The 70593-nt window shown below is 40.6% G+C and overlaps 4 protein-coding genes and 2 long non-coding RNA genes across 11 annotated transcripts in view; 1 reads left to right on the top strand and 5 right to left on the bottom strand.

Moving 5' to 3' along the window:
- Nucleotides 1-1216, bottom strand: part of LOC115680857 (uncharacterized) — a 5180-nt gene extending 3964 nt beyond the window's left edge. The window contains exons 1-3 of the mRNA XM_030604699.2: nucleotides 886-1216; nucleotides 309-429; nucleotides 52-138 (exon numbers count right to left, since the gene is read on the bottom strand). Coding sequence (XP_030460559.1) covers nucleotides 52-138; nucleotides 309-429; nucleotides 886-1056 — 379 coding nt within the window. The 5' untranslated portion in view covers nucleotides 1057-1216. The remainder of the gene's footprint in view (nucleotides 1-51; nucleotides 139-308; nucleotides 430-885) is intronic.
- Nucleotides 1217-10098: 8882 nt separating this feature from the next.
- LOC130138298 (uncharacterized) lies at nucleotides 10099-11298 on the bottom strand. Its single transcript, XR_008816706.1, has 2 exons — nucleotides 11066-11298; nucleotides 10099-10743 (listed from the first exon to the last, which is right to left on the bottom strand). It is a non-coding gene; the product is annotated as an uncharacterized LOC130138298 (long non-coding RNA).
- A 3456-nt stretch (nucleotides 11299-14754) lies between these two features.
- Nucleotides 14755-23502, bottom strand: LOC115680806 (uncharacterized). Of its 3 annotated transcripts, XM_056311808.1 has the most exons (12): nucleotides 23243-23499; nucleotides 23096-23147; nucleotides 22933-22987; nucleotides 22694-22779; nucleotides 21589-21950; nucleotides 20968-21489; nucleotides 19618-19748; nucleotides 18851-19079; nucleotides 17819-17954; nucleotides 17212-17306; nucleotides 16954-17077; nucleotides 14755-15131 (listed from the first exon to the last, which is right to left on the bottom strand). In XM_056311808.1, the coding sequence occupies exons 1-12, from the start codon at nucleotides 23332-23334 to the stop codon at nucleotides 15054-15056; spliced, it is 1962 nt and encodes a 653-aa protein (XP_056167783.1). In that variant the 5' UTR covers nucleotides 23335-23499; the 3' UTR covers nucleotides 14755-15053. The 3 variants fall into 3 exon arrangements, with proteins under 3 accessions (XP_056167783.1, XP_030460502.1, XP_030460504.1); XM_030604642.2 differs by having other exon boundaries at nucleotides 20968-21950; XM_030604644.2 differs by lacking the exons at nucleotides 14755-15131; nucleotides 16954-17077; nucleotides 17212-17306; nucleotides 17819-17954 and adding an exon at nucleotides 18166-18675 and having other exon boundaries at nucleotides 20968-21950; nucleotides 23243-23502.
- Nucleotides 23503-25717: 2215 nt separating this feature from the next.
- LOC115680805 (THO complex subunit 5B) lies at nucleotides 25718-32064 on the top strand. Its single transcript, XM_030604641.2, has 8 exons — nucleotides 25718-26076; nucleotides 27193-27480; nucleotides 28104-28440; nucleotides 29127-29464; nucleotides 29599-29858; nucleotides 30176-30773; nucleotides 31035-31169; nucleotides 31547-32064. The coding sequence occupies exons 1-8, from the start codon at nucleotides 25825-25827 to the stop codon at nucleotides 31790-31792; spliced, it is 2454 nt and encodes an 817-aa protein (XP_030460501.1). The 5' UTR covers nucleotides 25718-25824; the 3' UTR covers nucleotides 31793-32064.
- A 10800-nt stretch (nucleotides 32065-42864) lies between these two features.
- On the bottom strand, nucleotides 42865-48800 carry LOC115680828 (uncharacterized). 3 transcript variants are annotated; one of them, XR_008816705.1, is made up of 4 exons: nucleotides 48458-48800; nucleotides 48261-48368; nucleotides 48105-48202; nucleotides 42865-43032 (listed from the first exon to the last, which is right to left on the bottom strand). It is a non-coding gene; the product is annotated as an uncharacterized LOC115680828 (long non-coding RNA). The 3 variants fall into 3 exon arrangements; XR_008816704.1 differs by having other exon boundaries at nucleotides 48278-48368; nucleotides 48458-48798; XR_008816703.1 differs by having other exon boundaries at nucleotides 48265-48368; nucleotides 48458-48797.
- Nucleotides 48801-51291: 2491 nt separating this feature from the next.
- LOC115680827 (bZIP transcription factor 46-like) lies at nucleotides 51292-54781 on the bottom strand. 2 transcript variants are annotated; one of them, XM_056311689.1, is made up of 6 exons: nucleotides 54599-54781; nucleotides 54346-54458; nucleotides 52810-54008; nucleotides 52412-52483; nucleotides 52290-52319; nucleotides 51292-51631 (listed from the first exon to the last, which is right to left on the bottom strand). In XM_056311689.1, the coding sequence occupies exons 3-6, from the start codon at nucleotides 53947-53949 to the stop codon at nucleotides 51557-51559; spliced, it is 1317 nt and encodes a 438-aa protein (XP_056167664.1). In that variant the 5' UTR covers nucleotides 53950-54008; nucleotides 54346-54458; nucleotides 54599-54781; the 3' UTR covers nucleotides 51292-51556. The 2 variants fall into 2 exon arrangements, with proteins under 2 accessions (XP_056167664.1, XP_030460535.1); XM_030604675.2 differs by lacking the exon at nucleotides 54346-54458.
- Nucleotides 54782-70593: the final 15812 nt, after the last annotated feature.

The raw sequence follows: 70593 nt of genomic DNA, 5'->3' as shown, positions 1-70593 counted from the left end.
ATTCTTGACTATCTTAAGCTGTTAATAAATAAATAAAAATCTTCACCGCACCTTTGAGAGCAAGAGAAAAGGAGCTTCTAGCAGAGTCTATGGTATGATTATTGTCCTCGACATCACCATCCTCGTCCTCTATTCGAACTCATATACAATCGAAGGAAACAGTTAGTGAGATTGGAGACTGCAACAGCGTCACACAATTTGAAATCGCCAGGAGCTGTCGTTTTCCCTCGCTCTCTCTCTCTCTCTCTGTCTCTCTCTCTCTCTCTCTCACTAACTTTAACACGAGCTAATGATAGGCAAACCAATACCTTTAGCTTTATCTGCTTTTCGAGAGAGACGACTGTGCTTATGTACTGCAGGTTTGCTCGGATTCGAATTTGGATCTGGATCTGGACCACTCGAGCTATCACGCTCGTGCCCTGCCAAATGCTGCGAGGAGAACAACCAGATTTTCAACACCTTGCATCAGGCACTCAAAACAACCAGATTCACACGCCGAACTGCACACGAAGAGACGCCGTCTCGGGTTTCGCGCACCGGCACTGACATTCGCACGCATCTCCTCCGCCACCCATTCCCGATCCTCTCTCCATCTCTCTCGATGAAAGCTCAAACTCCTCGTCCTCTTCCTTTTTTTTTCCTTTCTTTTTTCGTTTCAATTCTTCGGCGACAGACAAACATCGACGCAAGAAAGAACTCTAAACACATTCCTAGGGAACACAAAAGAGCACGCTCTCGAGCGAACAACGATCCCGTACAAAACGCAAACTAGAAATCGATTCGAAGAACTCAATCGGCGCCGCTCGCGAATGCAGAAAAGCGGCCAACGCTCAAGCTAGAACCTGAACGCAGGAACCGAAGCGGGGAACCGAACGGGATTTTTACCAGCGAGGTCTCGGAGGCGAGGGAGTCGCGGTCGTGCGCGTCGGACGCGAACGAGCAGCGGTCGACGCTGGCGGAGGCGGAGGAGAAGAGGCTGAAGTTCGACTCGAGCGTGAAGATCACGGAGTCCGGGCTCGCGTCGCGGGCGCCGAACCCGCCGCCCGGCTCCACCATTGCCGTCCCTTCCCGCTCGGCACCACTTCACCTCGCCGCCCTCACGCCGCCATGGACGGGGGACTTCGCGCGCAGCAGGCGACGCGGAGAAGGCAGAGATCAAGATCTCCCCGCCTTCGCTAGCTTCGGCGCACCTGCTCCAATGGCGGATTCTGCAGGTTCAGCGTGTATATATATATATATGTACACGTGTTCTTCGGATGATGCGGCAGCGTTCGTCCCGGTATGAGCGTGCATGTGAGATTTGGAGGAGCTGAAGAGGGAGGGGGGGGGGGGAAAAAGCAGAAGAGACAGAGCGCTGTGCATTTTATTTTATTTGTGGTATTTTTAATTTCCGTCTTATTCGACTATTTAAATTAATTTAAGGATCTCTCGTTTATTCTGATGTTTGTTGGAGTTCTAAACTAACTGGGAGTCGAGTGGATCTCCGGGGGGGCCTAAAATCGAATTAGCGGGTTTTTGTGGGGGCCTCCGGAGAAATAATTTAAAATGATTAGTTGAGGGTTTGCTTCTTTTGATGGTGGCTTTCTTTTTCCTTTCTTTTTTTTTCTATCAAACTTTCCTACTATGAGATTTGACCCCGGGGGGGAGAAGGGGAATAAGGGACAATGACGGTAGGGCCCCCGCGTAATTTCGTTCCATTTCTGGATGTCAGCGCTGGCACGTGGGGGTAGCAGCGACCTTTCGCGTCACCGACTTGGGCTTCGTTTTTTTTTTTTTGGTCAGCAACTTGGGCTTCGTTCGGACGTTGATTGTTCCGCCCTTTCGTTCCTTTTTTTTTCGGTCGTGCGAATTTATTTTACTGTTTTTTTATTTATCTTACTCTAATTTTTATCTCACTATCAATTTTTACTTGCATTATGTCACGAAAAGTAAATTGTTTTTAGGAAAAATGCCACCAAAAGCCTCAAATTATGCCACTTGTGACACATTTACTCTTGAACTTTTTTTTGTGACACAAAAAATCCCAAACTATGCCACTTGTAACACATTTACCCTGAACTTTTTTTTGTGACATGAAAAAGCCCAAACTATGTCACTTGTGACACATTTACCCCACAATACTTTGACCCATTGGCATTTTCGTCATTTTCCTTTTTCTATATTTTTTCCTTTTTTTTTCTTTCTTCTCCGGTGAGGGCGGTCCTCGCCGGCGGTGGGTTGGGTGAGGGCGACCCTCGCCGGCGTCGGGCGAGGGCGACCCTCGCCGGCGTCGGGCGAGGCTACCCTCGCCCGCCCAGGCAAGGGTGAGGGCTGCCCTCGCCCAACCCACTGCCGGCGAGGACCGCCCTCACCGGAGAAGAAAGAAAAAAAAAACAGAAAAAGGAAAAAGACTAAAATACCCATGGGTCAAAGTATTATGGGGTAAATGTGTCACAAGTGACATAGTTTGGGGTTTTTCGTATCACAAAAAAAAGTTCAAGTAAATATATCACAAGTTGTATAGTTTGGGATTTTTCGTGTCGCAAAAAAAAGTTTAAAATAAATGTGTCACAAGTGATATAGTTTGAGGTTTTTGATGATATTTTTCCTTTTTTATGTTGCTAGAATTTTAGTTTTTCGTGAGATTTTTTTTTTCGTTCGAAATGTCTCACGCATTCGATAACAACGAGGGGGAAGGAGCACCCCCAACAATTAAAGAACTGTCTTTTCAAGAAAAAGAAAACTATTAAAGAACTAAGGGAGGAAATGTCCATTCCAAGAGATTTTATTGAACCTACATGCTGTATATATATTTTAAATTGATACATTTATCATAAATTTACTCTAAATTATTTTTTTGATCATAAAAAATCCATACTGATATATTTATGATAAATTTACTTAAAAATAATATTTTAAACACTAAAAACCTCAAATTGATATACTTGTAACAAATTTACCCTAAATTAAATTAGATTAATATCACAAAAAATTATAAATTAGTAAACATGTGAATAACGGAGGAGTAAACCAAAGTTAATATACCCATCAACTGTCACGTGTCATCTAACTCAAAAATTTGACGGTAAAATTTAACGGAAACTAACGGATGGTAAATTTGTCATAGGTGTACCAGTTTGAGGTTTTTCGTGGCATTAACTCAAATGCAAAACATAAAATAGTCTCCAAAACCATCAATTTGAGTGTAATTATAAGTGTGATAGCATCTATTATACTAGAAATATCAATGAACGTGAGTGTCACAATTGTTTATTATACCCGTGTTTTAGCTTCTAGAATTTATTTTTAAGTTCAAGATCCCCCTTACTAATTGGAATCAAAGAATCAGTAGTATTCCGCCAAAGTGGAAATGGGCTATGGTTATTGTGGCATAGACATATTCCAATATATAAGCTCATTCCAAACTAGACCAATTCGGATATATACGGTCATTCCAACTTATCAAAATAAATACTGTATTTGCATATGGATCCCAACGTCATTGCATTCTATTTAGGATTAGGAATATGCATAATTGTTTACCCTTTTAAATATCTCTTTGTATTTGGGACCTTATTCGATTCTTTTGATTTCTATTGAATCGAGAAATAGGTTTGGTTGTCCATCATATGGTGGCTTTCGTCTCATCTCCCCAATCGAGTCTCCTGTCTTGAAGAAGCAGCCTTGCGCATGCCATTTCCTCAAGCTCGCCATCACCCCATGAGTAGTCATAATCGTCGCATGACCGGTCATCGTCGTTTAATGAGTCGCCATCATCGCCTTACGAGCCGCGGCTGTGCATCTCCTCTTTTTCCACTATCATAGATCTTAGAACATAGATCTCAAAGGCGATGATCGGCCCTCCCTCCCCCGGTGACCACCGTGAGAGTTGTCCCATGCTCTTAGGCAATGACGCTGCCCATGTTTGTTGTCCCCCCCCCCCCCCCCCCCCAATCCATTTCTCTCTCCAATGCTTTTTTTTTCGTGATTATTAATGTGACATCATACGAGTAATTCGAACGCAACATAGCGCATTATGTCTAATCTGAAGTCCAACTCAGCCCACCGACTAAATATTTTAGGAGAACGATCAATGGTGGACGATCAAGGGATCGTTTTGAAAAAGAGAAAATGAACAGAGCCGTGATTTTGAATTTCGAATAAAAGTTACGAGGGATAAGCGGCGACATTATTGTTCCTTCATCTCAACGGAATCGGTGGCAGTAACAATGCTTAAAAGTCCACACCCGACATCTCATCAACTCAATTCAAACGATAATCATGGGTAAGTTGCACCTTCTCCGGAGGAATTTGACTTCATTGATGTCTCTCTTTCTTAGCACTATAAGAGCTTCTAAAAGAACTGTTTCCATCTACTAAAAGTGTCGAAGAACTAAGTTAAAGTGACCGTGCTTTTCTTTGCCCCTTCGAGTTTGATCATGTCCGAACCTGGCCCTACGGGAAACAGCGGAGGACGGGGGGGCCTGCGTTGGTCACCGCGTCCATCTGTCTCCAATTCCATGAAAGCTGCCGGGGGATATGGGGCAGCTGCCATGAGCATGAGCCACAATTTCGATCGAAAAGAGGGCCTTCTTGCCGACCTTGTGTAATTGCATCTTCTCATTCAATCTTTTTGCTCGTGACAGCATAGTATATCTCTACTAGATTTTGTCCCAAAAAGACAAAAAAAAAAAAAGAAGAGACAGAAAAGCATTCCCCGAGATTTCCACCCAGCAAAAAGATTTTTAACCACGATGGTTGCCCTTAAAAGGGCGAGGTTTTAGTCGCTGCTCGTTAGGTGTCGTCTCTTTATTGGATGCTTGCGCACCCACTCAAATCATACATAGATCTTTAATCTCGCAGAAGAACGCTCGAACACCGATCCGCACACGAAGAGCAGCTTGACATTTGGAAAAACCGGGAAAAATTGTGAGTCGTGTCCATCTGAAAATCCCCATTTTGAATCAAATAAAGAGACGATTCGCCAAGATAAATAATAGCAGGCCCTACGAATTGTCATATGAATGCCACGTGCTTATTGCAAAATCGGCTAATTCCTTAGTGAAAGAAGGAACTTGATAGAATATTTAAATGTCAAATCACGTATTCATCTAATGGTTTAAATTTTTTGATTGAATTTTCTTACATGATATCAAAGTCTCGAGCTCAAATCTTTTCAAACTTCATTTGCCTCCCAATTAAATATGTCTATACTTAGTACCGGACAAAAAGACCATATTAAGCGTAAGAGGGGGTGATAAAATATTAAAATATTATATCACATTCTTCTAATAGTTTAAATTTTTAGGTTGGATCTTTTAATAGAACCGGTAAAAGGGAATCGGTGAATCGTCTTCCGTTATCTTCGGTTTCGAAAATCACAATCCGAAAACGCCGAGATCATTCACACAATAGAAGCCGAGTTCGAGTGATTCAGTTTCTATCAATGTCGTCCGCACCAAGGAAACACCCAGCAGGGCTCACACCGGTGCACGGAGTTTTGGTCACCACGAAGTGCACATGGTTGCCAATGCCCTTATCCTAACGGCAACATAGAATTTTTCTTAGACGCAATCTTAGTAAGGTCACGTCTTATACTTATTAATTTCCCCTTTTCTTTGTCTTGTATTGTAATAGCACCTCGCGCTTGCAATCATCTGTCGTGCTTCGAACATGCTTTTGCTTCCATCCCGTTGTTTGCCAATTTGTCGCCCTCACGCAACCATGCGCGAGCATGATCATGTTCTTGCCAAGCAAAAAACACAAACGTACCAAAATCGAATCACATGAAGGATTTCTAATGGATTTTGTTCTGTGATAAGATATGGACTGACGTTTTTGGAATAGCTCAGGCATGGAATGGAATGACTCTAAAACGGCCGTGGTACAGCTGGTTTCTCGTGAAATTATCTTGTGTTGTTAGCGAAAACGATATTTTTCAGGATCATGATTTGGCGGAATCACAAGATACAAATTTTTCCCGAAAAGTACGGGCTAATTTCCTAAAAAAATGCATAATTTTAGGTCTATTTTCAATTTTGTCTCGAATATTATTTTGTCTTAAGAAAGCTTTCGCTCCAATTCCAACCCTGCCCATGTGCCCAAAAGTAGTCAAGATTATCAATATCGGGAGCAGATTCGGATAAAAAAAATTATAACTGGCTCTGATGTTCATAATTTAACAAAAATTAGTGGCAATTTTTGTACACGACAAATTTAGGATTAGAATAAAAATTATGAATTTATTTAAGATAAAAAAAAAGGTTTGGAGCAGAATTAGAGTTGGATATAAAGTTGGGATTCTTTTGAAAATTAGGCCCTGGAGTCATTAATGTTCGGTAATAATGGAAGCACTAATGCGACATGAAATCATTGAAATCAAAAGAAAAAACAGAAGAACAAATTGCCTGGCACGAACAAAATAGAAGAGAGGGGTGATATGTCGGAGTAATTGAAGTGCAGCAGATGTCAGATGCACGGCCTGGACTATACCCTAGTTAACCTCTGACACTTGTTTTGCTTTTACTCCACTCAAGTATTTAGCTTACAAAAAGAGTAATATATCATTGTTGTTGTTGCTATTTATTGATGATCTTGTTGATTAAGTAAAGAGTATTTAGTAACTTAATTTAGAGGATAATGATACAAAAAGGAAACCCCCACTAGCTCTTTTATTGTACAAAGTTTATTTTCAAAAGCTAGTTTTCCACACTTCTGTCCTTTCTGAATTTCTTGAAAAATTCTCTCTTGTTCATTATCTATGGATGGGTTTTTTTTTTTGGTTTATATGGATGGGTTCAATTTTCTAGTTTGGTTACAATAAAAAAGATGTGTTGAAACTCACGTAATTAGGTTTTGGATCGAACCAAGTGTAAAGTCGGATTTCCCTCCGTCTCTGTGCCCATGCACGATATGTACGTGCAGCCTGGAAATTATCTTCGAGGCTTGTGAATTTCGCATCGTGGTTCTCGGGACTTTACAACATCTTTTACAAACGATCTTATAAAAAAAATCTCCATTATCAACAATATCAAACATGGCTCGGCCCAAAAAACGTCTAATTTATTTTACGTCGATTGTTAAAACTCGTTATGTTTTAAACCAGATAACCCCATTTAAATTTTAGGGTTAATACCACGAAAAACCCCAAACTTGTACACCTATGACAAATTTACCCCGAACTATTTATTTAACCACAAAAAATCCTAAACCGATACACCTATGACAAATTTACCTTGAACTAATTTTTTGACCACAAAAAATTTCAAATTGATACACTTATGAAAATTTTATCCCAAATCAATTTTTTTACTACCAGAAACCCCAAACGGATACATTTATGACAATTTTACCCCGAATTAATTTTTTGACAACTAAAAACTCCAAATTGATACATTTGTGACAAATTTACCCTCAGTTAGTATCCGTTAAATTGGATTAATATCACGATAAACCACAAATTGGTAAACTTGTGACTAATAGAGGGGTAAAATCACAAACTGGTACACCTGTCAATTACCACATGTCATTAAACTTAGCAATTTGACAGTAAAATTTAACGGAAACTAACGCAGGGTAAATTTGTCACAGGTGTACCAGTTTGGGGTTTTTGATAGTCAAAAAATTGGTTCAGGATAAAATTGTTACATGTGTACCAATGTAGGGTTTTTGTGGTAAAAAAAATAGTTCTTGGTAAAATTGTCACAGGTGTACCAGTTTGGAGGTTTTTTGTAGTTAAAAAATAGTTTGGGGTAAATTTGTCACAGGTGTACCAGTTTGAGGTTTTTCGTGATTTTAACCCCAAATTTTAACCACTTAAACATACTTATTTTTACATTTCTAGGGATTTTTTTTTGTTAATACCATGAAAAACCCGAAACTTGTATATTTATGACAAATTTACCCCAAACTGGTATACATGTGACAATTTCACCCTCCGTTAGTTTTCATTAAATTTTATCGTCAGATTTATAAGTTGGATAACACATGGCAGTTGACGGGAATACCAGTTTGGGGTTTTATCTTCCGTTTGTCACATGTGTACCAATTTGTGGTTATTTGTGACATTAATCCAATTTAATTGAGGATAAATTTGTTACAAGTATACCAGTTTGGGGTTTTTGGTGGTCAAAAAATTATTTTTGGGTGAATTTATCATAGATGTACTAGTTTGGGATTTTTCGTGATATTAACCCTTTTTTTTTCCAATGAAGTTATAATTTTTAGGTTGCCGAACATGTAGTATCTGGACTTACATTATTATTGGCCATGTACCATATGGTCACTGAACAATAATATGCAATGTTGTCCTTTTTTTATATACATCATAGTACTGAATAATAATTGCATATCATAGTACATTTCATGCAATTTTTATATATCATGGTACATGTCAAATGATAAATGGGGCTACAATTAATGCCGGCCAAAAGCGAGAGCTATTGGCAATCTGGCAAAGTTGAGAGGTACCTGAGTGACCCAGGTGATAGAGAAAATATTCAGTGGTTGCATATCACCACGTCATTGTCCTACCTGGCATACATGAACCATTCAAAATTCGACAGGTGTGCGATGACATGGAATTAAAAAATTAGATTCGGAATCTCTCTTTCTTTTCTCTCTCTCCTCTGAAGAAGACTGACACACGCAACATTAATTACTTTCTCTCTCTTCCCTTTTGTAAAAGAACTCTATTTCAGATGAGGTCCTCCTTCTCTCTCTCAAATTTCAAATTTCACTCCCTCTCTCTGCGTCGGAAGACACATTCTCTCGCCTTCGGCTCCGGCACGTCGCCTCCGCCGTCGCCGCCACGAGCCCCATTGCTGCTGGGTTTGAAGCTCGTATCCGCCTTCGGCACTTCGGCTCAAATCCGCATCCGGCACGTTGTGACTCTTTTTCTCGTGGATTTTGGCTTCCAAAACTAGGTGTGACTTCTCCTTCAAAACCATGGTATCTTGCACTCCATGGATGAGGCCTTCAGGCTCTCGGTGTTGCATTTCGGGGTTTCTTGAGGTTTCACAGACTTGTGAGGGAATATCTCTGTTTTTTTTTTCTTTTTTACAAGGGTATAAAAAGCCTGCTTCTGTATGTGGGCATTTGGCCTTCTCGGGGGCTCAAAAATTGTGTCTTTATTGGCAAAATCAAGAAAGAAGAGCATGAACTGTGCAAAAGAAGACCGATGTTGTTCCTGAATGCCAAGATAGAACCAAATTCTGGTTAACTCGGTGAATCAAGACTCGTTTTAGCTATTTTAATATTACAAAGCCCTTGAAATATGCTTGAGAAAATAGAGAAGGCAGAGATGCAACGAAAGGCCATGCGCGCACACTGCTGCAACAACTGGCACTCTTATCACTGTCAATGTCTAGCTTCAGTTGGGGATCGCAACAAGCTGAAGATATGATGGACATGAATGGTGCAACTATGGAAACAACAGTAGTTCTACGCGTGCTCAGGCATCTGTACAAATCGTTAGATTGGTATTTCGATTTTGAAGTCATAAATTTTGAAGTTTATGAAACTTTGGCATTGTATATGTCAAGCATGACTTATATAAGCATAAATCAGAAATTGCTGCTTCAAATTTAGCTGCTACGACAGAATTCTTGCTATAAACTAAACCAGGAGCATGATGGATATTCCATTTCAGCACCAATGCTTGTGACCTGACCAAACCAACAGCATCACCACTTCATTTTGCCAGAAAATTGTCTATCTCTATCATGTTTCACCTACAAGGAAGCATATTTTCATGGCCCCTTTTTTCCATTTTCAACTTTTGGCTTATTGAGCTGGGACATAGCTTACCAGAAAAAAGATTCATAACTATTAGTTATGCTTAAAGTTAGAGCTTACCAGAAAAAGGATTCATAACTACTGATTATGCTCAGCATCTTGAAGAGTTAGAGTTGGCCATCAAAGTACTAAATTGAGATGGTTACTCAAATTGTTACAACATCAAAAGTACCTTGAATGTGACTGAGTGTATATACATTTGCAACTAGAGATATATATCACTCTGGCAAACATCGTACCGTATAGGTAGTCGCATGTCTATGCTAAGTGAAGCAACCGAGCGTGTAATAAGGTTGTAAAGAAAAGGATTTTAAAGAAAACAGCTACACAATTGAATTCATATAGAAAAACTGAGATCACAACTACATTTCTTAAGAATAATCAGTTCGTTGTTTCTACTCTATCTTAGATAATGTAAAAATTATCCTGTGATCGAGGACGGTTCACTCCATTTGTTGAATGAATGTTGCTGTTCCTGTTGAGGATCGAGCAATTTGAGCTTCTGGCAGATGAGAAGCACCATTCTCTCGTTCTCGAGCTTGGCTCTCTCCATTTCCCTGTCCTTCTTGTTGCTGAACTTCACCCACTTCAGCCGCTGCCTTTTCGAGCTCGAACGCTTGCAGCTGGTTGCTCACTTGCTGCTCCTCCAGCTACAACACCTTCGCCTTCATCTACGGCTTCTTCTCCCACAGACTCCTGTTGCCGTCTTGCATCATGCTTGTCACCTCGCCGCTCAGTTGCCGAAGGAGTGCCATCGAGAGCGAGAGTAGGCATTTCCTCGGCCTTTTGCGCGAAGATGTCCTCTCGTTGTGAGCGTTTTCATCTTCTTGTCCTTGCCCACTATGACCCCTCGAACCACCTATTGGTGCAAGTAGTGAGGGTTTTGGGCATTTGGGGGCTTCTGCTGCTGATGCAGAGGCATTTCTAGACCTAGCATTCCTGGACCAATGCCTCCAAAGATCCCGCCACCTAAACCATTGGGTTCCATCAACATAATATAAAACGAAAGACATATTCTATCTTCAGTTCACTACTACGAATCTTCATTCTCTCTCAGAAACGAATCTCCTTCTTGATTTTGCCAATAAAGACATAACTTTTGAGCCCCCAAGAAGGCTAAATGCCCACATACAGAAGCAGACTTTTTATACCCTCGTAAAAAAGAAAAAAAAACAGAGATATTCCCTCACAAGTCAGCGAAACCTCAAGAAACCCCGAAATGCAACACTGAGAGCCTGAAGGCCTCATCCATGGAGTGCAAGATTCCATGGTTTTGAAGGAAAAGTCACACCTAGTTTTGGAAGCCAAAACCCACGAGAAAAAGAGTCACAACGTGCCGGATGCGGATTTGAGCCGAAGTGCCGGAGGCGGATACGAGCTTCAAACCCAGCACCAATGGGGCTCGTGGCGGCGACGGCGGAGGCGACGTGCCGGAGCCGAAGGCGAGAGAGTGTGTCTTCGGACGCAAAGAGAGGGAGTGAAATTTGAAATTTGAGAGAGAAGAACGACCTCCTCATCTGGAACTGGAACAGAATTCTTTTACAAAACGGAAGAGAGAGAAAGCAATTAATGTTGCGTATGTCAGTTTTCTTTAGAGGGGAGAGAGAAAAGAAATAGAGGTTCCGAATCCAATTTTTTAATTCCATGTCATCGCACACGTGTCGAATTTTGAATGGTTCATGCATGCCAGGTAGGACGATGACGTGGTGATATGCAACCACTGAATATTTTCTCCAGGTGATAGCAGAAGGGCTTTAACTATTTCATTGACTTTCTCACCCCGGCACGTGACCTGTCTTATTTTCAACTGTTTTTTCTCTTTCGGCAAAAGAATAGTGCTACAAAAATATTTAAATTGATTTACAAAATTATTGTGGTGTGGTCAGGACTTTAAAAGGCTTAAAGGGAGACAGGAGATGGAACTTCTCAGGTATAGTGAAAAAATCTCCCTATAAGTTCTCTCCGTACTCTTTCTCTTCTGGGAAGAAAAAGAATGGGAGGAATCTTGGAGGGCCTTGGGGGGAGAAGGTAGACTTTACGATAGTTTCGTCTGGCTATCGTCGAGTAGACAGGAATAGTATAAGCCGAAATCATCGACCAATGCAATAAGTCGGCCAAAAAAGTATAAGGTCACGTTCAAAATTTATGTGGATTAGTAATGTTTGCCTACGGTCATAGTGAGAAAACGTACCGGAGCGGATATGAAGATGGCAAACTACGACCAATTTTTGATAAATTACTTTGGTATCCCTTGTAATTTTGATTAGGCTCTTTTAAAAGTGCATCCCTTTTCATAGACTGCTTTGACACCACCTATGGTATATTGTGACCTTGTTGATTGGCTTATGGTAATAAATTGCCAATGTGATATGTTAATATTTTTTTTACAGTATTCATGAAAATTATGTGAGATAAGGTTTAATTTAGAGATATCCAATGCGAAAACACTTTACTTTTAAAGCTCTGTTTGTTTTGTGAAAAATTTGACATTTCTGCAAAATGTTTTCCATGATAATTATAATATTTTTCAGTATTTGGCTAAAACCCGAAAACGAACTAGAAAATATTTTCCGTTGTTTAGTATGGAAAATATGATTTGATTTTCTTAAAGAGACTTATACTATTTGGATACTAGTAACTTGTGCATGGATAGTCAGAGAACCCACGTGAGGATTAGAGCCCTGGCTTCGGCTTTGATGGACCCCAATTCGAGTGCTGAGGATCAGGGCACCGGCACTTGGGTCCCTGGGCCGGCCTTAATGGACCCGAGCTTGCGCATCGGGGTCTAGGCCCGACCTCGATGGATCTGAGTGCGAGTGTAGGGGATCCGGGCACGTGGATTGTGGTCCTTGGCCTAGCCTCGATGGACCCAGGCTTGGGCGCCGGAGACGTAGCCCGAGACGTCGGTGACCCGGGAACCAGCGTCCATGCCCAAACATGGAGTTTCGAGTTTAAGCACCGATACCTAGTCATATTTCGAAAAATGATTTTCGATTTTTTAAAAAGGAAATTATTTTCCTTAATTTAAGAATAGGTTTTCCGTTGACTAGGAAAACTTTATCCGTTGACTCATTTTCCTAAACAAATCAAACACCGAAAAATAAGGAAAATGTTTTCCCTTTTTCGCGAACAAACGGAGCCTAAATTTAAATTAGATGGTATTCACTTATTATATGAGAGCTTCTATAAATATAAAAAGGTTTGTGCCAATCTTAATTATTGAAAAGACAAGATGTGAGGGGGTGATATCCCGGGGCCTGCTCTGAGTGTATGTACAAGTGTTTAAGTTAATTATAGGGTTAATTAAATAAACATAAAATCTAGAGAATCGATGAGGCAAAACTCATAACCGAAGAATAGATATATGCAGCTCAACACGCCGATTTCAGAAGAATACTCGACTCTCGAAACCGCATTAACCAAATTATATAGTAAATAGTTGGTTGAAAAAAAGTAAACTGAGTGGTTTTATTGGTTCTCTAAATATTTCCAGAAGTGGGAAACTCCTACGATATCGCGTTAAGATGTCGCTAACGTTGATCACCCCTTTGCACCCTATTGTTGATATATTAAAAAAGGGAGTCTTCCAATTAATCACATAGACCGGCAATTTGGGTTAGTGTGTTGACATTGTGGTCATAATAAGTCTCTTGAATTTTTATTCAGATCAAAAACCTCATAATCAATTTATGTTCAACAACAAAATCATTTTTAACTCATGTCTGTTCCGATAAGGTTGTTGATTGATGTAGGCATCACACCATATCCGAAACTTCTATCATTATCTTGCATCTCTTATTTGGGTCGATTGATTGACTCCTAAATATTTCAAAATGATTCTCGTTCACCTAAATTCTATCCCCCAAATGCATAATATTCATGCATATTATATGGTCCAGAGGCGAAGAAACTAGAGATTAAGGAGGAGAGACGTCGCTTCCAGGTTGTTGTTCTCTTCTCGTTCATCAGTTAGCTGAAACAGATTGAGGAGGGATCCATTAGGTAGTCCACCGCAATCAAATTATCAGTCACTGCAATTTCTAAACCATGAATTAGGTTGTCAAGTAGCGATCACCCAACTAACAAAGCCTCTCCTCGTCAACTCTCGATCATCTCTTTGCTGTCTCTGTCTGTCCAGGACGAAACGTATCACCCGCAAGCTCGTCTTCGAATAGATGAAGCCATGGTGCATAGGTTGTTCTTTTTAGAAGGGATAAGTGCATTGAAGTTCTAAAACTTATCACGAAAGTGCAATTGAGTCTTAAAACTTATCACAAAAATACAATAAAATCTTAAAACTTTCAAAAGTTGCAATTAAATCATAAAACTAATCACGAAAGTATAATCGAGTTTTAAAACTTTCAAAAAATAGAACCAATGAAAGAACTTGATTAAACCAATTTGACAAGTTTTAAGACTTGATTGCACTTTTTGAAAGTTTAAGATTCAATTGCACTTTTGTGATAAGTTTTAGAACTTAATTGCACTTTTTAAAAATTTTAAAACTTTTAACGCAGTTATCCCTTTTCAGAAATTACTAGGTGCTTTTGAAGCACCAGCTCACTGTCGTGTTGGGTGTGTTGTTGATCATCAGGCGAAATTAGACATATATTCGTCCCTTTGGAATGAACAACAGAATCAGTGACGTGTAAAGCGGTGTCATGACGCTCCTAGTTATGAAGTTAAATTTTTTTCCCAGATTCTATAGCTTCTACCGGGTTCACAGCTCATCAAGCTATAATCATGTTGAGCACTGGGTCGACATGTCATTTGGCAGAAGGATGGGAAGAAAAAGAAAGCACCAAACCTCTCTTGAACACAAACCCTGCATGTTCATCGCGTTGCCGCGACAGTGATAAAACTGAGTCCGGGGAGTGTTCTTCGCACTTGACGTTGCATCCTATCGATCATATTGGTTTTAGTACACGGGTATGCCATGCAACAGAACAGAAACTCTGCAGAGAAGTTAAAAGAGATGGCTGCCATTTGAATTGCTATTTTCACCTATAGCATTTCCAAGTCGAATGTTGCGACTTATAATAGACCACACCGTGATCCTTAATTTTAACAAGTTTCACAAGAACCGTAGATGACAGCAATTATGTACAAAGATTGAGCAGAAGCACGATTTGATCATCTATTTAAATCAACACTGCTGCGATAAGACATCGATGACATCCAAAAAAGGGTCCTGATAACTGAACATGCTAATGATCTAAAGAAAAACACTCATCCTCATCTGGCACACCAACACACCATCTCAAAACTAATTTTCGTGGCTATTTTCTGCAGGTCTCCGTGTTGCTGAAGTAAGCAGTTACTGCCTTTAGCTTACCATTTAAGTAGTTCTTCTCAACCTTAGACCAGGGAACGTATCAGAAGAAAGATAGCATAAAGCATTTCATGAGATTCTAAATGAAATCAACAACAATTCCTTCCCCTTAAAACTAATCCACCAATCAAGCATGAATGTGAAACCCCAAAGTAAAACCAAAAGAAAAGGAGCATAACCAACGTTCATCTCAATGCCCTCAAAAGCCGAGGTGCGTAGCTGGAGGGAGGAATGATAACATCTCCAAGAGGTGCATGGGACAAAGAGAAAAGATTCGCTTGGTGATATCTTTCAAGTCCATAAACCGGGCAAAGACAAAGCACGTGATGCTTCAAGAAACTCCTAATATTTTCTCTGAGAACAGCTTGCCAAAAAAAAAAAAAAAAACTCCAATTCCCCATGCAAACACATATGAAGCATATTGCAGAGTAAAGTCTTCCTCTCCCGTCGCATTAACATGACACAGAGAAATCAAGCGAATAAGATTTTCCTCTTGGGAACAGACATCCTAGGAAAATTTGCCTCTATTGTCTAAACATGTACGAGGCCCATAAGCACCGTCTTAGCTATCCATGTCAGAAAGAACATTTGATGCTGTCAGTTGTTTACTATTGATGAGTAAGAATGCAAGAGTTTTCAGAAAAGGTATGCATGATTAACCAAAAAAAAGGGGGATGGAAATTATTTGTCATGTGAAATTCAATAGTGATCTTATACGGTACTGAGCATCCTGGGTTTTAGGGTGCGTTTGGGAATGGCTTTGGGTAGCCACTTTGGGCATCTAAAGCCCTTTGGGCTAAAATATGGTGTTTGGGAATTTTTTTTAGAAACCCCATTGAGCCAAAGTTGGCCTTTTGAAGGCTAAAAGCCCAAGGCAGCCTCCTAGGTGCCTTGGCATTTCAGCATTTTTGGTAAGCAACAGTACCGATTAAGTAATAAACATTTCTTCCAAAACTATCCTCGTATATTTTTTGATTTTCCAGTTTTGCCCTCATTTGTCACTGCTCATTGTCTTTTCCGCTTAGCTTGGCTGTGTGGCTGTGAGTGGACGGCGACGGGCCAGAGAGGGGCCGGCGTGGTCGCGCAACCCAGTGACCGTCGCCTGGAGTCGCACGACCACTGCGACGGGCCACGCGACCCAGGCGAGGGCCGCCTGAGGTCGCACAACCTAGACGGCCCTCGCCGGGAACTCGCACGACCTCAGAGAGGCGACGTGTGATTCCGGCTGAGGTCGTGCCACCCAAACGACCCTCGAGGGCCGCTGGCGACCCAGATTTGGCGCCGGCAGCCTTCGTCTAAGGCCGAACGACGAGGGCAGCCCCCGGCGACCACCGACATCGCGGCGGTGTCAGATCTGGGTCACCGGCGGCCCTTGCCTGGGTTTCGCGACCCTCGTCGGGGGTCACTCGACCCTAGGCGGCCCTCGTCGGTGGTCACCGGGGGCTGCCCTCGTCGTTCGGCCTCAGACGATGGCCGCTGGCGCCAGATCTGGGTCGCCAGTGACCGCCTGCCCTTCGCCGGCTCCGGCGAAGGGTTTCAGCTTTTCTTTAATAAAAAATAAAAAAAGTGTATTGCAAGTATAATTTTTCCAAACGCTATTTTACCCAAAGTTGCTTTGCAATTGACTTTTAAGTTACAACTTACCAAATACAATTTGCATTTTGGAAAACTCCTTCAACTTAAAGTCCTTTGCATTTTGCCAAAGACTTTCCCCTAAAGTGTTCCCAAACGCAGCCTTAGCCCTATAAGTATGTCACTAATATGGTATATACATAAGGCTTAACAAAGCCCTTCACTGAGAAATGCATCCCAACATAACCAAGAGTGCATAGAAGAAATGGAATTACCTCCAACGACCATGGAGGTTGAACAGAAAGAGAAAGCTCAGCTAATTGGTTCAGATCAACATTTTTTGGGAGGAACATGACCACTTTGGGAGCAATTTCCTTGGCAATGTTAAAAAGGATGAATCTGCAGTGTACATATCAATGCAACAAAGTTAATTATGAGCCTCAAAGGTGCAAAAAGAAGTCAAAGATAACAATGGTACTCATAATAGTCGAAACATAGCGGGTTCATTTTGCTTCAAATTTTTAGCCACTCACCCATCACGTGGCTTGAGCATGGTCTTCATGTCGTATTTCTTTACTTTGGTATAGCCAGGACCACCCCAAGGAGGTGACAAGAAGACAGTATCTGCCTGCAATAGAAGAGTAAATCATTAACTATAAGCATGCAGAAGGATAAATATGTCAAAGTAGCAAATACAGAATCCTCTAGATTTACATTATCTTTTAATGCTCATACAGGGTCCTTGTACTAAACACCAAGAGACTGAACAAAATGTATTACTAATTGGCCAAAAAAAAGTAAGATGCATAACCAAAGTCAAAGTTAATCCCATTTGGTATTGGCAACTAATTAAGGATAATATAGTTTCAAACTACATAAGATACAAGGGGAGGAAAGCTCCTCGTTACTGGTAATAGACAAAAAAAAAAAAATCGCGATTGCAGTCTCAAGAAGAATAAGACAAAGCACGTTACGACTTCAAGAATTAGAAGCAATAACTGTCATACGCCTTGTATCGTTTGAAGCAATAGTGTGCGCTAAAGACACATGAGGCATACATAGATCATAAGATAGAAAACGACATCGATGAGAATATTCGCCACGTCCATACATATGGCAAGACCACAGACTTCTCAATACCTTCAATTTTGGCGCCAAAATGAAGAAATCTCCTTTCACAAAATCTATTCCAGCATCAACTTCATATATGCCAGCATTATGGTGCGCATATTCAATCTTCTTTGGATCGATGTCAACTGCTATTACATGTCGGCCCCTGAATTCATAACAACAAAAGTGAAAGGTAAGTATTCTCACGGTTGCATACAGTAGGTTGCACATATTAGATGAAAGACTAGAAACCCACTTGACCATAACAGCATCAAGGTTCTCATCCGTATAGTAACTAGGATAAACACCAAAACGAGTCAAATGGAAAAACTCACTATCTGTTTGCTTTTGCGGATGCATTTCCCGAAAATCATGTTCAAGCATAGGCATCATGAGGCAAACTTCTGTGTGAACAGTAGCTAAGGGATACATCAACTCCAGGATTTTACCATTATATTTCTTACAGCAGGAATTTATTTTGGATGTATTTGCTAGAGATCTATGCAATTGCTTTTGTAACCAAGCCAGGAATGGCTTGATGTCTGCACATCTACATCTTCATCAGGCTATGGATAACCTCACATTTGTTTCAGTCCAAGGTTAATGTCTAAGGTTCGGATGCATGTTATCTAGCAAAGAGAAAGAAACTCTAACAACTGTGGCTTTAAAATCTTAAAAGAACTCAAAGAACACGAATGACGAGATGATTGCACACAAGCATGGTATGAGTGTGGTGGTGTAAATTACAAATTTCACCCAAAACAATGACGGTGAAGTCTTATCAAGTCCATAGGAAATCTGAAAATAAGCATATCTTACACAAAATAGGTCTATCATAGTCTATGAGGACTCAAAAGCTTTCCCAAAAGGTACCATGGGTATCCTTGCTGTACAGGAAAATTGGAGATTAGTGGTCCAGGTGATAATTCCCTTTTTGCTGAAAAATTTGGTATCTCCTACATCAACCACCCAATCTAGAACCAGACTATATTTCACTCATTCAAACAAATTCGCACAACTTCAACCAGAAACACACAGAAATGAAGAGACAAAGGTTCTTACATTTGTGCAAATTGGATGGCATTCCCACCGACTCCTGTGAAACCGTCCACTATAATCCCACCACCACAACGAACTGCATGATGCCTAGCAATAGACTGAGGAGTAACAGAAAACCATCCTTCCTCATCCATTTTGATACCTTCATCAAATCTTGAAAAGAGGAGATACCTCTGAAACCAATATTTTTCAATGACAGTGCAGTACTCCTCACTCAGAGGAAAGCTCAGGTCTGCAAGATGCAAATGTTCATCATAAGGATATTAATTAAACAACGGCAAGCCCATATTAGCCAAAAAATTCTCTAGGGAAAGTAGTGAAGAAAACTTATCATGATAAAATTAAAAATGTATTAAATACTGAAGTCAAAATGGAACGCAAGTTGAATCATATAGCGGATTACAAAATGAGTGGAAAACTGCTCATTTCCCCAAAAAAACAAACAGAGATCAAATTAGGTGAGAAGATCAAGTCCTTTCATACAGATTATATTATATCCCCCTAATGATATCTCAATTATCCTATAAGTAATGAGGATGTACAAATTGAAATATCAGCACCAAGCTGAAGGCAAGGATTATTCCAGTTTTGCACAGGTTGCATCCCCTAATTTCTAAAGACTATATGCAAATTTTGTCTAATTAACCTCGTGGCCGCTATAACCTATCTGGAACCCATCATTTACATATCCTCTATAACAAATAGCACTAACCAGTATCAAAATAATGATTCAGACAGAATGAACAGAAAGCGAATATAAGTTGAAGAACCTTCTTTGACATGGAATGACTTCCTCCGTATCCTTTTTCTTGCAACCGTTTTCCATTTGCCTAGAAATTCCCCAACTTCCCCCAGTAAATTATTCTCCTCAAGAGATAATTCTGTCAGGTCACTCATCATGCTGCAAGAAGAGAGAGAGAAATGAAATGCTAAAACAGATAAACAATCATCAATATGATGTAATCAAGTAATTTGTCTCGACTATTGAAGTTTTACATTTAAGATAGGCAAAATGGGTCACCAAGGCAAGCCCATCAATCACAAAATAGTTGGAACGCTTAAAATGAACTCTATAACAGACATGGTGCTTTCTTACCGAGTATCATACAAATGTAAAACTTCATAAAGTTTTAAAACTTGGGTAATAACTTGGATTAATAATATCATGAGGCCATTCTGTCGTATTCAAGACAGAGTTGCACTTTATTTTCGACAAAGGATTTGCATTTCAGCACAGAGGACAAAGGTTTGAATATCAATGTTCCCTCTTATTCTTGTTCTGTCTAATTTTTATGTTATCATGTTCCCACCTCAAGCTGATTATTTGATGTGCTTACCTCCCCACCCCGTGTGACACATGTAAACCCAACTTAACAGCAAGGGGAAGCATTAAAAGACATGCTACATGTTGTGGGGCTGTTTCATCACTTTTATTACCATTTGGTCGAAGATTCCAAAAAGATATATGCACTACTTGATTAACTTCCTGGGAAGTAAGTTTCAAAAAAGTCATGTAAAACCCATCACTACAGATTCTATTTTTGTAGCTATGTGGATTCACCATTCTGTTACGGTTGCACAGTGCTACAATAAATTTCTTAGGCTCTAAGAATGCTCCCTGTGACAAAAGAATTAAATGCTAAAATTCTTGAATTTCCTGGCAGTAGGTGGAGCCATATGCATGAAACATAGTAATACGTGACACAGTATGAGGATGTAACCACAATAAACAAACGCTTGAAGCAGGAAAAGAAAGATAGGAAAACAAACTAAATAACAATAAGAGGAAATAATGAGATTCAAACATTTGACTTATTTTTTGGATGCCATGTTAGACAAACCATTTGTGGTAAAACCTAAGTAGAGTGTTAGGAAAAAGTCTGCCAAAGTAATTCTATCACATATCGCAACTTCAAGCCGCTTAATTAATAGCTTAGATAGTACATGATTAAAAGCAAAAATTCTCCACATCATACCACAACTTCAAGTAAGCTACTAAGTATTAACCCTCACGTAAACAATTTCTTCCATTCAGAAAGCACAACCTCCAAAATAGGTCTTATTTTGGTTGAGTACGATTGCAACAATGATCTTTAAGACAATAATAATCCCTATTTTACCTCATATCACCCAGTCTTCGTGAAGTGGCATCTTCTTCGCAATCTTTCGAGTCGATGGAATCACCTTCACCAAATGGTTGACCAAGTAATTTATCATGATCCACGATGTCCTTGAATGAATCTACAGTATGTTGAAAAACACAAGTATCTCCTGGTAGTGAACAAACACTAGAAATTGATAGGCTGAGATCTTGCTTAGTCAGCTCAACAAGCCTAGCATTGGACTCTGGGTTCTCAATAAGTTCTGCCTCTACAGCTTCCATCCCAGGAGGCGGAAACCACGTTGAAACCTGGGTTATACTGTTATAATAGTAATTTCTCTGATAGAAAGAGTCCCAGCACACAATCCAGTCTCTACATGAGTTGTCATTATTGCTTTCTGTACCTTGGCCGATGGCAACCTCTTCCAATGACTGATGGTTCTCATAACTGTTGCAATGTGTCGTAACAGCTTCAACTTGGTCTGCAGGTGAAATATGGTCCAACAAATTGGAGTCCACTAAGCTTCCATCAAGTTCTTCCCTGCCACAGTCAACAAACACTTCAGTTGAAGGATGTTGTGAGCAAAGTCCCCCTCCAGCATCAGAGTCTGTATTGCTATGATTAACTGTTAAGTCATACTTGGGCACATTATCTGTCAGAACAGGGTAACAATCCAGGCAATCAATTGCCACATCCGATATTCCAGTACAGATCATTTTCTTGCTGACACAGCTGATCTCTGTAAAATCTTCTCCTTTATCAGATGTGGAACAAAATTTACTGGCATCCACTGCATTATCATAGCAAGAGATCTCACTTTGGCCCGTCACTGGCATGGAACATAACAAACCACTTGGATTATCATGAATAACAGTTTGAGATACAACAACAGGCTCACTCACTTTCGGGAATCGAGTTCCTTCATTCTCAATTCCTTCTTTTCCATAATCATTCTTCTTATGTGTTCTCCTTTTTCTCACTTTGGAAGTTCCATTCTTCTTCTGAAATTGAAAAAAAAAAAGCATTTCCAGCAAATCAAAGTATTAGAAGCAGCAAATTGTAATACTTATGATACCTTGAGAGAGAGAGAGAGAGAGAGAGAGAGAGAGAGAGAGAGAGAGAGAGAGAGAGAGAGAGAGAGAGAGAGAGAGAGAAAGATATCAAATAGCTTATTTATAGTTTGAACAATTATAAAATGGTTCCACGTCTAGTTACATCACTCACTAGCATTTACTCCAAACCTCTCTGTTACATAACTAATCATAATTCAAAGTACAGGCTTTCCAGCAAATATTCTTATACAACGTAAATCAACTGTTTAGCAGGCTGGTTCATTACATACCTTGATATTGAGTTCGCATAACTTAAAGAAAGGCTGCCCAAAAAAAAAAATCCCGGATCCCTTTAGTTACTTGACAAGAGAGCATTCTCTACGGTCCATACTTTGATGGCGAATCATCGTTCTTTCCAGATTTTTAAAAGTGTGTTATTTACCACATTCTAAAATGCTGTCATAGTCCATTATTCTTCTACTCGAATTTTGAATGGTTGCGCAAACCCTATTCCAATGAACAGCGATTACAAATCTTCAAACTTGTAGAAGAACAAAGCCAAACATAATTAATCATCGAAGCAACTGATAACACAGAGATACGACCACAAGGAACAGCAACATGATCGGATTCTGAGTTGTAGCATCTAAAATCCTCCATAATAGCAAACGCAAACTGGAACAAGAAATCACCTCCTTACTGGTCTGAAATGCAAGTGGAAGACCAAGCTCGTTCATCTGTGTGATGAGTTCCAAGTCCTCAGGTGCAGGACTATAGTCTGGAAGGGGAAAACACAAATAGCAGAAAACGCAAGAGAATTTGAGCAACTCGTGATCATCAAAAAACAAGAATATGTACGGCAAAGCAGCTTCTTCCGGCCACATAGCGAGCCAGAACAAAAAGGGCTAAAAGGGTTTGGAAAAACACTTGCCCTGAGTGGTAGAGACAACGTTCGAGCCGACATTGTCGTCGCGGCGAGGCGGATTCTGCATCGAGCCCAACAAAGAAGAAAACATCAAGATTCTCCAACTGGGTACAGTAATCAGAGAAGCGGGAGATGCAGTACAGATCAAGAGCAAGACGAAAAAGCTTACCCTGGTTTCGTTGGAAGGCCGAAGTTCTTGCGCCGCCGAGGAGCCGTCGTCCCTGGAAAAAGCAGAGCAACCCGCCGTAAGACACGCACGCACACGCACGCACACAGAGAGACGCGCACGGAGGGAAAGAGGGAGAGAGGGGCAGACCAGAGAAAGACTCGAGTGAGCTTGAAGAGAGAGCCGAGAGCTCCGATGGCAGGGCCGTCTTCTTCCTCCCCGTCGAGATGGACAGCGTCCATGTCGCGCTCTCCGAGAAATATGTAAGAATTCGCCGAAGAGACTGGAGAAAACGGAAGAGGCTCGGAAGCTGAAGGGGGGAGTAAATTTGTAAGCGCGAGGTCCGGCCTCGTCGTGTTCCGGTCACAACGACGAACAGCGACCAACCCTGCAGCGACAAAAAAACAGGCAAGGAATCACGAATTAAAGGATGAGCTAAAACCACAATATGGCAATTAAATTTTGTCATTACTTTTCTGCCAAATAAAAGAATGAAAAAGAATATCAGGCGGCGATGCTCGGGCATGAGTGAGTCCTTAAAAAACTCAAAAAGAGATAAGAAAAGGAACTCCTCGAATATGATGGAGGGACTTAGCTGTAAGTTCTCTTCGTATTCATTCTCTCTTAGGAAGAAAAACAACAAGAGAGAACTTAGGAGGTCGTGGGTGGTGAAGTAGACACCACGTCAGCTTCGTCTAGCTACCGCCGAAGAAGCTAGGTACAATAGCCTCCCACACCTACGGTGACAAGGTGGTTGTTTGCGATAACCTACTCTGCTGGCCTGTGCTTTGCATAGTGCCGATTACTTCGACACTGTGTGAAGGGAGGTAGTATCGCACATGAAGGAGGTTACATAGGCGACGATCCAAAACATGGAGGAGGTAATATCACGCATGGATAAAAGGGGAGATGGAAAGTCGACTCTTTTTTCGAAATTTAATTGAGTATCCGAATTTTAAAAGTCAAGTACCTAAACTTTCAAAGTCGAGGTTATGTGATACCTCGATTTGAAAATATGAATGGTATTAGCTGACATGGACACCGATTTTGTTAAAATTAAATTTTAGGGATAAGTGCACTGAAAATCCTAAAACTTGTTAAGAAAGTACAATTGAGTTTTAAAACTTTCAAAAAAATACAATTAAGTCCTAAAATTTGTCAAATTTGTCCAATTAAATCCTTTTGTTAACTCCGTCCAATTTGACTAACGAAAAACATTGATGTCAGATTTTTAATTATTTTCTTTGTCCAATATGGCGTTGACGTGGCTAAAACATGAAGGACAATGGCAAAACCACGTTGTTTTGATTCAAATATGATTTTTTAATCTAAATATCATTTAAATTAAATTTAAAAAATAAACATAACTAAAAAATAATGAAAGAGCGCAAAACCGGCGAGGGGTTGACCGGGGCAGCTAATGACCGACGGCCCTCGGCCAAATCTAGCGAGAGTCGACAACCATTGGTCAAGGCTGGCGACCCTGGTAGACTCTCGTCGGCCCTTTCCGGTGATGGTGGGGCAGCGGCGGGGGACCTGTAAGCCCTCGCTGGTTTAGCGCTCTTTCCTCTTTTTTTTTTTTTCTAATCACGTTAGCGTTTTCCATTGCACAAATTGGACCGAGTTAATGAAATGACTTGATTGGATTTTTTGAAAATTTTATGACTTCCAATCCACTTATCTCTAAATTTGATTTGTTTGTGTGCGTGTGTCGATCACTTCATTCTCTGTTGTTTTTCTTTTGATAAAAAAAAAAAAAAAAAACCCGGGCTCCAACACTGGCACCCCAATTGGTCGCTGCCTCCACCATTATAGCCAATGGAAAGAACAAAAGGAGTGAAATTATACAAATTGTTGACGACCATCTCATTCTTATGCATTGAGTAAAACTCCAAATCTTTATAATAAAACATGAAATTTGCATAATTTTATTTCAATAATATTATTTGGTTAAGTGGTTGTGACTTTGGCTGGTGCTCGAATTGAACTGATCCCGATGCTCACTGCTGAGCCTAATGACAGCGACGGCATCGTAGCACGGCAAGGTAAGGCCGATCAACTAAGAAGAAAAAAAGGATAGAAGGAACGAAAAGAAAAGGTAGAAAAAAAGGTTATTCGATTTATTTTAAGTCATGTTGGCATTTCTAATTCCCCGATGATGAATGAAAACCTTGACATGGCATTTCATTACGTAGAAGCCCCACTTTGGCTTGTATTGTATAAGCTCGGACCCTTAATCAAGATTTCACTTTTCAAATTGCGAAAAAAATTCATAGTTAGAACTTATAATTTTCATAATCTGCCCCGAAATGGTATTTGACTTTTGAGTTGAGTAAATCTTGATAAAGTTCACTATATTTATGAGATAATATCACTCACACACACACAAAAAAAAACTATCTAGACATCATGGAACGAGCCAATTTTTGTAATTTCCAACTTTTACTTTTCTAGCTCTTTTGGTTTTTGACTTCTTCTGAATTTTTGAGAAATTAATAAAAAGAACTTAATTTAGTAAAAAATATATATTTTTAAAAGTTTGTAAATATTTTCAATAGTTTTGTAAAACTCAAATAATGTGTTTTTTTTTTATTTTAAAAAGGAGTCATAAGTGGAAGTAAGAAATGGACATCTTCTTCTGCTACTGCTGGACGCTCGTTGCATTCAGCTGCAAGCAGCAGTCGCCACAAGCGCCGCCCTAACGTAGCGGCGTCGAGGAGGTGGCGCTGAAAATGGACGACGAGATCGAAGAAGGCATGGTGGTGGACGAAGACGTCCGCTCGCCGGAGCGGCGGCCGCAGCAGCCGCCGGCGCCGCCGGAGCGCAAGGCGGAGAAGTCGCCGTACGAGATGCTAAGAGAGACCAAGAGCTCGGTGGAGGAGATCGTGGCTCAGATCCTCTCGATCAAGAAGCAGGGCCTGCCGAAGCCTCAGCTCAGAGAGCTCGCCACCCAGATGTTCCTCCACTTCGTCGCCCTCCGCCAGGTCCTCGGCCCTCGCCTCGCGGTTTCCGTTTCCTTGCCTAGGGTTTTTGCTCTCGCTTGGCCTGGAGTGGCATTCTTTTTTTTTTTTTTTTTTGCTTTGTTTTATGCGGGTGCTGTTCTTAGTTTGATTTGGGAGATGAATTGGAATGCGATGGCGGCGAGATTTTGTTCAAGGTTGGAGGTTGATTCTGTCGATTGAGGAAAAAGTAGAGGGCTTTTGTGCTAAATTTTGGAGACAGGTGTGGTTACTGAGGGGTTTAGAGTCAGGGTTTTGTGGAGGAGATTGCCCTTCGTTTTGTGGTCGTGCCATTGCAGACATTATCTGGTTGTCCTTGATTATTTGCTATTTTACGAATGGGTTCGCAGTGATACGATGGAATGTGGAACCGAGGACCAGCTTCTGGTTGTAACTTGGATGCAAGGAGGAGGAGAATGGCTTGTATAGGGAGCTTTGCAAAGTTGGAGCTTTCATAGTCCTGTTTCACCAATCATCCGAACTCCCAAGCTAATTTTGTGAGCGGTATTCTAGAAGTTGATGTTTAGGATGAGTTTAGTTGATTCTATTCTGGTCTTGATGAGATGGAAACTGACTGTTCTTTGTAGCTGACACCAGGAAAGATTTCGTGGGATTTGTTTACAATCAAGAGTTTTTAATTACATAGTGCTATTGGAAGTTGTGTGGAAGACGTGAAAGGATTCTCCAGCAAATTCTTTCAAGCATTGGGAGAGAGGGAGTGGTAACATATGAAGTTCAATATCAGAACTTTTGAGGTAGATAATATAAATATTATAACAAGGAAAGATCGAGCTCATGCTTGTGAATTGAAAAGGAAACAATCATCAGTGCTTCCTTAGTGTAAGGCTAGTAATTGTACCTCTTCTTTATATCCTTTGGCCCTAGCTTAATTGGGTCTCATTTTTATCGCTCCCATCTTTTTTCTTATGCTTTTGTTTTCACCTGATCCCGATACGGATTGAAGATAGAATGGCTATAGTGCATACGTTCAGTTGTGCTGATTTTTTTGTGGTGACTGACTTATTCTTATGTTGCACTACATATTTGATGATCTTGATAAAACTTGATTGTTTCGTATAATTTGATTTGTTTTCTTAACAGGCAAACCGCTCAATATTGTTAGAGGAAGACCGAGTAAAAGCAGAAACAGAGCGAGCAAAGGCACCAGTAGACTTCACAACCTTGCAGCTGCACAATCTGATGTATGAAAAGAGTCATTATGTAAAAGCAATTAAGGCATGCAGGGACTTTAAATCAAAATATCCAGATATTGAACTCGTTCACAAGGAGGAATTTTTTCGTGATGCACCTGAAGAGATTAAAGACTCAGGATCCCATAATGACGCGCACGATCTGATGTTAAAAAGGCTTAATTTTGAGCTCTTCCAGGTGACTCTGATCATTCTGCTGTCTGCAATACTGTAAATAGACTTGTGCATGGTTTTCGTAATATCTGATGGTACTAGTGTAGTAGTTTTTTCTACGCAGACTGTTTACAGTCAGCTTTTGATCACTTATTAAATTTACTGCTTGTTCTTTTGTAATTTATTGGTTGCATAATTTTGGTGAAGAATCATTTTTCCGGTGAATTTTGTTACCGAACATGGTCAAGCACTGGGAAGGCTAGTGCAGTCAATGGAATATTACCATGTTAAGAGTTTCATATTGAATCGGTTAAATGTCTTAGATAGTCGGTTGGAGTATTGGGACGAGTTAATTCTCATTTTCATGTTTTGTATGACCCGTATTACTCAAGTTGATTAGAGCGTTTAACTTTGATGTCAAGTCTGTTTGCTTCTCAACAATATTTAAAAGCCTGGCTAGTGAAAGTTTTCTCTCGTGATGATCAATTTGCTAAAAGCCTGGAAAGGTTTTCTTATTTTATCTTTGTGCTATCTTTCTTCCTCTGGTATAGTTATTGTCATCTTCTTTATTGTTCTTTTTCCCTTATGCATGTTACATCTTGTTGACAATCATAAATAGACTGAGACAGAGTTTATTACTTGGAACAGCGTAAAGAGTTATGCAAACTTCATGAAGAATTGGAAAAACGTAAAAAAGGCCTCTTGGAGACCATTGCTAACCGAAGGAAGTTTCTCTCTAGCCTTCCCTCACATCTAAAGTCTCTTAAGAAAGCATCCTTGCCAGTGCAGAACCAATTAGGGGTTCTGCACTCAAAGAAGCTGAAGCAGCATCACTCAGCAGAGTTGCTCCCACCACCTCTATTTGTGATTTACTCGCAGTTAATGGCACAAAAAGAAGCATTTGAAGAAAAAATTGATGTGGAGATAGTTGGAAGCATGAAAGACGCTCAATCCTTTGCACGCCAGCTAGCCAACAAGGACCCTGGTAATTGAGAAAGATATTGTCCATTGGTTTTATACTTATGTTATTAATGATTTTTCCTGATTTTATTGGGGGAATTCATCATCCCAAAATGCGGAGATAATGATCAATATAATTGATAATGTTAGAAAGTTCAACAAAAATGTTTAAGCTATTACATGAAGGGACACTACTTGCAAAAGACCTAGACAACGCTGAGATAAGCGATGTTGGATATCCTAATGAACTCTCGAGAGCAAATTGGATATATAATGGCGCATGTAATGGGTGGATGGGGAATAAGATGTTAAGAACCGCACTGATGAATTTTTAAATGGGTCATGGATAAATGAGACTTGGCTTTGAAAACTAGAAAGCCCAACTTAAAAGGTTAAGCTATTAGGGGGATGGACGCTATATGGAGGTTACGAGGTCCATAAAAACCTTGTAGATAATCCATGTGGGATTCTTTAACAAGTTGTACATAGAGCAATGTATTGGTAGCTCACTACAACTGTTTGACAAGGTATTCTTTACTGCTGGAGCTTGCAAGTAATTCTACTTGATTATGTGAGACCATATAGTTTGCAAATCCATTAGCCATGAGTATGCTGTCTCTCTGAGGTGCTTTAAGTAGTTAGTTTCAAACTAGCTTTATCTTCAGACCCAAGGCAGAAAGGGATCTAATCTTATGTGCTTTGATGGTCCAGGCATGTCTGCCAACTCAGACAGCTCAAGGTTGGATGATGATGCCCTTGACGAAGATGATGATGGGCAGAGAAGGAGAAAAAGGCCAAAGAAGGTTCCAGTCAAAGAGAATCTTGAGCAGACAGGGTTTTATCAAGTTCATCCCCTGAAGATCATCCTTCATGTATACGAGGATGAAGCTTCTGATCAGAAGTCTTCAAAACTTGTAACATTGAAGTTTGAATATATGTTGAAGTTAAAAGTTGTATGTGTTGGAATAGAAGGTTCCAATGATAGACCAGAAGATAACATCTTGTGCAACTTATTTCCCAATGACACCGGGCTCGAGCTTCCTCATCAGGTATGTATGTCTAATTATAGTTCTTCCAAAAAGCAATTAACTTTGTTTCTAGGACTAATGTCCTTCATGTCTACATGTTTCGGACATTCTCATCTTCCCTCTAATTTGATGTATTTGGTGTGATTACGATGCAGTCTGCCAAGCTAGCCGTTGGTGACACCCTTACTTTTGATGAAAGAAGAACTTTACGTCCATATAAGTGGGCCCAACATCTAGCAGGAATTGATTTCTTACCAGAAGTTTCACCATTGCTTACTGGCCATGAGAATCCAAATGGTGACATTTCCAAAAGTGAAGTTGTTGCATCTGGTCTTTCACTATACCGCCAGCAGAATCGTGTACAGACAGTTCTGCAGAGAATTCGGTCCCGAAAGAAGGCTCAGATGGCTCTTGTGTGAGTCAACATCTGTAGGATCTGAATCTTGGATCACCCCTGAAGATAAGATAATGAGTTTTCATTGGGTTCCAAAAGTTTTGAATTCTAAGTAACTGTTCTAGTATGGATCCCCTTGGCTAGGATTGTTGTTGTCATCATTTGGCGAATATGGAACAATGAAAATGCTGATTTTGCCTTAATTTCCTATCGCATATATACTTTCTTTAGTCTGAGTTACTTCTGCTGAGCTGTTTTGGGTTTGTGGAAGCATTTTCTTATTACAATAATTAGTGATTGTTCCCATTGAATCTTGTGAATATTTTATTTGGTTACAGGGAACAACTTGATGCACTTGCGAAGCTCAAATGGCCTGCACTAAATTATAAAAGTGTTCCATGGGCCACACATTTCCTGTCATGTAATTTGCACGGCTGGTCATCCATAGGCTCTGTCTCTAGCGAGCCTTCAACTTTAGCTGTCGTTGATGTGGATCAGGTTCCAGAGCCTATGGATGCCAATCCTGATGGATCATCTCGTAAAGAAAAGAATGAGCTAGAGGCTGCAAGTGAGGATGGGGAGCTTCCATCTTTTGCTGTTGCTGCATCTGTTGCAATTGATACTAGAACTCCTTTCAGGGGTTCCGGCCTTGAAAACTCGAGGCAGCTGGCTATGATTTCAAAAGGCATGTCCCCAATTAATAGGGCAAAGTCACTGAGTTTCAAGAAACAAGATGAGGATTTAGATCTCCTGTTAGACACTGATAGTGATAAAGATGAACCTCCTAAATTTGAACCAGAGGCAGAAAATGCAGCTCCTTCTGAATGCTATGAGGTGGCAGATAATTCATGGGTGAACTGTGGGGTCAAAGAGTTTCTTCTTCATCTAACAAAGAAACTAAATGCAGATGACCAGAATGTAAAGCTGGAAGCAAAGGTAGAGTTATATTTATTTAGAATTGTTCACATTTACTAGGCACTCAACATCTAGTGCCATGCTCTTTTACCTGAATTTTTTGAAGAGAACTGAAGAAACTTTTGTTAAAATATGAGCGTGAGTGAACATATTTCCTTAAAGGACTGGTGGGAAATTCTAGCAGTTTTTTCAGTTCCCAAACTACGTGAGAAACTTTGCTGCTGTCTGTGTCTGGTCTTCTATTTCTTTTACTTACTTGAATGCCAAATTTGATAATGCCAGATTAAAGTAAGCATGGAATATCCACTGAGGCCTCCACTTTTCTCATTAAGTCTTTACCCTGATTTGTCTGGAGGGAATCATTGCAAGATTGACGATGTTGGGTGGACTAATGAACTTCGTGCCATGGAAGCAGAGGTAATGCACATTTCCGTAATGAAAGATGCTAGTAAAAGTCTACCTGCAGTGACATTGGAGGCATCTGCTGCTGTACTTGCTGTGCTTTTTCTATGGGTAATTGTATGTCTTGCGTATAATGATGTCTTGGCAATACCCATTTATTTACTTTCTAAAGAAATGGATGTACATCTTGCAGAACTTTTCTTTTTTGTGGCGCTGTATTATAAAGGTCATACATATGCATGTTTAGTCATACACTTCAGGGACTTGTGCTCTTGTCATTACCGATATACTGGTCATGACTTCATAATTTTGTGTATGTTCTCTACTTCACAAATATCTTCAATATTTAAATTAGATATCTGCCTTTGACTATATCATGTTGGATGTTACAGGTCAATCTTCACATGGTAAAGATGCTGCCTTTGGTCCATGAAAACTATATTTTAGCTCATCAAGTTCATTGTCTTGCTATGTTGTTTGACTATTACATGGACGAGATATCTCTGTCTGTGGAAAAAAGAGAGAGCACTTCCATCGTTGATGTTGGTTTGTGCAAACCTGTCAGTGGTATGCTTCTTTCTAGATCATTCAGAGGACGGGATCATAGGAAGATTATATCCTGGAAGAGTGCAAAATAGTTCACATGAATCATTGAGAAAAAGCTCACGTTTGGATCAGCGGAGGACACTGACTTTACTACTACTGTCTCTGTCTGTGCTGTATTCAGTTTTATTCAGTGTTATCAAATTCATTGCCATTTAGTACCATGGGGACAAAAACATTTTTTCTATCTCCTAAAAGTAGGCAGATGGCGAGCAAATGTTCCTTTGACAGAATAGAATACCATTTGCTGTAGTAGTGTACGATATTTTTTCAGCCCATTGTTTGAATGAGGAAAATTTTTGTCACATTTTAGAGTACTTCCTGTGTGGATGTTAAGCTGTTTTTTAATCCGGTTCATTGATGTCAAACTCGGTGGTGATAGTCCGCATTTCATTCTGCGGAAATGGTTCAGAATTCTTGTAGCTGTCGAAGGTAATATGGCAGGGTATATGTTGGTTCAAAAGAGACTTAGGATATGCAACTTTTCCTTCTCTCTTGTGGAGCTCTCATGACGGCGTCTTGCCGTGATTCTCTATTGCACCTTAATCTTCTTAGCCCTCGTGTCTTCAGAAATATGATTTGCTTTTCCTGAGGATCAGATGTTTGGAGAAGTTTGAAGAACCTTTTTATTATTTTGGTAACAGTTAACTTTACAATTTGAGATCTTGCTGGAACAGTCTGCTGAACATTCAAACCGAGTTGAATTGGCAATTTATACTTTGAGCTCTAATTCTACTCGATTTCTAGCGAGATTGAGCCATGTGGCATGTGCGCACCCAATTTGATTTTGATAACCAATTTATCAAATCTCTGATCCAAGCAAAACTCTAGTTTTGTGAAGTTTGCTTCTCTACTTTAGATTTTATTTTGAAATATTTAGAGACTGAATCTTTAAGTTGAAGAACAAATTCCTGCATTCAAGTTTGAAAAGGATTCGACCAAAAAACAGTTTTAAAAGTAAAAAGAAAATTTGCATGTTTTGAACCTTTAAGTTGGTGGAATAAATTCACGCCTCTTAGTTATAAAAAAGAAAAAAAATACTAGAAGTGATATACTTTTGTGGATAAATGCATTAGAAGTCCTAAAATTTATCGTGAAAGTGTAATTGAGTCCTAAAACTTTTAAAAAGTGCAATTAAGTTCTAAAACTTGTTACGAAACGGCAATTGAGTCCTAAAAATTTTAAAAGGTGCAATTAAATCCTAAAACTTGTCAGATTGGTCTAATAAACTTCTTCAGTTTTTTGCCCTTTCTGAAAGTTTTGGGACTCAATTATACTTTTGTGACAAGTTTTAAGACTTAATTGCACTTTTTGAAAGTTTTAAGACTCAATTGCACTTTCATGACAAATATTAGGAATTTTATTGCACTTATCCCTAACTTTTATATGATATTCATTTCGGAGCCAAAACTTTTCAAGCGATTACTTCAATATCATTTTGGTAAAAAATCGATCACTTCAACGCTATTGTCGATTTGAGTTATTAGAAAATCAGAAGTGGCTATATTTTAATATTATCCAACTGAAGTGGCTCGTTGGCAAAGTGAAGTTTGCAAATAGTGTGAAATGACGTCATTCAGCCATTTGTTTGCCTCGAATTAACAAATTGAGGCTAAATCCCAAATGTTCTTCAAACCCTGAACCTCAATTTAGGAATGGGGCCAAAATTAAAGTCATTTCCAGCGTTCTTGAATGGCTTGAATGAGTCTTCTTCACCACTCTTGCGTACTCTCGAAAGCTGAAGAAGAGCTGATGATACCCAGGAGACTTGCTGAATTGTCGTGGTGAGCCAATAGAGATTGAATGGAAGTGTCCATTGCTTCTTTCAACACTAATTGATTAAGCGGATATGACAACTATGGAGCTCGTCTCTTTCTCAGGAAGCCGTTCGTTCGTCGGTGGCCAAATCTGTCCGTTGGAGCTTGTGGGTATCCTAGTTTTAACCATGGTTATGACGAAGAATCAAGAGGTTAAAGAGGAACAGAGAAAAGAAATGTGAGAAAATTCTGAGAAGAGAGAGGGAATCGATTAGGAGTAGGAAGCCGTTCGTTCGTTGTGGCCAAATCCGTCTGTTGGAGCTTGTGGGTATCCTAGTTTTAGCCATGACTATGGCGAGAAAATAAGAGGTTGAAGAGAAGAGAGAAGAAAGGCACGAATGTTATAGGAAGAGAGACAGAATCGATTTCTTCAAATGTCGTCTTGGACTTCCAATCGGCACGTCATTTCATCCATTTTCCACTTGGCACTTGATTTTTCTTTTTTAACAAAAAGCCATGTCGGACTTATGACTTCAATAAAAAAGTCTTGTAGAACTTTTTGTTGAAATATGTCAGAAGCACTTAAGTGGTTATTTTTTCACTGATGTGGTACTCAAGTGATCACTTGAAAAGTTTTGATATTGAAGTGAGTGCCTTACGAAAATTATGCCACTTCAGTGTCCTTTTCCCGTTGTCTATGTGTATATAAATTCTATTTTGAAATGTCTCTAAACTGAATTTTGGGAAAATTACCAAAATAGCCATAGATCTATTACAATTGTGCCAATTTAGTTTTAAACATTTTTTTTGAGCCAATTCAGACCTGGACGCCTGCCGTCCGATCAACACTAACGTGGCAATTTTTTTAATAATGTTTTTCCTTTTTTTTTTCTTTTCTTTCTCTTTTTGTTTTTTTTTCTCTCTTCATCTTCAATTGGCGATTGGCTAGAGGCTGGGGCTGGCGAGAACGAGCCTCGCCAGATCTGGCGAGAACGAGCCTCACCAGATCTGGCGAGGTCTCATTGTCGCCATCGCTGGTAAGGCTCGTCCTTGCCCAGCAACGGCGCAACAGTGAGGACGAGCCCTCGCCAACGATGATGAGGACGAGCCTTGCCCGACCTCGTTGTTGTTGGGCGAGGTCTCGTGATCTTGTGCTATCCCAGCAAAGGTCGGTTGCCCGTCCTCATCCAGCAACGACGAGAACGAGCCCTCGCCAGCGACGGTGAGGCCGACGTCGACAACTGGCTAGAGGTTGAAGATGAAGGGAGAAAAAAAAAAGAACGAAAGAAAAGAAAAAAAGGAAAAAAAGTTAATAAAAAAATTGAAAAAAATAAAAAAAATATTTAAAAATTGCCACGTCAGCGTTGGCCAGACGACCGGTACCGGCGTCCATGTCAGCACCGCCCGGCCAAAATTGGTTAAATGAACTTAATTGGCACAAACGCAAAAGGTTTAGGACAGAATTAGAAAAAAAAAGGTTTAAAACTGAATTGGTACAATTGCAATAGGTTTAAGACTGTTTTGGTAATTTTCCCTTGAATTTTGCATCTAAGTTGAAAAAGAAAAATTAAAATTTTAATGTAAGAATATTTGAATAATAATCTAAAAACTTAAGCTTATGGGTTGTTGTTGCTTAGACCAAAGCTTGATGTGTGACGGGGAGATTGTTTGGGTATGCGGCTGGCTTATGAAACACGCGGCTTATGTGGTTGGCGTCGTAGTATTAGGCTGCCAGCTTGCGAAAATAATTACGCATCGATAAAAAAGCCACCTCTATGAAAAATGCTCGACTGGGGGATGCGGTTGGGGCGATTGGCATCAAAATACAACTATCGTGGAATGAACTTGATTAAGTGTATCGTCATATGAGACTTGTGCAAGCAGAAGAAACTGTTGGAGAACTATGGGAAATCGGATCCATCAAATGCTGTGAAAGTAAAAGCCCCCTTCCACGAGATTACCACCAGATCAATCTTCAGGGCGTCTTCACGTTATGAGAAGATGACGACCTCCATTGAAGCACATCCGGACAAAGCAAAGAAGTGTAATTGTAATAGCCCGAATTTCGATGTAATTTCGGGATCAATAAAACTGATATTAATTCGCATTTCATTTTAGTAAGTCTCGCCCAGAGCTGATCACTCTCGGGATACTAACCAATGGAGTATGGCTAACTAGAAAACTGTACGTGGACCGGGGACCCTATCGTGAAACGGACACCGATCACGAGAGACGCTGAGGGAATATTTTGGGCCAACGTGGGCCGATCGTAGGAAAGGGTAATGGATTGGGTTTGGCTAAGGCCTACGATGTATAATAGGGACGCAGGTGATTCTGCAAGACCGAAAGTACACGTGGCCAATCAGTCCTGAACTTGAATCGAATGATCGTGACCTTTGTAACTAGTGATAATTCCTCATTCCCTCAATGATCGAGACCATTACGATATGGATAACCCTAGGTCGATACGCGTAACCTCTAAACAGCCGTCCGTTAGTGAGAGACCTTGAAGTTGAAAGTTTAGCGAGTTTTGTTCACAGAATTGGGCCCGGATTTCGGTATCGATTTTCGAAGGCTTAAGAGACTATTTATTCGAAAAGGGGTTGTCACGCCCCGTACCCCACGAAGCGTGAGCATCCCACCTTCGGTCGATAAGTTGGCTGCGACGTCCCAGGAAGCGCCGCCGACCCATACCCATCAGAGATCAAGCACAAGCGGAAGCATAAAATAAACAAACCCAGACAATTACAGTATGAGCCGAGGATAGCCATACAATAAACACCGTCATAGAAAATAATTACACATTTGTTTTACTATTAAAAACCATTTGTACAACATTTACAGGAACACACAAAAACTACACACGATTAGCAGCCACCTGGTCAAAAAGGGATAAGCGGCTAGGGAGGTCAGACTAAACTAGGGGAGAGGGCGACAGTTCAAAAAGTAGCGGCCCTCATTGCTAGCTAAGGACACTGGGCGGTCCTAAGGCTCCCAGTCAGGATCGGACGACTCGGTGGGATCATCTGATAACTCCTCGGAGGCGTCCTCGCTAGACCCTGACTCCTCCGAATCCATAGCTTGAGCTCGCTCGTCCTCGGAGTCCAGCTCCAACTCTGGGTCAAGGTAAAGCTCAATCCCTTCCTCATCCGATCCCAGCTCTGTCACCTCTCCGTCCTCCTCATCGTCCTGCTCCATGGCCTCGGGTTCGCCATTCTGGTCCTCCTCCATCCGTTCAGGGTCCTTTGCTATTACCTCGGGCTCCTCGTCCATCTCCTCCTCCTGCCTCATCCATTCGGGCGTGGCCTCTGGATTGATCACCTCACCACCCGCTATAATCGGCTGCATCAACCCAACACTATCGACTGGGATATCGAAGGTCCTGAGGGGCTCTCCCTCATTTCCAGCGGCATCCTGGTGGCACCATGCCACGTACTCCTGCTTCTGATAATAATACTCGCCTATATTCACAATCACTTCGGATCGATATCTCACAAAAGCCTCCCCCGTTTTTCGAGGGATAGGTACTGGTATATTGCTGGATCTGCAACGGGATCCCAAAAAGAGGCGGTGGCCTCTCCATTCTCACGGCCGGGGGTCTGAAATGTTTCGGTTTACACAACCGTGAGACGAATCTCAATGAGTTGAACCCCTAAACCTAGGCGAGGCTAGCATGCAATCTCCTGACCGGAAACAAACATTTAAAATCATAACACAACCATAATCATACAATTCTCTGACCCTGCAGGTTAGACAGTTCAAAATGTAATAATCACGGGACATACGTGATACATATTATCACACGTACGCCAATCACATGCTCACACACCGAGTCTCACACACTCTCATGCCAATCAATGCATGCAAATGTCATTGACATGTCATGCACATTTCTTTGGCCCACACTGGCATACTTGCCCAATTAATTATTATTACGACTCGAGTCATCAATTTTTCATGGCCCGGTGCGTCTAGCCTGCTTCAAAGTGCATAAGGCGCAGCAACCGATCTGGCCCGGTGTCTACAGCTTGCTTCCAAAGTGCATGAGGCGCAACACGTTTCTCCTGCGAACGAGCACGCTTCAAAGTGCATGAGGATGGTCGTCTTCCGGACGTACCGGGCATCGTCCTGCTTCAAAGTGCATGAGGACGGTATCGACCCGAAGGTCCTTAGGTGATCACACAGCTCATTATTATCTGAACCCAGCGTATAACACTTCAGGGTATTTTAGGTGATCACATGCTCATGGCAGACACGCATTTATTTCATCACATGCCTTACTCTTGGCATACACAATGCGTGTCCATGTTATGCAATGCAATGCACCACGAGCACCAATATAATTCAGACACCCAATGTCACAACACGTGCTTAATTGGCCCAATTAATACCGTGTGGCCTAACGTGCGATTCACAAGTTAGTAATTCATTGCAAATCAAACAATAGTCAATCACACTCCACAAAATTAGCCACACCACATACGACATAACAGTACGAAATCAACCACAATTGACGTACAATCAGTCAACCCGGGCATACCCGGCAATTTCGCCAACGAGCTCCTAAATTGGTCATTAAACCCCATTATCCTCCCCAATAGTTCTCATTAATCCACTAAATTTTCCCGATAATAAATTCTACTAATCGGTCCTCAACCCAGTCTCAAATACACACTGCTATTATCTAAGCCAGTCCAAAATGCACCGATAATGCCTAAACCAGTAAAGGAAAAACGCACTATCAGTCCTAATCCGGGTTTAGGAATTTTACTCACCTAATCCAAAGTCACGACGTCGGGGAACGGCGGCCGATCACTGGTGAACAGTGAAACCGGCGGCGGGATTCCCGACGGATGGCGGCGCGCCGTACGGATCACTGTTCACGCCGGACCGTACGGACGCCGCGGATGACACCGGCACCTCGTCGGCCACCGTCCCAGCCTGTCAGTACAGTGTCCGTACAGAAAGTACTGTTCACTGCGTCCGTACGGGGTCACTGTTCACCCCTCGTCCGTACACCGCGCCGCCGTCTGCTGGGAATTCCGCTGCCGGTTTCACTGTTCACCAGTGATCGGCTGCCGTTCCCCGACGTCGTGACTTTGGATTAGGTGAGTAAAATTCCTAAACCCGGATTAGGACTGATAGTGCATTTTTCCGACTGGTTTAGGTATTATCTGCAGGCATTTTGGACTCGGCTTAGATAATAGCAAAGGTGTATTTGAGACTCGGGTTGAGGACCGATTAGTAGAATTTATTATCGGGAAAATTTAGTGGATTAATGAGAACTATTGGGGAGGATAATGGGGTTTAATGACCAATTTAGGAGCTCGTTGGCGAAATTGTCGGGTATGCCCGGATTGACTGATTGTACGTCAATTGTGCTTAATTGTGGTTGATTTCGTACTGTTATGTCGTATGTGGTGTGGCTAATTTTGTGGAGTGTGATTGGCCATTGTTTGATTTGCAATGAATTACTAACTTGTGAATCGCACGTTAGGCCACACGGTATTAATTGGGCCAATTAAGCACGTGTTGTGACATTGAGTGTCTGAATTATATTGGTGCTCGTGGTGCATTGCATTGCATAACATGGACACGCATTGCGTATGCCAAGAGTAAGGCATGTGATGAAATAAGTGCGAGAATGCGTGTCTGTCATGAGCATGTGATCACCTAAAATACCCTGAAGTGTTATACGCTGGGTTCAGATAATAATGAGCTGTGTGATCACCTAAGGACCTTCGGGTCGATACCGTCCTCATGCACTTTGAAGCAGACGATGCCCGCACGTCCGGAAGGCGACCATCCTCATGCACTTTGAAGCGTGCCTGGTTCGCAAGGAGAACAGTGTTGCGCCTCATGCACTTTGAAGCAGGCTAGACGCACCGGGCCATGAAAAATTGATGACTCGAGTCGTAATAATAATTAATTGGGCAAGTATGCCAGTGTGGGCCAGTAGGCCAAACAAATGTGCATGACATGTCAATGACATTTGCATGCATAAACATGCATTGATTGGCATGCGAGTGTGTGAGACTCGGTGTGTGAGCATGTGATTGACGTACGTGTGATAATGTGTATCACGTATGTCCCGTGATTATTACATTTTGAACTGTTTAACCTGCAGGGTCAGAGAATTGTATGATTATGGTTGTGTTATGATTTTAAATGTTTGTTTCCTGTCAGGAGATTGCATGCTAGCCTAGCCTAGCCTAGGTTTAGGGGTTGAACTCATTGAGATTCGTCTCGCGGTTGTGTAAACCGAAACATTTCAGACCCCCGGCCGTGAGGATGGAGAGGCCACCGCCTCTTTTTGGGATCCCGTTACAGATCCAGCAATATACCAGTACCTACCCCTCGAAAAACGGGGAGGCTTTTGTGAGATATCGATCCGAAGTGATTGTGAATATAGGCGAGTATTATTATCAGAAGCAGGAGTACGTGGCATGGTGCCACCAGGATGCCGCTGGAAATGAGGGAGAGCCCCTCAGGACCTTCGATATCCCAGTCGATAGTGTTGGGTTGATGCAGCCGATTATAGCCGGTGGTGAGGTGATCAATCCAGAGGCCACGCCCGAATGGATGAGGCAGGAGGAGGAGATGGACGAGGAGCCCGAGGTAATAGCAGAGGACCCTGAACCGATGGAGGAGGACCAGAATGGCGAACCCGAGGCCATGGAGCAGGACGATGAGGAGGACGGAGAGGTGACAGAGCTGGGATCGGATGAGGAAGGGATTGAGCTTTACCTTGACCCAGAGTTGGAGCTGGACTCCGAGGACGAGCGAGCTCAAGCTATGGATTCGGAGGAGTCAGGGTCTAGAGAGGACGCCTCCGAGGAGTTATCAGATGACCCCACCGAGTCGTCCGATCCTGACTGGGAGCCTTAGGGCCGCCCAATGTCCTTAGCTAGCAATGAGGGCCACTACTTTTTGAACTGTCGCCCTCTCCCCTAGTTTAGTCTGACCTCCCTAGCCGCTTATCCCTTTTTGACTAGGTGGCTGCTAATCGTGTGTAGTTTTTGTGTGTTCCTGTAAATGTTGTACAAATGATTTTTAATAGTAAAACAAATGTGTAATTATTTTCTATGATGGTGTTTATTGTATGGCTATCCTCGGCTCATACTGTAATTGTCTGGGTTTGTTTATTTTATGCTTCCGCTTGTGCTTGATCTCTGTTGGGTGTGTGTTGGCGGCGCTTCCTGGGACGTCGCAGCCAACTTATCGACCGAAGGTCGGATGTTCACGCTTCGTGGGGTACGGGGCGTGACATAAGCAGTGCTCAAGTCTTTCTTGGTAAAATCTACAAGAGGCAGAAATAGAGAATCTGACAAGCAATATAAGTCGCAACAAAATCTCACATTTAAAAATTAAATTAAAATCTCTAATTCTTGTGCATATATTATTTGTGTATATATCGTTTCCAGTTTGACTTATAGACTGAATTTTTAAATCGATAAAATAAATTTCAACATTTAAGTTATGAAAACAAAAATTAAATGTTCTGACTCTTTTGATTGAAATCTCTAATTCTACTTCTAAGTTATAAAAAAGTATATTATTAGAGGGTTTATTACATAACTGTGTATCTTTTAAAACCAAGGTATAAATCAACGTATAATGAGGTATAACTATGTGTATAATAAGCAATTACTTTCATGATTGAAAATTTGTATGAATACCCATTACAACAAAATATTTTTTCATATTTCACAAGTAAGTGAAAAATTTGTTTGGATGCAAATGTCAAATGATTAGCAAAATGAAAAAGGGATAATTTTCATAAAAAAGGAATTTGAAATACAGGGAATCAGAATATAATCTTAAAGAAATCACCTCTAAATCTCTTCAATTGAAGAGGAGTGAATGGAGAAGAGATAAAAACATTTCACTTTCGAGAAAGTTTTACACAAATAACTTGCTTGCGTTTTACATACCAAGTTCTTTGGGTGCGTACCAGTGCACGGACTACAATGTGCACCCGATGCACTTAGGTTTCTCAAGATCGGTAGTTTTGGTATCAAGTTAAGAATAATAAAGCGAAAGAGAGTAATATGGAAATTATGTATACTTTGATGTGTATATTAATGAAGAATATATTATCCTATTTATAAGATTTATTAGATAATTATTTTAAGATAATATGTTAATCAAGATATGTACAATTAAAGGGAGATTTATGTGCAACATACGTGCAATATATGTGTAAACTTGAGAGATATAGATAATCAACATAAATATCATAATTATCTCTAACATAGGAAAATATCTTATAAAAAGTCCTAAATATCTCCAACATACCCGTAAACTTAAGGTGCATAGAAGTCAATTTGAGTTTGTGTATAAGTATGAATAATGTCCGGCAGGGAGCAGAAGAAACTGTTGGAGAACTATGGGAAACATATTAGGTTCTGGATAGATAGATGGATTCCAGGTATGGAATCACTCTATAACATCGTTAGTACTCAACTGTCTCCTTTCGAGATGGACATGAAAATTTGGGATTATGTGTTGAATGAAAATTGGAATTTTCAAATAGTCCGGGGAATAATACTAGAAGATATAATCTTTTTTGCATTCGAGCTACTGATGGAAAAGTGTGGGAGGGTGGCGGAAGTGGGTCTTTCTCTGTTAAGTGAGCATGCCAAGTAATCAATGGGACCGACAATCAAGAATCCAATAGTATATGGTCCACTATTTGGAAGTGGAAGGGACCTCAACGTATTAGCACTTTCCTCTGGCTAGAAGCTCATAAACAACTGTTGACTAATAAATTGAAGATGTCTCGCAAATTGGAAGGAAATCTATATTGCTTGACATGTTAATCTCATGTGAAAAACTTTATATGTTCTAATGGATTGTCCGATTGTTCATGGAATATGGCATGAGTTTGTCCCACAACAATAATTGGGAGAATTCCTCTTAATGAATTTGTCTCAATGGTTGAATTCAAATCTCACTGGTAAAGGGCTACCGAATTTTCATCATGATTGGAGCATAATTTTTGGAGTAGGTGTGTGGCTTTTTTGGCAATGGAGAAACAAGTCACTTGTCCAGGACAATTTTGTTTTCCCTTCAAATCCGGTACAAATAATTGGGTTATGCACAAAAGAAATCATCAAAGCTTCGTCTGCGAATAACTTGACCTTAAGTGAAGCATGCACTTCTCCGATTTTGGGCAGATGGGGTCCTCCACCTTCTGGTGATTCCTGAAGCAAAGCTAATAGAATGTCAACGTACCTTATTGGGGCATCTCTATGGTAATCCCAACGTTAATTTTCAAGCCTTCCAGTTGACTATGACAAAGGCATGGAAATCTGCTCATGTTATTTGCAAACACTTGGAACTAGGTCTTTTCTCCCTTGAATTCCCCTCTGCTCAAGAGAAGGACATAATTCTTAATTCTCGTCCATGGTCTTTCTCCAGCCACCTATTAGTGCTTAAGCCATGGGAGCTGAGTACTCCTCCCCATAGTATTACCTTTGATTTGTGTGCCTTCTAGATGCAAATCCATGGTTTACCTATAGAAGGAAGGACACAAGATGCTATTAAAATGATTGCTGAAAATGCGGGAGAAGTCTCTGAAGTTAAAATTGAAACGAAAGGATATATGTCCATTGTAATTGGCAAAGCTAAGGTTTCATTATCCCTCTCGGCCCCACTGATTTCTGGTATTATCTCCAGCTATCAGGGAAAGGAACATTGGCTGGATTTTAAGTATGTACGGCTACCTCATTTTTGCTACTCGTGTGGGAGGATTGGTCACTATGCAAAAAGCTACAATATAGTAGCTTATGAGGAAGAATTCTACTCTAACAACGACAATATACTCTTCGGCTCCTGCCCAAAGGCCGAAGCAAATGTGAACAGCCCCTTTTGGAAGGCTTTCTATGGGGAGATTACTGAGAAAATTGGGACAGATGACATGGTGCCGGAGACACCAGTGAACTTCGAGCCATTAAATATTGCTGTATCGGATTCAAACAATCCCCATAACATTCAAAAAAATTCTCAGGATGAAAGGGGAAAAGAAAATTGAAGGAAGGAGATTGCAGCTATCACGGAGTTTCATAGGAATCGGAGGATTTCTCCCCTCCCATATTGGCTCCTACATTACTCTTAGAGCTCCTACATTATTCTTAGAGCTCCCTTCATCACAATGTGCAGAAGAAAATAAGCTGAAAAGACAGAGGAAAATAGAAGGCAAAAACAGAAAGAAAGCCGGAGGAAAATTCCCCTTTGACGCGTTGAATACTGATGTGAATATGTTGGATGAGACCCATCTCTTGGAAACCCCAGTCCAAGATGCTGTGGAAACGGAAATGTGGGCTTTGGTGGCTAGCCCTAATAAGCCACCGGGTCACGCATGAATATATTATGTTGGAGCTGTCGGGGGCTGGGCACTCCCCTGACAGTCCAAGCTTTGAGAGCCATTATGGCTCATGATAGGCCCGATTTGGTTTTCTTAATGGAAACCAAGAATCAAGAAGTGTTTGTTCAGAGAGTGCGACATAGGTTGAACTTCCAGCATTGTTTTGTGGTAAACCCATGGGGGATTGCAGGGGGGTTGGCTATTATGTGGAATGATGAAATCACAATCAAGGTAAATCTAGCCTCCGATGATTTTATTGATGTCATTTATGAGGACTTTGAAAGGAGATAGCATTTCAGAATTACTTTTGTTCATGCTCCCGCGGTATATCAGGACAGACTTGCTTTATGGGAGAAGTTAAAATGTTTAAACTCTCAAAACTTCTTGCCATGGGTATGCCTAGGGGACTTCAATGAAATTCTATACCATTGGGAGAAGGTGGGAAAACGAATGGCAGAACATTATCAATTGTATGCATTCAGAGATTTCTTAAATGAGTGTGGCTTGATGGATATGGAGTGTAAGGATTGCGCGTTCCCCTGGGCTAATAACAGAGAGAGAGGAGTATGTGAAAAAAAGACTAGATAGAGTAACCTGCAACTTTGAATGGAGAATTATGTACCCTAAAGTTGAAGCTATTGCATTGGAAGCTATTGGTTCGGATCACAGTCCCTTACTTCTTTCACTTTCGACTGAAAATTTAAAGAGAAGGGAGTTCAAATTTGAAATGTTCGGGCGGAAAATGAAGAGTGCGGGAAATTAGTAAAAGAGGTGTGGAATTCTTATAGATGGGAAGATTTGAATTTAGCAAATAAGCAAAGTTGTATCTTGTGCACTACGAAAATGGAGTAAAGAGGCTTTCCCCAACAACCTTAGGATGATTAATGCCTTAAAAGAGGAACTCCAACACCTGATTAACAGTCATAATCCACCGTTCGGAAGAGGCAGGATTCGGGAATTAACTGAACAGATTGAAGGTTATTGGAGGAAAGAGGAGATGTATTGGGGCATAATGTCAAGAATTAATTGGCTGAAAGGGGGGGATAAAAACACTAAATACTTTCATGCCACGACGATTCAAAGGAGGCAGCGAAATAGAATTTCAACCTTGAAAAATACTGAGGACCTATGGATTTGTGATCCAAGGATGTTGAAAGAGATGTTGGTAGAGTTCTTTAAAGATCTATACAGGTCAGTAGGACCTCGGGATTTTGATCCAGTTTTACAACAATGCCCTATTCTTGTTATGGAAGAAATGAATCATAAGCTTATTGAAGAAATCTCAATGGATGAAGTGAGAAAAGCCGTATTCCAGATGGGTTCCTTGAAAGCTCCAAGACCGGATGGTATGAATGGTCAGTTTAACCAACAATATTGGGATGATATCAAACAAGATGTCTTCCAAGATGTGAGGAGATTCTTTGAATCGGGTTACCTTGACCCTGAGCTCAACACAATCCACATCTACTTAATACCAAAAGTACCTAACCCGGAGAGACTAGACCAGTTTCGACCTATAAGTTTGTGCAATTTTGCGTACAAAATTTTCTCTAAAGTCTAGGCCAATAGACTGAAACCATGGCTTCCCGCCCTTATTGCGGGAGAACAAAGTGCATTTGTGGGAGGAAGGCAAATTCAGGACAATATCCTAAAAGTGGAAGAGGTGCTGCATCAACTGAGAGTTCGTAAGAGAATGAAGAAATTTCAAGCGGTGCTTAAACTTGACATGAAAAAAGCTTATAATAGAATAGAGTGAGACTTTCTAGAGGCTTGTATGCTGAAAGTAGGATTCCGTCATAAATGGGTTGACAGGGTAATGGTTTGTGTTAAATCAGTATCATTCAACGTGAAATTCAATGGTGAGCCACAGGAATATTTTCAACCATCAAGAGGAATTAGACAAGTAGATCCTATCTCCCCTTATCTGTTTATATTGATAGCAAATCCCTTGTCAGTTTTGATTACGAAAGCAGTCGAGGATGGAACAATTACTGGTATTAAACTAAATACATATTGCCCTATCCTTTATCATCGTTTATTTGCTGATGATTCAATGTTCTTCTTAGATGGAAAAGGGGGGAAGAACAGTCGAAGTGCCAAAAGTTGTGTACGGAGCTCACTTTAGTGTCAAAAGTTCCATTTGGATCACTTAAGTGCCAAATCGGAGGAAAAATGATCACTTTGATGCCAACGGCGAGAGATTCCGGCCAAATTAATACGTAGCATTTATAATTAAATTTTTAATTTTAGTTGGATTTTTTTTAATAAAAAATTAGTCTACGTGGCATTTCCACGTATATATTTCGATTTTTTAAATACTTTTCTGAATTTTTTTCTTTTCTTTCTTCTCCCTTTGGTCACCGCCGGTGACTGGAGGCCGGCCACCGGCCGCCTGGCCTCGTCCGGACGAGGCCGCCTCCGTCGCCCGCCACAGGCGAGGCCCGGCCGACCCTCGCCTAGGCGACGGCGGGCAAGCCCCAGCGAGGTCGGCCTTGCCTCGCATGGGCGAGGGCGAGCCCCGGCAAGGGCTCCCCTCGCCAAATCCGACGAGGCCGGCCGTCGCCCGGGCCACGGCGGCCCCGCGGCGTCGCCCGCCCTCGCCCATGCGAGGCGAGGCCGACCTCGCCGGGCTTGCCCGCCGTCGCCCGTGCGAGGGTCGGCCAGCCTCGCCTCGTGGCGGGCGGCGGCGGCCTCGTCCGGCGAGGCCAAAGCGGCTGCTGGCCGGCCTCCGCCACCGGCGGTGACCAAAGGGAGAAGAAAGAAAAGAAAAAAAGAAAAGAAGGAAAAAAGAAAGAAAAGAAAAAAAAAAGGAAAAAAGAAAAAAATTATTTAAAATAAAAAATGCTGACTGTACGTGCTGACTGTATCTCCGGCGAGCCACATCGGCTTCAAAAATTAATAAAAAAATGCCACGTCGAATTTCCAACCAAACTGACCGGAGTTGGCACTTAAGTGATCGTTTTTCAAAAATTTTGGCACTTAAATGATCCAAATGAAACTTTTGGCACCAAAGTGAGCGCCGTACACAACTTTTGGCACTTCTAGTGTCCTTCCCCCGATGGAAAAGCGAAGGAATGTCAGAACTTAGCATTAATCTTGAATCAATATTGCTATGCCTCTGGGCAAGCAATTAATTTGAATAAGTTTGATATTTCATTTAGTATGGGCTGTCCACATAGCTTGAGAAGAAATATGGCTGGTGAATTAATAGTCCTGGAAATTGAGAAGACAGGAAAATATTTGGGAATTCCATCTGATTGGGGCGTGTCCAAAAAACAAATGTTTTCCTAGATTTTAGCAAGAGTTAACATGAAGCTTGAGGGGTAGAAGGAAAATCTAATCTCCAAAGCTAGGAAAGAAATCCTGATTAAAACAGTGGTTCAAGCTTTGCCACAATACACCATGTCAATTTTTAAAATCCCAGTCCCGATTTGTCATGCCATTGAAGAAAGAATAGCTGCCTTTTGGTGGAGAAATATTGAGTCTAAAGCTGGCCTTCATTGGAAAAGATGGGAATTGCTAAAGTTAAGAAAAGACCAGTGGGGAATGGGTTTTAGAGATTTATTATCCTTCAACAAGGCCATGCTAGGGAAACAAGCCTGGCGATTATCTCAAAACCCACAGTCTATATGGAGTCAAATTTTAAAAGGAGTTTACTTCCCTCGAAAATCCTTTTGGAATGCAGAAAAGGGATCCCGCCCCTCTTGGGGATGGAAATGCATTTTGTTGGGAAGAGATACAATCTCACATTATGTTATGTGGTCAGTGGGCACTGGTGATGAAATCAAAATTCGTTAGGACAGATGGCTTAAACGTGGAATTATTGGGGGACTAGCAGGGTATGGAGAACCAACAAAAGTGGTTGATTTGATAATGAACGAGGAAGATAAATAGGATGAACAAACCCTATACAGACTCTTTGATGAGCAAATCGTTAGTGAGATACTAACAATTCCTCTGAAGACTCAAAATTCGCAGGATAAACTTGTTTGGACTAGAACTAAATCAGGTCAGTTTACTGTAAAGAGTGCCTATATAATGGACAGAGAAGAGGTAAAACAGGATTCCACAGCGCAGGCCTCAACATCATACCAACCACTCCGCGAGCTTTGGAAAAGTATTTGGCGTTTGAATACCCCCCAAGAATCAGAATTTTCGTATGGAGCTTGTGCCAAAATGCAATCCCTACCGGAGATAACCTATTCAGGAGAAAGATCATACTTGCACCCACTTGCCCTTTTTGTAATCAGGATGCCGAAACAGTGGAGCACCTGTTCTTGCTCTGTTCTTGGACCGCTTCTATTTGGACTGCTCCTACGCTACAAATCACAATTCAAGGCTCGGGTTAGCAGAGGATTGGTTACAAACTTACGGTACCCACTCGGTAGATCCACCTTCCCACGACACGGTGGCTTGCGCTCTCTGGTCAATTTGGAAGGCGAGGAACAATTTTGTATTTCGGCAACAGATCCTAAATCCAACGACCTTAGGGGAATCGGCGCACATAATGCTCAGCAATTTTCAGAGATGGAATGGAAAAACGAGGAAGCTTCAGTCGGAGATCGGAGAATTACCTCGACATTGGGTTCCCTCGAGAGGCCAAACCTTAAAAGTGAATATTGATGGGTCGTTCGTGGGCGGAGCAAACACCGAAGCTATAGCCGGCATGATTCGCGACTCGTCGAGGACGATCCTTGATGGTTTTGCCAAATCTGTAACAGCAGCCTCTGCCTTCCATGTAGAAACCCCAGCTCTCATTGAAGCTCTCTCTTTCCTCACGACCAGAAGAAGCGAAGTACTTGACGTGGTGTCAGACTGTTCAGAGTTGGTAGAAGCAGTTTCCAACTCTCCCGAAGCTCCATGGGAAGTACAATCTCTAGTATCTGAGGCCCGACAGTCCATGGGCTCATTTGCACACTTGAAGCTAGTCCACTGCAGACGTGAGGGAAAATTGTGTTGCGGACTGGATAGCCAAGGCCAAAGATTAAATTTTCTTCCTTGTAATTGGTTAGCTTGTCCCCCCCAAACCCCTTTGGGAGTTACTTTTTCTGGATGTTCCTCTAGCGAGAACTTATGCTTAAGTACTTTTCATTCAATAAATTCGTATTTCGACCCAAAAAAAAAAAAAGGCAACCCATGATTTGTTAGCGCAGGGGGTTTATTTAGCAACTTCTTAGGAATATGTTCATCGACACAAGTAGAAGTTTGCAAAATAACTTGGTTTTCTCAAGATCATAATTGAGATTGACTCTAAGGCCATCATAATCTTTTTAGTCCGAAGCTAATGAATGATAATGCTGACCTTGCTTTACTTGAAGATATCTAAAGACTGTTGTGCTCTCACTTCGAGTTCAAAGTGTAACATAACTTTGGGGATAGAAATAGCTCTGCTTACTAATTTGCTAATATTGAAATCGATAAGCGCTTGGATACTAGATTCTTTTTATTACCGCCTAGAGAGTTACTTCATGTTTTATTAGGTGGTAAAATATGGACAATAGATTTATGACAGTTAATTTTTGTATTTGGCTTTAACCCTTTTCCATACCAAAAAGAAAAAAAAATTACGATTTGATGTCTCATATTATCTTTCCCTCGAAGGATAAACCTACGTGATGGTACTTGGATATACTTTTGGAGATTACTCTTTAATCAAAGGGTCTTCATCTCCAAAAGTAGATAAAACATGTGTCCAAGTCGAAAGCCACGGACATTCGCAAAGACCCCTCCTTTAGTAGAATGTATTTTATGGGACAGGTACACCATGCGGTAATGACATGTAGTGTAACCGACCAGTTCAAAGTGATACGCATACACATATTGACGCCAAATAAGGCAAGATTCATAGCACATAGACGATAGTGATTAATCGGTTACATCACGTCATCTCTTTCATATGGTGTATCCGGCACATGAAATACTTTCCCCATCCTCTAGATGTAACAAAAGAAAGACACCGAAGACGTCAATGGGATATGTGATAGGTAGATTAGAGGCCATTGTCATTGTACTGCGCGCGTTGATGTTTGCTCATTTACTAGACTGCGCAAACTACTTCGAGTTAAATTCAATTGCTGCACCATGACTCGAATCATATGGAGTGGCAACAGTTTGAGCATTCAACGGAGTCGAGATGCGGTTTGCAAACTTAATCGAAGTGTGGCCTTTTCTTATAATGATGTATCTTTCCTTATTATAAGAACAAACTCAAGATAAGATTGAGCTTAATCGATATTTCCTTCTTAATGGACAGCCAAGCCGGAACAGCTGCCATGTGAACACATTCAAGTAAAGCTCAAGCTAAAACCAAGTTTCATTGAGCTCAAATTGATAATTTAATCTTAGATTTCACTATAGTTCCTTTCTATTTAGAAAATTCGCAAATAAAAGAAAAGAAGTCATTGTACTCTTTCAACATCATTACTTGATGATAACCAAAAAATCGGAGCCATAAAGCTGATTCTCATCCTCTCTTTTCGTTATATTCCTCCAATCTAGTCCATTCTTGTTCCATTTCATCGTACCAAATGTTCTGTTACATATGTTACTTGTTCATTTGACATCCTTACAAGAGGGAGATCTTGAACTGAAATGATATATAACAATCTAAGAAGAGGGTAGTTTGTGACGTCCAAGTAAAGATCTGTGAAGTACATCACTCTCGCATTGGTTCTGCATCAGGTGACGAAGACTGTTGCCAAGCAATACCAAACTTATGAAAAAAACCAGAAAAAGAAAACACTCAGAGCTTCAGTCAATTTGTATTTCTCTGTAAAAAATCAATTTCAACCATTTCAAGTCACAAGTAAGATTTTACCCGTGCTTGAGGAGTTTTTTTTGGGTTAATTTGCTGCAGCTTTCTGTTAATTTAGATTGAGTAGATCGTTACTTATGGTGACATAACAAAGAAAAAATGGTATGATGGAATCAAACTTCATTCGAAATTGCCCGGCATCGACTTATAAGCTTACCTTGTGTTCCTTGGGTTAGCTATGTTCTCGCTTGACCAACTGCCAAGTCACCCAGAGGGCAAAAGAAACTCTTAAGGCTTAATCCACAGGAATGTAAATACATTGCTTCCACTGAATCAAAATCACAGGACATTCATTGTTAAAAGGGCAAGAATACTTGCAATAAAACTTCTTAAATCATCCCCTACACTTGCTCATTTTTCCGTTAATTCCAGAATCGATCCAGGTAGGAAAGTCATAAATTTTTTTCTACTGGTAACCAAATCGGTTAAGCTAGAAACCGAGAGAACAGAAAAGAGGCATGACTATTTTAAGTTTCTAATGTAAACAAAGATATCAACTGGCAAAAACAAGTGCACGAAGTACAAAAGCCCAGCAGGTCACGTTTATCAGTATCTGAGCAGACAAAATTGCCTGAATATATTGTAAGACTGACGTGCTATAATATACTGTGAGAACGGTGTACTATATAAGTATCACATCTCGATAAAATGTGGCCACATAGTTTTACTTTCCTTCCCTATTTGTCCATAACTTCTAATGGAAGCAAAGAGCATATAGAGATCAGGAAAGTGTAATTGCAAAAGTAAAAGCTCTCATATTCTGCATCTACAACAGAGGTCATGTTTTTACCTAGATATGTACAGCACCTAACCATACATATTTTCATATACACAAAAAACCACTAACCTAACATCTCAATTACCACGGACCGGTTTGTGTTCTTCTCAAGCATCGCTTCTTAACTCCCCGTTGTGTATTCATCATCTCTATGACCTGTCAGACAGGTAATGAATCAGCATAAGATAATTTTCCTTATTACATTAAAGAACATGTCCAGTCAAGAGACTCAAGAAGACTAAGCAGAGACACCCTAATAGAATGCATTTACCAGATGACACTAGTAGTTCATATTTTTAGTAAAACTTCTGAATGCACGAACAGGAAGAGCTCTTGGCAAGAGAAACATGAAAGACGGAATCTAACAATGATATGAGAAGTTGATCGCTTTGTACACTTGTTCAAGCGTAGGCCATATGATACAATGGAATTAAGTAAGCATCAGGCTGCTAATTACAATGACTCTATGTCAGCTGAAAAGGTGAGTAGCATGAAAATAATGAGCCCCCCTTTGAAGATCAAGGAAACTGATTGAGTTATGAGGAAGGAAGCACAAGCCGTAGATAAATTTTTTGCTCATCTCAACTTGATCTTTTTTTCCTTTAAGAAGCTTTTAACAGACGTGAGGAAGTAAGACTTTCCTAGGATGTTGGTTATATTGGAACCTTCAACCCAAAAACCTACTTTCTCGGCATGATAATGTCCATTTTTTCAGTTTCCATGTTTTCTATACAGTTCCATTTCCCATCTTATATTGAAGGCAACATACATCCACTTCTCGATGCAATAATATGTTGAAAGGCACATAACTTACCTGGTTTTTCTGTATTTCCATTGTCTCTGCCTGCATCAATCAAAGAAAGATGAGGTGAGCTACATCCTATTAGGCTAAGCCCTTATGTAGTATGAGTACACAGAATCGGGACAAAGAAATACCTGCTTTTTTCGTAGTTCTTCATTTTCCTCCTTAAGCTTTGCAACCTCGGCTTCCAGTTCCATTGTATAAGCCTGATAATACCAAGTCAAAGAATAAGATAGATGAAAGAAAGAACAGTGAATACATCTCAAGTAAAAAGAGATATAAGTCCATATGCATTGGCTAACATCAAAGACTCCCCAGCTGCCTTAATCATTACAAGTCAATGCTGCATTTGCAAAAGGCCACGTTCTTACTTGATCCCGTGTTTGGTTTCCCTGATATGACTCTAATTCTGCAATTTCTAGTGATGTTCTCCCCATTTTTCATTACTTTGCGAGATCAGATTGTATATCACATATCACATCTACTGGCCATTTCGGTTAGAGGAAACAGATCAAGCTCATTTGTTTCTCACCTGCTTGCGAGCACGCGATCTTGCAGCCGACTCTCGGTTCTTTATCATCCTCCTCTGCCTTCTCTCCACAACTTTCTCCACAGCACTGTTGCACTTTCTTCCTCTCACACCACCATTAAACACGTATGGTATGGGTGATACTGAGGAGGTATCCCCATTACTTCTTCCCATTCCATCAGATGAGACTGGATTAGCAGGCGATCCAGTTGGCATGCCCATGGGTCCAGCTCCTAAACCGACCATCCCCATTCCTCCTCCATGCAAAGCGCCTCCCTGAACCAAGTTATTAGTCATTACTTGATCTGGAATCCCCATCAGTCCGCCCCTAAATCCCTGACTGTTGAGCTGAGCATTGTTAGGTGAAGGGATCTGCTGTGCGAATGGCAAAACGGGCTGCTTTGGGAGGATCTGTGGCTGATGCGCCTGTGGCTGCGGTTGTGTTACCTGCTGCTGGTTCGATCTGATTCCATTCACATTCACTGGCATGTTCAGAGCCTGCACGGGGTTCAAATTACAGCCCTCCAAGTTCCTCATCCCCATCAAATTCGCAGCTTTTCCTGGCTGCGGGAATCCGAATCCTAATCCAGCATTATTCCCAGAACGTGGCAATTCACCGAACAGTCCTCCACTATTTGGCTTTCCAGAGAATTGGGCGTCTTCTCTAACGACGCCTGCCTTGAACAAAAACTCCTCCAATGTCATTTCGCCCAAAGTTTGCTGTCGCTGCCGCATGACCGGTCCTCCAGTCACAATGCCACCATCCTTCCCGATTGAATATTCCTTAGAAATGTCCTTCCAAACCTCATCAACGGTCTTTTGGCTCAGCGTCCGGGGAAGCGTCAGTGAACCCTGCCGCTGCAAATAACTGCCAGGTACTTCAATTCCATCCTGCCCGCCCTGTCCGCCGGCACCAGCACCACTAGCAGATGCCATGGATTGGTTCTCCTCTGCAGACCAAATGTTCTTTAACAGCTCATCCATGTTCATGGACCCAAAGTCCTTGCCTATGGAGTTCTGGAACTCCTCGAAGGTCAGTGTGTAGACTGACGGTTGCCGGGTCAACGGCGCATTGCCAGGTGGCCTGTTATTCGCCGGCGGCGGACCAGTGCTGAAGTTCCTGAAGTTGAAGTTACTCCCCATTTTGTCGAGAAATCCGAATCAAACAGTGTTGATAGGATCCCTGGTCCAAGCCGAACAATCTGTTGGTCAATGAAAAGCAAAAGAATATCTCATCAGCCGAAACCCAGTAGACGAGCTCAATAGTGATTCGATTTACCGAGACCTTTTCTGCTGGGCGTTAATTAAAACAAACAATTCAAGAAAGAATGGCGTGTCCTTAAAGAAAAGAAGAAGCAAATTCCCAGTTCAACAGCTCAATGGCATGAAAAAGAGAGACAGAGAGGCAGAGGGAACAGAGAGCAACCGCGGATTGATCTAAACCGAGATCGACATTGCGACTTCTACAAGAAGCGACAGCAAATGACCGGCAGATTTTGGTCACCCCCAGAAAAGCTCAAGCAACCTCAAGAATCTCACCCGAAAGATCAACACGGCCAGAGACACAAACCCAACACCCGCGCCTGATATCAAGCTCAGAGGCTGACGATCGAATTGCGGGATCAAACGGAGAACCCAACTACCAAAATTCACTTCACAAGCAGCGAAAAGGGGACCACGCAGAAACCCAGACAAGAAACGGAGAATCAAGAAAGGGAAAAGGGAATAAAGAAGAGGACAGAGAAGTGAGGAGACGGCATTTCAGACAAGAGAAGCGAGCACCCTTTTTTACCTCGTCCTCTGCCTGCTCTTTTCTCAACGAATTTTCAAAATAATCGAAGCCCCAAAATATAGAAAACGGAGGAAATCTCTCTCTCTCTCTCTCTCTCTTCTCTCTCTGTGCGCGTGCAGTTGCTTCTTCTTCTCCTTCTTCCTCGCGAGGTAGGGCTCTGGAGAGACGCCAAGTGTCGGACTGTCTCTCCTCTTCTTCTCTTTTTAAGACATGAAAATCGCGAATTTTTTCACTTAATTTTTTTTTTCATTTTCTTGTCGTTTTCAAGATTTTGTTAACGAACGAGCAAAGAAAGACTTATCAAGCAATCAATAAGTAAATTTCAATTTCTTTTTGTCATAAAGTTATTTTTCTCGTGTCATATATAAATGGCATGTTGGCAATCGAGAGACCCTCGCTAAAATTTGAAAAACTGACATAAATGGTCAATGCATTGTGAACTAATATATAATGTGATTTCTGAATTTTTAATTTGTTCAATATCGATATATGTCGTACATGAACTTTCAATTTGTTCATGATGGTCTTTAAATTTTTGATACGTATTTAATCCAATTCTTGAACTATATAAGAATGGTCAATATAAGTTTATGGACTAATTTAAACATGTATCAAAATTCTAGGGGCATATTGAACAAATTAAAAGTTACGGAGATCACATTGTACATTGAATTAAAAGTTTAGAGGAAATTCATGTCATTATCCTCTTAAAATTTAGATGGGAATTACATTTTTCCAATTAATAAAACGGGCAATTAGCCTGTATAATTAATTAATTGCTGAGTGGGCCAGCTGGCAGGGGGCGGCGTGGACCAATGATCATGAGTGTGGAGGGTCATGATGTGAGCGCCCGGCCAATACGGGCGGGCTAAGTGGGAGGATCGTGACCGTCCACGTTTTGTCACAGTGAACGGTCGGATGGTCGCGATATGGGTGGGAGATAATGGCGTCGGACAGCGACAAGACCCCCCCCTTGTGGACTATCTCGGTGTACTTCTGTTCCACTTAATTAATCATGAAACGTATGGGCCAATCACCTTACCAGTGTCGTCCAAAAAAAACGAAAAAGAATATTTGGAAAAAAAAACATCATATGATAATAATGAATTGAATAGGTACCCGTATCATTCTTCGAAAGAAGCTAAATTTTTTTCGATAAAATATTGTAGTGAATCCGATACCGTTGAACCGTGATTCCAGCTCTAGGAGTGTATGTAATCATTAGATGCACGATGCCCTACCAACCAATGGAAAGGAACGAAACGAGTTGAAATTTTTTTGTTCGATTGTGGTTAAGATCGATACTTTAATCGACTTGGCACAATTTATTTTGAAGAAAAAAGATACCACAGGTGTTATAATTTTTGTATGGCGCTCACTTGAGAGTCATAATTTTTTTTTTTGCAATCACTTGAGTGTCATCGCTTATGTTCGGCGCTCACTTGAATACTATATAACTTTTTAATCGATTATTTAAGAGATAACTTTCAAAAGACGTTTATCACAAGTGCCATGCCACGTCGAATTTCCGACGCTCAAATGGACATTTTAAAAAAGTTGTGGTACTCAAGTGATTAATTGAAGTTATGGCACTTAAGTGAACGTTTTTTTAGAAATTATAATATTTAAGTGGTCGAAAAAAAAGTTGTGACGTTCAAGTGAGCGTCATATAAAAGTTATGATACCTATAGTGTCCTTATCCCTTATTTTGGTTGCCAAAGTATATGAATAGGCGGACCAAGCCGAATCATATTAATTCTACGACAACACAGTCATTTCTTAAAATAAAAATGTGTCTATAAATACTATTAAGTGGTCTTGTAATCCTTCCTTACGAACAAAATGTCATAAACAATAAAATGTCGCGAAGAAAGGGAAAGGAGTGGGAATCATGTAGGACGAAATTGGTCCTTTTTTAGAGGCCCAAAATGTTACACTTCGAGCTATTTAACTGGCACGTCCTATTAACGAGCTTCCATGAACATGGGACAATCACTAAAGTTATTTGAATTAAACAATGCAAAAATTAATAGCAATATATTCTCAACTAGATTTTCTTGTCATCATTTTTAATAAAGATATTGAATTTTCCATTTTCCTCAGTTGGTTTTCGTGCATGAATAGAACAAATTTAATCCTTGAATCACCCCATAAGAAATTATTGCATCATTTAGAATTCATTTATTTTGCGAAAAATGACTGATTTAAAAATCATTTTTTCTAAAAATAATTTATTGTATCGATTACAAAAATGAATGAACGAAATTTTTTTCATCATCTATGAAAGTGCGTAACCATAAATTATTGTCAATAATGATAACATTTTTTATTGACTAATTATTTCAATCGATACAAATGATCATTTTTAAAAAATATTTTCTAAATCAGCCATTTTCGCGAAATAAATGAAGTCTCAGTAAAAAGGCAAAATGATTCCATGCATGTAAGAATTATCTAGAATCGACATTTTCTGAATTTAGGATCTAATTATAAAGGCAAAGAAAAGGGTCTACTTATATCATCGACTCATATAAAAATTGCAAAGCGACCTTATCTCCAATGGTCATGTTCACTCCGATCCGTGAGTAGAAATATTCCATAAAATATGCGTTTAGCTAAAAAGTTATATTAAAAATGGAAATTCTATTCTATTTAATATTTATTGTGAGAGAAATATAATTGAACCAAAGAAGCGATACCATCCTAAATTCCTCTTGTCATACATTACAAGAAACCGTATAAAATACGTTACGTAAATTAAAAAAAAAATAACTTCAGGATGCAAACACAAATTATATTGTCTACGAACACATTTATCTCTTAAATTATGATAATTTGTTGGTTTAATTTATAGCTTTGATTAGCCTATAAGATACATTGAAAGTTGTAAGTATGCTCCGTTCATTAAAATTTGTAAGTAAAGTTTTTGCGAAATTTAGAATTTCACTAAGGTTGGCTACAAATAAAATTTTTGTAGTCTGAAACAAGCATAAATCAACTTTTATTTTTGGACGAAGACCTAAATCTATATTCCTATTTTAAAAATGGACAAAATGGTAAATTGAAAAAGACCTATATGGCTCTCCTCAATTTAAATCCCACAATATTACAAATTACACAAGTTTCTTTCCTGATTAATTTCTTTCTCTTATTTTACACGGGCTGATATCCTCAAAACAACCTATCTTTAGGTCCAATTTCATTCTGCCCCCGAACTTTTTTTTTTTCTACAAAAAATTCCTAATTTTCACTCTAGTCTCAAATGTGCCTGCACGTCCAAAAATAGCCACTAGTTTCTTCAAGAATATCAACATAAGGAGACCACTGTTTGTTCCATCATAGGGGAGACTGTTGATGAAGACGCATGTTCTGATAATAAACTTCTAATTGGCTTTGATGTTGATAATTTAAAAGAAACTAGTGGCGATTTATGGACGCATCGACAAATTTGGGACTAGAGTGAAATTTTGGGGAAGGATTGTGATTAAATCTAAATTTTGAGGGTTTTTTTAGAGAACTTGGCCTATTTTACAAACACATGTGTGTGGAAAATTGTTCAAAAAGTCATAAATCTATTGTATAGCGGCTAATTCAGTCCTAAACTTTTTAATTGTACCAATTTAATACAACTTGCCAATTTAGTCTCAAACTTTTTAATTGTGTCAATTTAATCATAAATCTTTTAACAAATTACCAATATAGTCCTTTTGGCTAATTTTGAGTGAAATCGCTGACATGGCGGTTGAGTCAGCACTAGCCGTTCTACATCACGTTCTACATCACGCACCAGCACTGACTTGAACAATTTTTTAATTTTTAAAATTTATTATGAATTTTTATTAATCTTTTTGTTGATTTTTTCTTTTTTTTTTCTTCAATGTGCCGGTGGGGCCGTTGGCCCCTAGGCAAGAGACATGACCCCTCGCCAGCAAGGGGCGAGGGCGTCACGAGCCCTCGCGGGCCACAGTGATGGCGTTGCGGCCCTCTCTTGTCCTCACAATGGTCGATGACAGCTTGTGCAAGGGTCGCAGCACCGTTGCCTCACCAAATCTGGCAAGGGTGTCATGAGCCCTCATCCATGCCCTCGCCGGCCACAATGTGATTGCGACCCTCGCTTGCGACCAGTAAGGGCTTCGTGGCCCTCACCCATGGGTAGGTAGGGGTTGCCGACTTTGTGTAAAAAGAGGAAAAGAAAAAGAAAAGAAGAGAAAAACGAAAAAAGAAAAATCAATAAAAATTAATAAAAAAATTCGAATCTTTTTTTATATTATCTACGTCAGCGCTGATAGCGTCATATAGGACGACTAGCACTGACCGGTCGTCCACGTGCCATAAACAACCAAATGCCCTTTGTCTTTTTTGCTCTTACAAAAAGCAATATACTAAAAAAGCACAAGATATCCCAATTAGCAAAAAGTGACTTACGACTCTTCCCCATCTTCGCTGAGTGTGATGTGATTGGGAATGGCACTAAAATCTGGAACCACGGCTAGGATGCATGGAAAATGCGAAAACATTAGGATGACGTAAGGATCGCGCAATGTGAACTCGGACAAGTTTTCTTGAGAGGAACCATGACTCACCTAACTTCTACCAGTGAAAGAGGATAAGGCTTGTCTGGGGCAAAGTCAAAAGCACCAATCTGATTGACCTTTTCCCGCAAGGCTTAGCAAGAAAACTTTTGTAGCATCTAACTTTTTCCCTTGCCGCCCTTGAATTTCTCGCAAAAGGAGTGAAAGACTATTGCGCTAGATTGCCCAGAACCTGTGGTGTAACTGTATTCAAACTCATATAAAACGTTTGGTCAATGGGCATGTAAGTCAATGAAACTTTTAGCGAATGGCAATCGGGTCATTTTGTTAATCCCGGGTTAGCAATCGCGTAGCAGTGTACGACACTGCTGGTTTGCCGCGTGTAGGAATCTGTCAATTTTTAAGGACGGTTATTGTCGAATATTTGCAAAAGGCGTAAGACTATATGATAGAAGTTAATAGGTATCGACTCAATTGTGCTTTGGATGAAACAAAAAAAAAAGTTGGGTTTTGGCCATATCGATTTTTACATTAATTATCACGGGAGATCAAAATCTTGTCCATTTAGAGGAAACTAGACGAGGGCACTCAAGATAGGCCCTTGTCTCATTGTTTACATTAATTTGACTTACCCTAAGCCGTCCGACTCGCCTAGATGATGTTGTAGCCTCTCATTGTTTGCAATACTCGGAGTTTTCTTACGGCTCGATGAACTAGGGCCGGTTTTTTAGAGATCGAGAAGCCATCCGAGAATTTAACGAGCCTTAACCTACTCGGCCAACCACTCGGTGATTCTCCTCGAACACTACAGGAGAATCGCACTCTGCAATGATCAAGATGAAAAAAAATCACATATTGATTCCCAGCTTGTGTTGCTCAGATTTTGGAGGCTAGAGCTTCATATGAGCAATCGAAGCCGAAAGAGCAAGCTGCCTTGAGGCGCATGATCATGATCCCTGGATGGAGGAGCATGCTCCTCGAGCTGACAAGCATCGGTGCTTGGGACTTTCATCTCACACTGCTAAAAAACGAAAGACAATCAAGCAAGCACAGAGGGCATCAATATACGAAATATCAAATACGACATGCAAAACTATTGAATGAGTCATCTTAGGAAGATTCATTTAGCTTTAATTTCAGAGTGGAGGTCCGTCGCCGATGGCGTTGCGGTGTAGATCCGTCACAAATGACATCACGATGGAGGCGGCGGTTGGGTTGTAAGTGGAATAAAGAGGAGAGAGATGGCGAATAAGCCCTTTCGAATTGTGAGGTTATTTTGGTATGGTGGAAGCAAATTATTGACATTCCGTGCTGGGGTCTTAGCCATTTGAAGAATGCATGAATGGATCATGTAAGCGCTGTTGGAGGATGAAGCCAAATATTGTTATTAAGGGCTTTTTTGTCTTTTCTATTAATTTTGCTTTTAGGTTAAAAGCTACACTTTATATATCAGCTATTGATAGAAGTTAGCCGTCAAGCGCTGAGAAGAAAATAGAGAGAAAAGAAAAGAGAGAAGAAAAAAGTGAGTTTTTTCTTTGTGAGTGTTCTCAATCTCTTTGTGCCTCTATCTTGAGAGAAGATCATCATTGTATTCCTACTTTCTTCGAAATCTAGTGGATTCGCAGATTGCCTCTGCGCGAAGACGTAGCCCAAGTTTGGGTGAACTTCGATAACAAATTTTCTGGTGTGTTCTTTTCGATTATGTTCTTTTATTATTATATTCTGCTAGTGAGGATCGTTTGCTTGGGTTATTTTTCTGGAATCGGTGCTCGATTCCCAACAACTGGTATTAGAGCTTGGTTGGTTAATCGAGAACATCGAGGGGTTTTTCGGTGACTTTTGATTGAAAGCAAACGATATGGCAGAAGATAAAATCAGGATCGATAAGTTCGACGGGCAGGATTTCGGATGGTGGAAACTCCAAATCGAGGATTATCTTTATCAGAAAGATCTCTATGCACCACTTGAGGGTTGGAAACCTGAAATAGCGGAAGTGGATCCGACAGCAGAATCAGGATGGAAAATTCTTGATCGAAAGGCATTAGGTGCGATTCGTCTAGGGTTGACGAAAAAGACAGGGTACCACATCGCGAAAGCAAAAACTGCAAAAGAAGCCATGGATATTCTTACGAATATATATGAGAAGCCATCCACATCAAATCAGGTGTTTTTGCTGAAGAAGTTGGTTAATATGAAGTTATCTGATAAAGGTTCCGTAGCAGAGCATATTAATAGTTTCACGCAAGTCACAGGTCAGTTGGAATCTGCAGGCATAAATCTAGATATGAAGCTTCAAGCTTTATTATTTTTATGTTCTCTTCCGGAAAGCTACAACACCGCAGTGCAGGGAATTTCAAGCACCATGAAGGATGATTTGACTCTGGATGATGCTGTGAGTAGTATCATGGATGAAGAGATGCGAAGAAAAGTTTCAGGTGGAAATAATTTTTCGCCATCTATATCTTCCACGGCACTAGCAGTAGAGAACCGTGGGAGAAGTAAAAGCAGAGGAAAATTCAGCAGGCGCGGTAGATCACAGTCAAGGGGGAAGAGAGAGGTCGCAAAAGATGAGTGTTGGTTTTGTCACCAGACTGGACATCGGAGGTTTCAGTGTGAGGCCTACAAAAAGAAGCAGCGGGATGAGAATCAAGGAGCTAATGTTGTTAGCGATGAACCTTCGCTAGAGAACTTGTGTTTATCTGCAGGGTATGACTTGACGACAGACAAGTGGTTTATTGACTCCGGTGCTTCTTTCCATTGCACCTCGCAAAGAGACATATTTGCTGATTATGCCAGTGGAGATTTTGGGCAAGTGGTTGTGGGAAACAACCATATGTGTCCAATTATTGGAAAAGGAACTGTGATTGTGAACATCAGGTGGAAGACGTCTAGTTTTGCGTGAAACTAGACATATCCCAGAATTAAAGAAAAATCTGATCTCAACTAGTAAACTTGATCAAGAAGGTTTGGTAACAGCCTTTGGATGCGGAGAGTGGAAGATAACCTCAGGGGCAAGAGTAGTAGCAAAGGAAAAACGTACGGGTACGCTTTACCTTCTCCAAGGAGACAATATTAGTGATATGGTTGCAACTACAGTGGCTACAGGTAGTTTGTCTACTCTTTGGCATTATCGTTTGGGACATCTTGGTGAAAATGGTGTAAATCAATTACACTTAAGGAAGTTACTTCCAGGTTTGCAGAAAGTTGAATTAGATTTCTGTGAGAGTTGCATTTATGGAAAACAAAAGGCAGTCAGTTTTCAGTTGAATGAGCGACAGAATAAAGGTAAAAAATTAGAGTTGGTTCATACCGATGTGTGGGGACCGGCTCAGGAACTCTCTTATGGTGGTAAGAGATATTTTGTCACATTCATTGATGATGCAACAAGGAAGACTTGGGTCTATGCTCTCAGAGAAAAATCAGAAGTATTCGGGATGTTCAAAATGTGGAAGGCCATGGTAGAAAAAGAGACAGGTTATCAGATTAAAGCTCTAAAGTTTGATAATGGTGGTGAATACACGAGCAAGGAATTTGCTGAATACTTGAGCCGGGAAGGCATACATGAGTTGAAAACAGTTCCTAGAACTCCTCAAGAGAACGGTGTAGCTGAGAGGATGAATAGAACTATTCTGGAACGTGCGAGATGCATGAGGCTACGCGCGGGTCATCCGCTACACTTATGGGCTGCTACAGTTGATGCAGCTGTTTATCTGATTAATAGGAGTCCATCTAGTGCGCTTGATGGAGAAATACCGCAACAGCAGTGGTCAGGTAAAAAGATTGATTATTCATATTTAAAAGCTTTTGGTTGTATTGTATATGCTCTGATTGATAGGGAGGATAGGAAGAAGCTTGATGCTAAGTCCCAGAAGTGCGTCTTCATCGGATATGGTGGTGATGAGTATGGCTATAGGCTTTGGGATTATGAAAATAACAAAGTCATCCGCAGTCGGAATGTGGTATTCCATGAAGAAAAGATGTACAAGGATCATCAGACGGAGCATGAGAAGGCAGTAAAACCAGAATATATTGAGCTGGACACAATACCTGTGAAAATAGTTCCGGCGAATCAAAATGTAACTGAAGGGGAGGTTCAAGATGAACCTATCATCAATGAACAGGGAGTTCAAGAGGAACGCGGTGATCCAGAACATACTAACGACCCTAAAGTATCTGTCTTGAGGAGGTCTACACGCGTGAGAACGCCAAAGGTAATTTTTTATCCATCGGCTAATATTATTTTGAACCATGTCTTATATACAGATTCGGGAGAACCGGAGACTTATGATGAGGCAAAGAAAGACACATCTCACATGCAGTGAGAGCATGCTATGAAAGACGAGATGAGCTCGTTACTTCAAAACAAAACTTGGGAGTTGACCGAGTTGCCTACAGGTAAAAAGGCTTTGTTAAATAAGTGGCTGTACAAGATAAAAAATGAAGCAGATGGTAGTATCAGATACAAAGCGAGACTTGTGGTCAAGGGCTTTTCTCAGAAAGAAGGAATCGACTACTCCGAAATATCTTCACCGGTAGTAAAGATGACATCGATAAGAGTTTTGCTTAGTATAGTTATGGTTGAGGATCTTTATCTCGAGCAATTGGATGTGAAAACGGCGTTTTTGCATGGGGACCTAGATGAAGAGTTATACATGGCGCAACCTAAAGGTTTTGAGGTCAAAGGTAAAGAGCACATGGTATGTCACTTGAAGAAAAGCTTGTATGGCTTGAAGCAAGCTCCGCGGCAATGGTACTTAAAGTTTGATGGTTTCATGGAAGAAAAAGGTTTTGCGCACTGTGAAGCTGATCATTGTGTTTATTTTCGCAAGTATAGCGATGGTGATATCGTATATCTCTTTTTATATGTGGATGACATGCTGATGGCTAGTTCCAATATGAAGAGAATCGCAAAAGTGAAGAAGATGTTGGCATCGCAGTTTGCTATGAAAGACTTGGGAGAGGCCAAGAATATCTTAGGCATGAAAATCATTAGAGACAGAAAAAATAAGAAATTGTGGTTGTCGCAAGAAGACTATGTGAAGAAGGTGTTTAAGAGATTTAACATGGATAAGGCAAAACCGGTTGCGACTCCTCTAGCGAGTCACTTCAAACTTTCTAAGGTTATGTGTCCGAGTACTCAGGCTTTGAAAGATGAGATGGCAGCAGTCCCATATGCATCAGCAGTGGCAAGTTTAATGTATGCCATGGTGAGCATGAAACCAGATATTGCACAGGCAGTGGGAGTTGTGAGTCGATATTTGCAGAACCCGGGCAAAGAGCATTGGAATGCAGTAAAATGGATATTGAGATATCTATCAAGTACATCAAATTACTCTCTTTGTTATGGAGGGGCATCTCTAGAATTACAGGGTTATGTGGATGCAGATCACTCGGGTGATCGAGATAGTGGTAAGAGTACCACTGGATATGTCTTTACAGTTGCAGGTACAGCAGTGAGTTGGGTATCTCAACTACAAAAAGTAGTGGCTCTATCGACGACGGAAGCAGAGTACGTGGCGATCACGGAAGCCTCCAAGGAAATCATGTGGTTACAAGATTACATGGAGGAGCTACATCGAAAGCAGCCAGTGAGCACACTGTGGAGTGATAGTCAAAGTGCAGTACACTTAGCAAAGAATGCAGCTTATCACTCAAGAACTAGACATATCAAGAAGCGTTATTATTTCATCAGGTCAGCATTAAAAGATAATGAGTTAAAGTTACAGAAGATTGATGGCTCGAAGAATCCAGCTGATATGTTTACCAAGGTAGTAGATAGAGAGAAACTTATTTTCTGTACTACTACCATTGGTATTACTCCATGTTAATTGATGAGGAGTATCGCAGAGGCACAAGTTCAGGTTACTAGCTTTTGAAGTAAATGGATGCAAAGTTGCTTGGTGCATCGGATGTATTTGTCTTCAAGTGGGAGATTGTTGGAGGATGAAGCCAAATATTGTTATTAAGGGCTTTTTTGTCTTTTCTATTAATTTTGCTTTTAGGTTAAAAGCTACGCTTTATATATCAGTTAATGATAGAAGTTAGCCGTCAAGCGCTGAGAAGAAAATAGAGAGAAAAGAAAAGAGAGAAGAAAAAAGTGAGTTTTTTCTTTGTGAGTGTTCTCAATCTCTTTGTGCCTCTATCTTGAGAGAAGATCATCATTGTATTCCTACTTTCTTCGAAATCTAGTGGATTCGCAGAGTGCCTCTGCGCGGAGACGTAGCCCAAGTTTGGGTGAACTTCGATAACAAATTTTCTAGTGTGTTCTTTTCGATTCTGTTCTTTTATTATTATATTTTGCTAGTGAGGATCGTTTGCTTATGTTATTTTTCTGGAATCGGTGCTCGATTCCCAACAAGCGCATCTTGGGTCAATTTTGTACCATTAGAAAAAAGGTGGATTCCATTGATTTCCAACAGGACCGCTAGATATGACTTTTCAGATGAGCTCTTAGTGCTTGTACTCAATCCACCAGTCATTTGCGCATTTGAAGGGTGTAAATTGAAACGTCAATAGAAAATCACGATCCTTTTCCAAATGGGTTCCATTATTGTTTCATCTCTCATCGGAGGAGCTTCTTCCCACCACATCTTTGATCGGACAGGTTAAAACTTATATCTTAACCTTGCGTATTTTGATGAGTACAGACCATAACTTAATAATTAACTTTGTTTGCGTATATCCGATCTAGATTAAATTTGAAGAGATTTTGAAGTCCGAAGGTTTTGGTGGTACTTGTGACAGTGTCGCAAAAAGTACTTCGAGCGGCACTTACTATGCCTTTAACGGCACTGTTAAAATGGCGGAACCGTGGGTGACTTGCCAGGCAAGTACTTCGCTCAATCTTTCTTGTGATTAAGCAGGCAATTGAAATTTATGAAGCGGGCTTCCGGAAGCCGCATCGAGCGAAAATTTAACCATTTGCAGCATGTCTAACGGCTAGTTTGGCTTGGGTTTTAGTATCAGTAAGACCTCTAGGGTCCTTGGGGGAACAGATGATACCTTGTATTGTATATCTAGATGGGGAAACCTTTTGTGCATTTATTTACATTTGGAAATGGCAAGTGAGGTGAGATATAGACTTGAGCGTGAAGTGTAAAGCCTTCGAGGCATGGCAGACAGTTCGTAATGGCTTCGGATCAACCCACCTCTGTACTTGGATTCGACTAGTGGATTTTGGAGAATCTCTCAATCAGATTCAGAGAATGGAGTAGGTGGGAGCCGAACCACTGTAAATCCCTTGAGCAAGCTATTCTATGCTGACTCTCTTTTGTATTTGATTCTATATTTCATTTTGCTTGCTTGATTCACTTTTCCATATTCCTTGGTTGCTTGAATTCTAACTTTAGATTGTTGCAATCGAATTTTTGGGCCAACATTATGGGCATCACCGGCATGAAACTCAATATAAATGTGGATGGTGTCCATATATGCAATTCATCAGTCATACGATTGGAGCGAATTTCCTGCAACTAGAAATGCAAGAAAACCCGACCCTCCCAAATATTCCTCTTTGGCAAAGTTGTAAGACAAGGTTATAAGACGACCATATAACTTCTCTTCTTTGCCGGTGGATGAAATCTAAAGATACTAAAACTTTTATTCAAAGTTTGTTTACCTAATAATTTGTTAGGATTATAGCAGAAGATAAATTATTCAGAAATGCAATGTAGTTTAGCATTCTGGTAAACTTTCTCTCTCTAGGATTGTTCCAATCTCCTTCAAGCTAAGGGGATGGCGGAATGCTACAATATGAAGAAATCGGTTGAATTCAAGCATTTGGATACTTTTCTCTCTCGTCCATCATGAGAGCCACAAAATTGAGAAAAAATTATCAATTCAGTTCTAAACTTATTGTAGGGATGTCAATTGAGGCATAAATTTTCCAATTTTGTCAAAATAGTTCTAAACCTTGGGCGAAATTCCAATGTACACTATCTGGCCAATTGTAGTCGGAAATCGCTTAGGAGCGTCCAATTGCTGCCGAGTGTATCTTACCTGACACGTTGATGTGGATAAGTTTACACTCCTCACGCTAGCAATTTCTAGCCGTAATTGATTGGAATGATTACATTGAAATTCGCTAAAAAATTTAGTACATTGATAAAATTGAAAAGTTTATAACTTAATTGACATCCGTAAAATATGTTTAGAATTGATTGGGTAATTATCCCCAAAATCAACGGAAGCACATGAGATGATTTCAGTAGTAGTAAGGGAGTTAAGTGCTCAACCTGGCCTTGTAAGGGGGCGACTCTAGTTTGACCATCATACCTCGAAAAATTACTACACTATGGGTAATTATTGGTGCTTGCTAAACATGTCAGGGGTCTCTTGTGTGCGTCAATCATCATTCTCTAGTATTTCACTCGCGTGCGTTTCCATTAATGTGCCCCACTCGGACATTTACCATCTTTCCTGTTCACCTTCTGATCGACCACTAAAGTCAAAATCGAGAGACTTCATGCCTTTTAAAACATAAAGTTCCAAACGTTTTACCTGCTGAAGCACTTCCCCTTGGAGCAAGTGCCACAATTACCACTCTCAATGATGTCGATCAAGCGATCGCAAAGGGAGTTGCTTAGTGCTTGTTCGTCGTGATGACCTTCCAATGCAATGGAGGGTCAACAGATTAGAATAAGCATAAAGTCTTCGTGGCCCAATTTCACGAGGACAGATGGAGCGGTGTGGCTCGATCTTTAGATGGACGGCGCCGTGTAGGGCAGGCCGAAGAAGCAAAGATAGTCTTCCATCTTTCAAGCTCGATCAATTAAGTCAAACCACTTTTATCCGAGAGTCCTATGCCAAAATGGAAATCGAAAACGACAATAGAAAACAAACCCTTTTTGTCGCTAGCCACAGGGCGACGAAACACGCTTTACTATTGATCTAATTTTGCGACCAAGTCAATCAATCTCGCCACTTGAGTCGCCTTCAGGGAAAAAAATGGACCGACACGTAAGGGGAGCGCGTAAATTGATTGAAGATTTTTATAAGTTAAAATCAAGGAGTAGGGACATCTACGAGTGTCTCTTTACGACAAGTGTGAGGAGCTTGATTCATGCCATTCCCCTACAAATTTTTTGCAGCAATGCCATTAGAAAAAGTACTCATCGACTTAAATAGTTAAGTGAAGTAAATTACGAATGCTTATACTGAAACGCTCCAAAACATATAGAAGATTCATTATAAACGGAAAAATGTCGGAAATTTATCTTGTCTTTTACTTAATAACCATTTACATATCTCTACTTATGAAAAATATTAAATACTTATTTGAGTTTTACTTTTGGAGTCGATTTTGCACCTTTACCTCAATTATTCTTATGACCTTGTTTATGTTCTTTCCAAAAATGCCCTTTCCCAAATCGTAAATTCCAACATCCCACCCAAACACTAAAAACCAATTAAACACCAAACCTTTAAACACTAAGCAATTGAGATGCTAAAACGAGTTTGCAAGGAGGGGTCATTTTCGAAGCGAGGTTTTGCTTAGAGGTATATGAACAATATTTACAAAAATAAAAGTATGTAAGTGGTCATTGGGTAAAAAATAAAATGTGTTATATTTTCCCTGTTATATCGGACATTCATGCGATAATATAACTATTTTGGTTAATAAATTCACAGGTAAAGCCATAAGTATTTAGGTGGTTGATCTAGTTATTTTGGATAAGAATATGTAGTGGAATACTTGTTGCTATGGAAGGTGATACGACCGTTCTCAATTATCTACAATACTTTTTTGCAATAATAAGGTAGTGGCCATTCTGAAAGTATAGTATCTAAAATTTACACTATTTTTTAATAATCCAAGGGCTCGCACACACTATTCGAAAATCCATTGAATATCCTACAAGCCCTTTGGTGGTTAAGTTCATTTGTCTAAATGTTGAAAATCCCTTGATACTCCAATCAGCCGTGTCAATCTTGGAAATTCCAATCAGCCCTTTGGCTGCGACGCCCTCGCCAGTCCACAAAGGGAAAAAAAAGTAAAGAAAAAAGGAAAAAGTATATAAAAAATTCAAAAAATTCACAATATTATAAAAACTGTCGATGTCAGTACTAGATGTACCACGTAGGAAGGCCATTGTGCACGTCAGCAATTTTCGATCAAAATTAGCCGAGATGACTACATTGGCATGTCAAAAGGTTTAAGACTATTTGGCCAAATTGAAAGGTTTAGAACTGAATTGACATTTGTACAATACGCTTATGACTTTTTTGGTAATTTTCTCTCGAATTCTAACTTGTCTCAGCAATTTTTCTCCCTAGGTGTGTTTGAGAAATGTAAAAATTGTCACCACTAGTTACAAGCACCAGCAAGCTTGTACTAAAACTATAGGCTCTATCTTTGCCTTGTATTTTTGGGAAAATTATCTAAAAAGTCCTAAAACTATAGCCGTCTGTCTTACATGCCAACGTCCACGTTAGCGATGGGATTATGATTTTTTAGATAATTTTTACGATATTTTTCTTTGCTCCAATCCCATCTACAAGGAAAGGGACTGTGAGTCGGAAATGGCTAATCCAATCCGGCCCCATTCCTTCTCTATCGTCTATTCACACCATGTCGTATTCACTGGATTTTCTTTCTTCCCCGTCAACGAAGCTCGGTCTTCTTCACGTGCAGGCCAAAAAAGGGCCTTATCTTCTCTCCACTCTGTTGGTGGAATGTTCAAGCGAGTGAGGAAAGGAAAACGTGGCGTTTGCTTGAAGATTAAGGCCCTGGGTCGCACGTTGCAACAGGACAAAAAGCTCCTCGCAATCCACGCATGAATTGGATTATAGAAAAGAAAGAGAAAGCATTGCGATTCTCAAAGACACTGTGGGTGGGTATCACTTGGTGCCATGATCATTGGTGATTGTGAGGGTTTCCCAATGAACAGTGGCATGCCTTGCTTCTCAAACTCCCTCTCCACTTGGGCGGGTATGGAGGGTGGGTTCAGAAGAGCATTTGGAAGAACATTTGCCTGTATTAGACTGAAGGGTTTTCGCGAGATGTAAAGAGTGTTTGGCGAACACTTTCCTATAAATTTACTATCCAATCTGAAAAGTAATTTTGAAATAAAAATTTTAAAAAAGAAAGGGAAAATTCCAATTTGGGGTCCAAAGTGGAGCCATTTTCTCAATTTGGGGTCTCAAGTGGACTTAGTGCCAAATTGATACCCAAAGTCCCCAAAAAGTGTCAAATAAGGGTCTGGGTCGCCGGCCGGCCAAAATACCCGCCGGCCGGCGATCCCGCGACTGTTCCGGCGAACGGAAACAGTGTTTTTATTTATTTATTTTTTTTTTTTTCTTTTCCTTTTCCTCTTTTTTTTTTCTCCTTTCCCTCCGCCGGCCATTGCCGGGGCCGGCGGAGGTCGCTGGCCTCAGGCGGAGGCGGCCCTGGCCGGCGAGGGCGACCCAGGGCCGGGCGAGGGTCGCCCTTGCCGGCGTCGGGCGAGGGCCGCCCTCGCTTGA

Source organism: Syzygium oleosum, unplaced genomic scaffold (assembly GCF_021117445.2).
Source record: "Syzygium oleosum isolate NSW1041296 unplaced genomic scaffold, Sole_v2.1 Sole_v2.05, whole genome shotgun sequence".
NCBI classification, from domain to species: domain Eukaryota; kingdom Viridiplantae; phylum Streptophyta; class Magnoliopsida; order Myrtales; family Myrtaceae; genus Syzygium; species Syzygium oleosum.
This window is presented reverse-complemented; position numbering and strand designations above follow the sequence as displayed.

What these genes read in the sequence shown, in the direction of transcription:
- LOC115680806 (XM_030604642.2), bottom strand. Translation starts at nt 23,334, where the DNA reads ATGGACGCTGTCCATCTCGACGGGGAGGAAGAAGACGGCCCTGCCATC. An exon ending in GCCATCCAATTTGCACAAAT is followed by an intron (nt 17,955 to 18,850) that starts GTAAGAACCTTT and finishes TTATGAATTCAG; the next exon opens with GGGCCGACATGTAATAGCAG. An exon ending in TTTTGGCGCCAAAATTGAAG is followed by an intron (nt 17,307 to 17,818) that starts GTATTGAGAAGT and finishes CTTCTATTGCAG; the next exon opens with GCAGATACTGTCTTCTTGTC.
- LOC115680805 (XM_030604641.2), top strand. Translation starts at nt 25,825, where the DNA reads ATGGACGACGAGATCGAAGAAGGCATGGTGGTGGACGAAGACGTCCGC. An exon ending in GGCTCGAGCTTCCTCATCAG is followed by an intron (nt 29,465 to 29,598) that starts GTATGTATGTCT and finishes ATTACGATGCAG; the next exon opens with TCTGCCAAGCTAGCCGTTGG. An exon ending in AAGGCTCAGATGGCTCTTGT is followed by an intron (nt 29,859 to 30,175) that starts GTGAGTCAACAT and finishes ATTTGGTTACAG; the next exon opens with GGAACAACTTGATGCACTTG.
- LOC115680827 (XM_056311689.1), bottom strand. Translation starts at nt 53,949, where the DNA reads ATGGGGAGTAACTTCAACTTCAGGAACTTCAGCACTGGTCCGCCGCCG. An exon ending in GATCGCGTGCTCGCAAGCAG is followed by an intron (nt 52,484 to 52,809) that starts GTGAGAAACAAA and finishes TGGTATTATCAG; the next exon opens with GCTTATACAATGGAACTGGA. An exon ending in AAGAACTACGAAAAAAGCAG is followed by an intron (nt 52,320 to 52,411) that starts GTATTTCTTTGT and finishes TGATTGATGCAG; the next exon opens with GCAGAGACAATGGAAATACA.